The following is a 57,500-nucleotide window of genomic DNA, read 5'->3' on the forward strand; positions in this document are numbered from 1 at the left end:
GAGAGAGAGAGAGGAGAGAGAGAGAGAGGAGCGAGAGGAGAGAGAGAGAGAGGAGAGGAGAGAGGAGAGATGAGGGAGGAGAGAGAGAGAGAGAGAGAGGAGAGAGGAGAGAGAGAGAGAGAGAGGAGAGAGAGAGAGAGAGAGAGAGAGAGGAGAGAGAGAGGAGAGAGAGAAGAGAGAGAGAGAGAGGAGAGAGAGGAGGAGAGAGAGAGAGGAGAGAGAGAGGAGAGGAGAGAGAGAGAGAGGAGAGAGAGAGAGAGAGAGAGAATCAGAATCAGAATCATTATTTATTAGACGCTCTGGGACTACGTCCCCTAAAGCGTCAAAACTAAATTACAAAAAGAGTAACAAAATTAAATATAAGACATTCATGCATTCATACATAAGAACTACAAATGAAAATATAAGTATAGAAAGTACATAAAATATAAGTAAAGAAAGTACAGATATTATAAATGAGACGTGTTACCGAAGAACTTAGCGCATACAACTAAAAAGAAATAGCCATAACTGAAGGATGAATTACGAAAACTACAAGATAAAGGGTGGTTTACATAAGAATCTCAAGGAACGCTCAGATCTACCGACAGAAGTCTCAATCACCTAAAGATGAAAACAGGAATTCATATAGTTTGGTCTTGAATGAGCCGATACATGTCGCGTTGCGAATGTCAGACGGGAGAGAATTCCACAGCTCGGCAGCGGAGAAACTGAAAGATCGCTTATAGAATTCAGTACGGCAGAGCGGAAGGTTTAGGGCATCATTCGGAGCTCTAGTATTGCGCTGCATGCTTTCATGCCTAAAAGTGAAATTGCTGTAGATAACTTCCGGTTTTTTCTTCTTGAGTACCGAGAATGTCAAGTTGCCCACGAAATACGACCGCCTAAGATCGATCTTGAGCCAGCCCAATCTGACAAAGTACGGAGTGATGTGTTCATCACGCTTTAAGCTGAAGATGAAGCGGACACTTCTGTTCAGAGCTCTCTGCAGACGCAGGTTATGCTGCCCTGTGATGTTAGTGAGAACCGTACAGCAGTAGTCAAATTGAGGAAGCATTAAAGCAGAGACAAGCTTCACCCGAAGTGGGACTGGGAGGAGTTGCCTGCAAAGTTTAAGCTGATAGAGAGCCGAATTCACTTTGGAGATCGTTTTAGTCGCCTGTCTTTCCCATGAGAGAGCGCTGTTGATTGTGACACCCAAGTACTCCACCGAATCCGAGAAAGGGATCGCGGATTCTCCAACACGAACCTGAGGCACAGAGTCCAGATCGATGCTCCTTACAAAGCGCAGTGTTCCCAAGATCATCGCCTTTGTCTTCCCAGGGTTGATCGTAAGCTTGTTGACGACAGCCCACTGTACGATCCTCTCTATATCCTCATTAATCCTCCCAATAGCGTCAGAAAGAAGCCCCGGCTCCGCATGCAAATAGATCATAAGATCATCCGCATAAAAATTATACTTGCAGTGCCGCAGTATATCTCCGAAACCCACCAGGTAGAGGAGAAAAAGGATCGGTCCGAGAACAGAACCCTGAGGTACTCCCTTTCGAACAGTTCTCTCAGTCGACGGCATCCCAGTGGACGGATCGCGTACCGCCTGTCTTCTATTGGTTAAGTAGGAACAAAGCCAACGCAAGGTAGAACAAGCAAAGCCCAGATTCATGGCCTTGCCAATCAAGGTGTCATGACAGACATTGTCAAAGGCCTTAGAGAAGTCAAAAAATACGGCTATCGTGATCCTCCTCCTATCCGCAGCCAGCCTGACCTCGTCCAAGACCCTTATGAGCGCTGTCTGCGTGGAAAAATCTTTTCTGTAGGCAGACTGAAAAGGATCGAGAAGGTTGTGTTCCTCCAAGTATTCCATAATCTGATCCGCCGCAATGCGCTCGAGGAACTTTGAGGTGGCACACAAGATTGAGATCGGCCTGAAGTCATTTAACACGGCAGGACGTCTAACTTTAGGGACGGGACAGACGATGGCTGACTTCCAAATCTCAGGAAAAACCCCGTGGGTGAAGCAAAAGTTAAAAATGTGAGTCAAGGCTGGAAGGATGCTCGGGAGCGCCCCAACCACAAGTCTCCGAGAGAGTCCATCCACACCCGTGGCATCCGACTTACACCTGCAGATGGTCCGAACAATATCCAGGGGCTCAATGTTGCTCCAATAAAATTTAGAGTCGTCATACGCAGTTTCACCCAAGTAGATGACCGGGCTACAGTCCGTGTTCGACGTCACGTTGCACGTAAAGTGGTCAACAAGTTCCTCGCTAGTAAAAGCGAGATTCTCAGTCCTTGCTTTGGGTTTAAGAAGACCATATTTTCTTAGTTTTCTCCAGATCTCGTTAGGCTCATTTAAATCCTGGAACTCTTTAAGGAAGAACTCCGACTTAGCCCTCCGTACCTCGACCTGCACCGAGTTTCTCAGGCGTCTAAAGGTGAGGTAGTTAGCGTCCGTTCTGCTCCTCATCCAGACTCTTCTGGCTCTATCCCTCTCCCTCATCCGGGATTTAATATCCTCCGTGAGCCAGGGTGCAGGCAGGTTCCTGGGTTGCATGACTCGGAAGGGAGCGTGCTTGTCGTAGCAAGTCAAAAGAAGCCTGTTGAAGGTATCAACTTTTGCGTCAACACTTGCTGCAGAGTATAGCCCAGACCAGTCCAGAGACGCAAGTTCGTCAAGAAAGTCTTCTGGATTAAAAGCACGAAAATCTCGAACTCGGATGGTACGCTTAGGGATCCGCTCTATCCTGACGTCGTAAGTAATAGCGATGAGATCATGAGCGGACAGAAAGCAGGCCTCACGCTGTTCGTAATTAACAAGTTTATTAGCCTCGTCTATAAGGCACAGGTCAAGCAGGGTGGAGGCAGTACGGGTATGATGCGTAGTGGTGTAGGGCACAAGAAAAAAGTTAGATGCGCTTACAAACGATCGAATATGTTCCGAATCAAAGGTCGAGGAGCAAAGATCGGCATTAAAGTCCCCGAAAATAATGGAGTGTTTGTAATTAACCGATAAATCAGAGAAGACGTCAAAGAAGTCCGAAAAACCGCAGTGTGGGGGTCTGTAAACAACGGCTAATAGTATTTTGGAGCAGTTCTTGACGGAAATCTCAAGGATTAGATGTTCAGGACCGTCACAGTTGTCGTTCCCAGATTGGCGCAAGGTCGAGGCCTGAAAAGAGTTCGACACGTATACTGCCACCCCCCCACCGTTTCTACCGACACGGTCGCATCTCAAGAGATGATATCCATAAAGAGAGACCATATGGTCAGGTACCTGCGGCTTTAACCAGGATTCAGATATGCAGATAATATGATATCCCGAACCAACGAAAAAGGATCGAAATTCGTCCAAGTGAGCGAGTAGCGACTGGCAGTTCACATGACAGAGGCGTAAGCGATTTTCAGTGTTATTGTCCATAATTAATACTGCTCATTCTGTCCACAACTCTTCTGCGCAGTATCGGGCAATTCCTGTCGTCCAGAGCCGAATGCTCTCGTCCAGCTTGAGGCAGCCATCTCATGCAGTTTCCACACATGGGAGTAGCACTTCTATTTGAGAGAGAGAGAGAGAGAGAGAGAGAGAGAGAGAGAGAGAGAGAGAGAGAGAGACTATTTGCGTGTCTTATTACACATGTCCTCCGGGGCGAAGCCCGGGTAACCAGCTAGTAATAAATTAAAAATTAAATTAAATTAAATCAAGCTCGTATGTATCAACAATAATATAAAAGGTTAAGGGCCAATAACGAGCATGGAAGTTTAAAACAACCTTGCTTCGAAACGCGGATCTAGCTCGCGGCTGGGCTGGGTTCGAAGGAGGTGCGGAGGAACGGACGCGAGGCGAGGTTTGGCAAAATGAAGTGTATCGTGGTTAGTAATAACGTAACAGAGTTTATTCTATAATGAACGGTCGCGATATTTACAACGGGTTGAGAATACCGTTTAACAGTCGCGGTATGCACAACGGTGCGATGAGCGCAGGACACAGAGTCAGGGCGCACGCGGTGCACGCGAGGATGCACGTGTGTTGCGATCGTGACGGGCGATCGGCTTGTCGCGGGCGGCGCGGGGTAAAGCGCGGTGCGCACGGGCGCGGATACGGCGACGAGATCGCTGTAATTCGGCGCGTTAGGCGGCGGGATAATTCTGGCGCGAGTCCGGCCACCGAGAAGCACTCGGTGGAGGCAGAGTACGGGGCTCTACCCCCGAGACAGGCTACAAGCGTCTAGAGACGGGGCGGTATCCGGTGAGAAGCGCTCGGTGGAGGCAGAGAAGCGCTCTGCCCCCGTTCGGATAACTCCGTGTGCAAGGAAGCCGGTCGTGTATCGAGAAGCGCTCGGTGAAGATAGAGTATGCCAGAGGCTCTCTACCTTCGTTCTGACTAGCGGGTGCGTGGTGTAAGAAATCTAGTCGTCTATCGAGAATCGCTCGGCGAAGACAGAGAGTGCCGGAGGCGCTCTACCTTCATTTTGACTAGCGGGCGCGTTGTGGAAGAAAGCTGGTCGTCTATCGAGAATCACTCGGCGAAGACAGAAAATGCCAGAGGCGCTCTACCCTCGTTCTGACTTGCTAGAGAGATGCGGGAATTCAGGATCGGTGCGGTCGGTCGGAACGTTGATCAGGAAATCGCATTTAGCGTTAAAAACGCTCGTCTTTTATACCCGTCGCGGTGGTGTTACGCAGTGGCGGGGGTAGCGACGGCGATCGCGAGCGCCGAAATGGTGCGGCGGAACGGTCGGAAAATACGGCGTCCCGACGCCGCGATCGCGTTCGGCGGTCTTCAGTCGCGGTCGGCACCGCTCGGCGCGTCGAGGCGGTTGCCGCGGCAAGTCCGTTCGCGGACTTCCTAATATTACATGCTAAGCGTTTAAAATACGGTGGGCACACCGTGCCCGTTCCTCGCCCGGCGGATGGTCGGCCGTGCGGCATCGGCAAGGTGTTAGGCCGGAACGATGCAGATTTGGGGGTGCATCGTTACAAGTTGTTAGATTTAATAAAGATTTATTGTTACAAACAATTAATTAATTAGGAACGTTTCGACAACACAGTGCCTTCTTCAGCCAAAATTAATAAAAAAATATACAAATCGTCACAAGTTACAAGTTTTCACATCCAAGAAATAATAATAAGAACATCAAATAAATACTGAACAGAAAAAATCGAAATCGCTGTACATTTGTGAGGTCCTTAATTGGAAATTGTAGTCAAATGATAAAATCCATGATTGATTCTTCAGTCGTAACTCACCGATCAATAATCCAGATAGTAATGTCATAGAAACTCTTATTGAACCATCAGAATTCATGGACAACTTAATTGGTCCCTTGGAACAAACCAATGATAAATGGTTTGTCAACCTTTCTAATAATGATATTCCTCAGGAGGTTACCAAACTGTTACAATTTGGGAACAATTTCTGCCTCCCAAATAGTTTGAACAGAAAGAAAACCATACACGAATTCATAAAAGATATAGAAGGCAATACGAAACGTTACAATATTAAAAATCTCCCAAAAATTTGAAACGTTGTCATCCCATAACTACGTAACTATTTATATTCTAAACCTACCACAAACAACATTAATACAAAACTTTTAACTATGTACAAAATAACTCAAAGATTTTGTAAAAACAATCCTAACATTATTTTTACACGTGCGGATAAAGGTAATATCACGGTTGCCATGAATAAAGAATTCTATATTCAAAAAACAGAAAACATGTTACAAGATACAAATACATACACTATTGTTAAACTAGACACATAGTGGGCCTTTAAAGTACATGCGTGGGCTTTCCACGCGTGGAAAGTTAAAACCTGTGTAGCACCTCGTTTCGCGTGGAAAGTGTATGCGTGGAGGCAGTAGGTTCCGCCCCCTGCGGGGGGTTCCATTATTGTTAAACTAAACACATAGTGTGCCTTCAAAGTACATGCGTGGGCTTTCCACGCGTGAAAGGTTGTAAACCTATGTAACACCTCGTTTCATATCGACAACATATATCAAGGTTATTGAAATCGGTGAGGTCGGCCTTAATCTAAAGTTTTACCAACTTTAACACTGTATATCTCGAAAATCAGAGCGGTTAGCCCTATAAGACCTATATAATTTTTTGTTCAGCGTTAAAAGTACTACCAGAAATTATCGTCAAATTAAGGCGCCAAAGGAATCTAACCTTTAATGTTATTGAAAAAGACATCATAAAAAAGTTGGCGAAGATATCTTTTTTGTGATGTCTTTTTCAATAATATCAAAAGATATGTTATAAGACATCTTTTGATCTTATCGAAAAAGATGACATAAAAAGAAGATATCTTTTTATTATTTTTTAAATAATATTTTTCGGTAAAGACAAAAAACCTTGTTAAATATAAACTCAATATATTGATTGAAAAAGTGAAAACTGTTTTATTCAGCTGTATTGTATTTGCAAAGATAATTCCGTTCGTGTGTATTCCGTTAATATTATTTATAGCCATTGGCAGCGTTCAGAAAAGCTGACCGTTGAACGCAGCCATTTTCAATTCGTTTCAAGCTGCGATCGGCGATCGGTGTGCCCGGCGATCTCAAGAAAGCGTAATTAAGAAGTAATCGGCAATTCAAATTAACCCTCTTTCTTTAAATATTAATTATACAAAATGTTAAATATAAAATTAGAAAAAATTATTTTAGATATATATTTTTTGCTTACATTACTTCATTTGTCTTAAAATTAATATATAATTCTTGAGGTTATGTTCGAATTACAGCTCAGAGAAAGAACCGGATACCCGGGGGATCTCCACGGAGTAAGTAAGCGAAAGCACGTCTGTCAAGCGCGTCGGCTTATTTCCGAGTTTATCTGCCGTCCCATCGCCCTAGGGCGATTTTGTTCCAGGTATTTTGCAGGCGCAGAATTGCAAGCTCAATCGCAAATATAAGGAAGCAACGCGGGAGCCGCAAGGGAGACGATTTTTGAGGATTTGTGACTCTGTTTTGCTGCGAGGAAGTGAGGTTAGAGAAATGTCATGAGAGAAAGGGAACTAGAAACGAAAATAGAGGGAAAGCTAAAGAATTTTGAGAACAAAATATTGGGAAGCGAGCAAGCAAATAAAATTAAGACAATAGAAGCAAGACTTAGTAGGATCGAGGAAGGCAATCAGAAGAATATACCGGGAACAAGCGAAAATACAGACGAATTGAGGAAACAAGTAAAAGAAATGGAAATCATGATGGAGAAAAAGGATAGAGAAGAAAGAAAGAATAATATTATTATAAAAGGCTTGAATGTAGGAAGGGAAAGAAAAGGCCTGGAAAAGAAAGTAGAAGAACTTGTGAAAGAACGGCTGGGAGTAGAGGCGAAGGTGGAAAGAGCAAGATTAGTAGGAGGAGGAAAAATAATACAGGCAAAAATAAAGGATCAAGAAAATAAAAGAAAAATAATGGAAAATAAAAGCCGACTGGGAAGAGAAAAAGTCTACATTGAAAATGATAGAACGGTAAAGGAAAAGGAAATACAAAGGAAGATTGTGAAGATGGCAAAAGAACAGAGAGCGCAAGAAAAGGAAGTGGTAATTAGATATTGGAAGTTAAAAATAGAAAATAAATGGTACAGATGGAATGAGGCCAAAGCAGAGTTGGAATTGCAGACGTTTTTCCAATCGGAGGCCGGCGGAAAAGGCGAAGAGGATGGCATGGGAACGGAGTAGAGAAGGTCAAGAGGACACAGAATAAAAACAATGAATACAAGGAAGGTAAGAGGAAAATAAGTATAATGTTTTGGAATGTGGCTGGACTATCAAGGAAAGATAGAGATTTCTGGGACTACTTAAAAAAGTTTGACATAGTCAACCTCACAGAAACCTGGATAGAAGAGAAAGGGTGGAAGAAGATAGAGTATCTGTTGCCAACGGACTTTAACTGGGAAATACAATATGCAAAGAGAGATAAAAAGAAAGGCAGAGGATCTGGAGGCATAATAACCGGAATAAGGAAAGCAATCGAGAAAGAAAGCGTACAAAAGGACAGCCAAGGGATAATCAGCTGTGATGCGCAAATCGGGAAGGAAAAATGGAGGATTATATCAATATACAACAGAGAGGGAAAGAAAGCTCTCTTGGAAGAGATGGAGGAATTAATAGAAAAGGAAGGTCACAAGAAAACAATAATAGGAGGTGATTTCAACGCCCGAACAGCCGAAAAAGGCGGGATTTTGTGGAATGGAGAAGAAGAGGATAGAATAAGGAAGTCGAAGGATAAAACTGAAAACAGACAGGGAGTTGAACTTATAGAGACAGTAGAGAAAATGGGACTTGGATTACTGAATGGAAATATAGAAGGTGACGAGCAAGGAGAATGGACGTTTGTAGGAACACTAGGAAGCTCGGTAATAGATTATGCAATTTGCAACGCAGAAGCTTGGGACGTAATAGATGAATTCAAAGTAGGAGAAAGGACCGAATCAGACCATATGCCGTTGGAATTAATACTACAGACAACCGCAGAAGCGGAAATAGAACAAGAAACAGAGAAAGAGAAAGAGAAAGAGAAAGAGGAAGAGAAAGAGGTAGTAGACTGGTCAGAAGAGGGAGCAACTTCTTACAAAGAAGAAAGAAAAGCAGAAAAGGAAGGTATTCAAGAGGAATGGGATGAGTTGGTCGAGGAAGTTAGAAAAGCAGTGTGTAAAAGAGTCATCCGGGTTAAAAAGACCAAGATAGGAGAGAAGAAGTGGTGGGACAAAGAATGCAGAGCAAGCAGAAAAAGATTGAACCGAGTGTTAAGGCAAATGAAGAGAGGAGGAATTGAAAGAAGGAGCTATACAGAAGAGAGACAAAAACACAACAAGTTGTGCGGAAAGAAACAGAGAGAAGAGAGGGAAAGGGAGCAGAAAAAGATAATGGAAATAACCAATGAAACGGAAATTTGGAAGTACATAAAGAAGGAGAGAGGAGGAAGAGAGAAGCCGGATAATAGCATCGGAGAAGAACAATGGAAAAGACACTTTATGGAATTACTAGAGGGAAGAGATACAAGAGAGAAAAACAAAGAACCAAAAGAGCAGCAAGAGGAAGTATTAAAAGGAAGTATAGAGGAAAGTACCGATGATATAACAGAGGAGGAAGTAGGCAGAGCAATAGCGAGATTAAAGAAGAAGAAAGCAGCGGGAGAAGACGGTATAAAAAATGAAGCTTGGCTATAATGCGAACAAGGAAACAAAGGGAAAATTAAGAGAAATTTTACAAAAAATATGGCAAGGAGGAGAGATTTCAAGTGGATGGAAAGAGGGAAGAATATACCCAATACATAAAAAGGGTAGCAAAAAGGAAACAGGAAACTATCGAGGGATCTCACTTCTGGACACAGCATACAAAATATACGCGATAATTCTGGAAGGAAGGTTAAGAGAGAAAGCAAGACGGCTTAAAATATTACCGGAAACATAAGCAGGTTTTAGAAAAGGAAGAAGCTGCATAGATAATATATATGCATTGAAAACAGCAGCGGAGAAGGTGCTAGCAAGAAAGAAGGGAAAGCTATATGTATTTTTTGCAGATGTAAAGGCGGCTTTCGACAAGGTAGATCGGGAGTTGCTTTGGAAGAACATGAAAGAACAAGGAATTAGTGAAAGACTAATAAAAAGGCTAAAAGATATATATAAGGAGACTACGACTAGAGTGATAGCAGGAAACAAGGTAACGGAAAGATTCTGGACAGAGAGGGGACTAAGACAAGGCTGCCCCCTAAGCCCACTACTCTTTATATTATATTTGGCAGATGTGGAGGAATTTTTGAAGAAGAGACAAGTCGGAGGAGTTGTAATCGGCAGAATGAAAATATTTACACTCGCATATCCAGACGACCTGGCAATGATGGCGGAGTCTGAGAAGGACATGAAGAGAATGTTGAAAACTCTGGAAAAATACCTCGAAGGAAAGAGATTAACCCTAAATGCGGGTAAGTCTAAGATACTAGTTTTCTGCAAAAAGGAAAGAAGTCAAGAAAGAAAGTGGAAATGGAAGAATGAAGAACTAGAAGAAGTAAGAGAATTTAAGTACTTGGGTTTCACGTTTAAGAAGAATAACAAGGACGATGCACATATAAAGGACGTAGTTAAAAGAGCAGCAGCAGCAGCCATAACACAGATATGGGGAATAGGAGAGAGGAAATTTGGAGGAGACTTTGACAGAAGAATTATGATGTTCAATGTTATGGTGAAAAGCATCATGTTGTATGGAGTAGAAGTATGGGGATGGAGAGAATGGAAAGAAGTCGAGGCACTACAAGAAAGGTACGTAAGATGGATTCTTGGATTGGACAGGTGTACTCCAGGATACATAGTTAGAGAGGAGACAGCCATAGAGAAGATAAGCCTAGAAGCGGGAGGGAGAGCGATAAGGTACCAAGACAGAATAAAGAACGAGTCAGAAAGCGTGATACTAAAAGAGTGCAGAAGAGAAATGGATAAGATAGAGTGGAAAAGTACAAACTGGGGCAAAAGAATGAAAGAACTATATGAAGCAGGAGGAACGAGCCGGTGGGAAAGAGAAGCTAAGGAAGACAAAGGAATGAATACAGTGGAAGAATGGATGGAAAAGTATAAAGGAAAGCAGCTGGAGGAAAGGGAAAATAAAATAGAAGAGTCAGTCTCAGCGAAAGAATACAAAAAGTGGAGGGGAGCAGGAAGAGCGAAATACTTGGGCCAAAAAGGAAAAGGAAAAAGACTGAAGACCCTAGCCAGATTCAGATGCTGCAACGAATGGAGAGGAGATAAATATTGGGAGGAGGACAGTAAAAGAGAATGCAGATTATGTGGAGAGAAAGAGGAAACCTGGAAACATATTCTGACGGAATGTACAGAAACCAAGGAAATGGGTATATCGGAATTAACAATAATGTCGGAAGGAGGAGAAAGAGTGGAATGGATGCTAAAAATCATCGGAATGAGGAGGGAGAGAGAACTGCAGTATTGTAAGGCCGTACAAAGGCCAGGTTTTGATTAAAATTTTACGGGTATATGTAAAGGGTTGGGTACGTCCCTGTAAAACGCCATGTATCCCGAGAAGGGAATCATTATCTTAAATAAAAAAAAAAAGAACCGGATACCCAAGTATCTTGGTACCCAGGTATCCGGGTACCCGCCCGCTTGCCCGTTATCCGTTGTATACAGATATGAATCGGTTCCGCGGTACCCAGAGATAATTCTAGTACCCGCATTGTACGAGTACCCGCATTGTATGAGTACCTGCATCGTACAGATATCCGAATTATCCGGGTAGCCGCGGAACGGATTTATATCTGTATGCAACAGGTAACGGACGAGCGGGCGGGTACCTGGATGCCCAGGTATTCCAAGCTCTAAAATGTACACGCGTACTCTTGCCTTTCACAATGCTTTATGTATAATTTCCTATAATTTTGATTTTTATTTTTACATTTTTCTCATCAAATTAGCTAAATAAAATGCTTTTGTTAGAGTAATATTTGTCAAATATTTTAACTTGTAAATTAGCAACATTTTATCAATAATTACATTATTAGTAATACATATATGCTGCCATTTCTACTTCGCTCTGAACTTATATTATCTTTCTGTTACAGGAAACTGTGTGCATCATCTATAAATATATTGTTACGCCCGTGCTGTGCGCTCGCTGTGCGCTCGTGCCGTATCGCCTGTTATACGCCTGGGCGGCAGAAGAATAGTCGTAGCAGAAGAGTGGGTCGCACTCGAGGGGATCGCAGCCCTGAGCAGCGCGGGCTGAAAGTGTCGTGCACGCGAGTGAAAGTGCCGCGGACGCGAGTGACAGGCTTGGTTACAAGCTTAAGCCTGATACGTACGATGGGACGACTCCGTTACAGAAATATTTTTCTCAACTTAGTTTGATCGCGCGGGCGAATCGCTGGGACGACGCGACGAAAATTGTCACGTTAGCCTCAAGTTTGAGGGGAAGGGCGCACTCGATTCTCGAAACAGTGCAGGATGCGTCGAGCGGTTGAGCTTTGCGGAGCTTAGGACGAAGCTCGAGTTGCGATTCGGGGAAGGGTACTCTTCTCAAAACTGTTATTCCGCGCTGACGAATCGTAAACAGAAATTTGGGGAGGATCTAGCCGCTCTTGGCTCCGATATCGAGCGTTTATCTCGCCTTGCATACCCCGAGTGCCCTTATGAGATACGAGATAAAGTCGCTTGTTCGCAATTTGTGACGGCCGTCTCGGATTATTTTATCCGACGAACATTACAGATGGAGGGGATAACCTCCTTGTATCAGGCCGTAGAGAGGGCCAAAGCGTTAAAAATAATTCAGGGGGAGCAAAAGGATCTTTCAAATAATGAAAAAAAGGAGGCGGGAGAGATTAAGGGACAAAAGGGAAAGGGGAAATTTAGCGCTGGCCGCGGAGAATGTTGGACATGCGGAAAGACCGGGCATTTCCGTTCCGAATGTCCCGAGGAAAAGGGAAACTCGGCTTAGTCGAACTCAGCAGAAATGTTAATAAAAATGTATTTGTAATAAAGAATTTTAATGCAACGTGTTATAATTTCGTTTTAAATTTTCAAACGTTTAGTTCCTTGTTTGCTGCGCATAATATTTGTTTTCCTACGAGGAGTCGGCGGTATGCGGATTGATGTGGTTACCGCGGCGGAACATCGGCCGAAGACTTCTCGAAGAAGTTTTTTTTTTAAGAAGACCGCTTGCCCACGGTTTTTTTGATCTATGGTTTTCCCGTAGGCCGTAGGGCAAATGCCGGGCGGGGACTTGGGGAGCCCTGCGGGGCGTTGGGTCCACAGAAAGTAGATTTCCCCCCCCCTTGTCCGAAGATTTAGAGGAACGGCAGCGGAGGAGGACGGCAGCGAGAGAGACCACACCGGGAGAAGAGTGGAGCTCCTGCGGGGTCGTCCTGGGACCGTCAGAGGGGGGAGCCTGACCAGCTCTCTCCAGAAGAGGGGCGGTTGGAGACCTGGAGTGCGGCTACCAGGGACCAAGAAGGAATAGGGTCCGTTGACTCGGAGCAGCAGCTCGAGGAGGGCAAGTTAACTATTCGGTGCCGCTCGCTGTGCGCTCGTGCCGTATCGCCCGTTAGACGCCTGGGCGGCAGAAGAATATCGCAACCGGACAACGGGTTGCTTGACGACGCTGTTTACTAACAGCCGGTCGTCAGATTTACGCTCTGGATCTCGAACTGGACAGACGTGTCCTGTTGTATTAGAGCAATAAATCCGTTCTTTTATATAACAGAGAGTATCTTTATTCCCGGTGACGGGGAAGCGCGGCGCGTTTGCGAGTGCGGTGACTGAGCGAGTGCGGCAAACGCGTGTCGAGCGTAACAATATATATGTGCTGTTACTTTGCCAAAAATTTATATGCTTCTTTCCCATCTATGCTCTTTTGTGCACAGCTCTTCATAGTACGAGAAGAACGACTCAATTCTTAAAAGGCAATTAAATTTTTATATATTATATAAAATAATACAATATTTTAAATTTGCAAAAATATATATACATAGACACTCCAAGCAAAATTAAAATTAAAAGACAACATGTTGATTATAAGTTTAGTGTAATAACACAAAGATATTGTTGACACAATGCACGTATATATATTTCCAAGGTCTAATGTAAAGGATAAACAAAGACATATATATGATTTAACTATTAGTTAGTTTACCAAAAGGTTGGAACAACCGGCCTTTAAAGCAGTAAATTGTTGATAAATTGTATATTGAATATATGTGAGTATTGGAAGGCATAAATGACTAATATATATGTCGAAATAGTTCACGCATATACTTTCCACGCGAGACGAGTTGTCACATGGGTTCGTGGCGCGCTTTACAAGCTCGTTTATTGTATATCGCCATAAATATTCACACAGATGATCGACTAACTTTAACTTCTTTAATACCACCTCTACTTAAACGAGCTTGTAAAGCGCGCCACGAACCCATGTGGCACCTCGTTTCGCGTGGAAAGTATATGCGTGAACTATTTCGACATATATATTAGTCATTTATGCCTTCCAATACTCAAAATAGCTGCTATATTTTTCAAACTTTTTTTGTTTATAACTTTTTAATAAACAATGACCGCCGGCTAAAACCTTCTGAAGGTCACTCAGGAGGGTGACCTTGACAACATATGTCAAGGTCAAGGTCATCGGAGAGGATGTCCCTTTTATGCATAATTACCGAATCTCTTGTTATGTAAGTATAGGGTTTGTTTTTTATTGCTGAACTGACTGCACCAGTTCAGAGTTCATTTTTTTTCTTCCAATGTGGAGTAAAGAAGATCAACTCTGAACTAATGCAGCCAGTATACTAGCAATAGAAAACAGATCCATAATTCGGATAAGATTTTATGGTCAGTCTTTTTTCAACTGATATATTCACGCCTGAGATTGTCCGAGATGAGTCGAATAGTACGTGATACTTCAGTAACGGAAAACCTTTCGGCAGCAAACTTTCAAATTGTGATCCGGCAGTACATTAATCTTTGAACATTTAACCCTTCGTTAGTGACAATATTTTTCATCCATAAAATGATGTTCGCAATGAGTCTGTCTTATCTTGCTGAACTAACTGCACTAGTTCAGATGAGTTTATATTTTTCCTTCCAATATGAAATGAAAAAGATAAACTAGTGCAGCCAGTTTTACAGCAATAGAAAACAGACCCAATATATCTTACAGGTTCACTAATGTTTTTATTTTTCTGAGTTTTTTAAAACAATTTTTCTTTTATTAGCACTTGCAAGTTCTGGTCAAGCCATGGCTAATAGACCAGGCAATAAAGTATATAGAAAGCAGTGTAGCTTATACGTGTATCTATTGGATGTTGCATCTAACGGAGGGTTAACATCTGTAAAATATGTGATTGATTTACCATTTAAATTTTATATTATTTTATAGGCAATTGCACCCATATAAGATATGTGATTGATTTATCATTTAAATTTTATATTATTTTATGGGCAATTACAGTATTTATTTCTATTCTTAAGTTGAATCTGTTGCGAAATTATAAATTTACTCGTAACCATATCTATTATTATAAGTACCTGACGTCTGTCTGTCTGTCTGACAGCGAACTACTCATTCGTTAATGGACCGAATCTTAAAGAATTATACATGAAATAAGGGTACAATTTTCCGGGGATGGCGGTGATGTGTATTATTTTTTGTTACCGATCTTTTTGGAAACCGGTTCTGAAATTTTTCCAATTTTTCGAGAATTAATTGACCAAATCTTCTTAAAGAATTATATATGAAATAGGGGTAGAAAGAACTAAAGAATGTAATAGAATTAGAAAAATTGCTAATAATAAAGGAGTTTCCAATTTCTGTTTAAAAAAATGTACGTGATTGTTCTAATTTCCGCAAATTTTGAGATATTAAGCTGAATTTTTCTTTTATGGATAATTTTTATGGACAATTTTTTGTTACCGATTTTTTGGAAACCGGCTTTGAAAAAATTTTTCTAATTTTTCGAGAAATAATAAGTATAAATGACCGATTTTCTTGAAACCAGTATCAATTTTTTTTTTATTTTTTAAAAATAAGTTTAAATTTTCATTAATGTATAACGACCTGCTGTTTTTATAAATCAAACGCGGACTAGCTCGCCGGACCAGGGGTTCGATAGGTAGGTCCAGAGGCAGTAATCAGGATTTGATTCACACACACGGTTTACTAAATACTTGAAATAATATTTAATACTTGCAATGATACAACAAATGATACGCAGGTTTAATCCAGCGGTTTATACGGACGCACACGTATAAACGGAACGCGATATTTACAACGGCTTATGCGGACGCATACGGAGCGCGGTATTACAGCGATCTATACGGGAAACGGAACGCGATATTTACAACGGTTTATGCGGACGCATACGGAGCGCGATATTACAGCGAGCTGTACGTAGAAACGGAACGCGATATTTACAACGGTTTATGCGGGCGCATACGGAGCACGATATTACAATGATCTATTCGGGAAACGGAACGCGATATTCGCAACGGTTTACGCGGGCGCATACGGAGCGCGATATTAAGCGATCTATACGGGAAACGGAACGCGATATTTACAACGGGTTATGCGGACGCATACGGTGCGGTATTACAGCGATCTATAAACGGAACGCGAGTCGCTGTCGGGAAGACCGGAAGGAAGGAACGGTCGGTCAGGATGAGGCTGGCCGGCCGGTCGGTTCGAGGAATTCCGGAGCTTATAGGCGACAAGACTACTTGTCACGAGACCAAGTTTCCTTGACTCCGCTTGGCCGTCGCAACCAAGAATTAAAGATTAAAGAGAGTGATGGAGTTCGAGCAGCGCTCAAGACCTCTTGGAACGAGGCCCATATCACTGGACCCCGCTGTCGTGCCGCTCTAGGAGTCGGGAAAGGTAGCTTCTCTCATCGGGATTAGCGGAGCTGATGCTGGTTTCGAAAAGAAGTGAAGTCTCTTGCCGCGACACCGATGTTTTATACCTCCCCGGAGCGATAGATTCGGTGGGAGTAGCCGATCTTCGTGCGAGCCGCGCGTCGGTCGCAGCGGTGCGGAATTACCGCGCTCTCGCACTCAGCGAAGATCGGCTCCCGTCGGCGCTTGTCGGAGCTCCGAGGGGACATCGGTGCCGTAAGCCGCTAATGCTCCCGCCTACGATAATTCGGTCGAGCGATTAAAAATGTGGGCGCACCGCGCCCTGTCATCGCCCGACGGATGGTCGGTCGGGCGGCATCCGGCTGGTGGCTGCCGGGAGACAACGCATTTAAGGGGTGCATCATTATAAATGGATAATTTTTCATTAATGGATCGGTTTTTCTTAAAACCGGTGCCAACATTTTTATAATTTGTTGGGGATGGCGATGATGTGTAGAATTTTTTATATGGGTTTAATTTTTCATTAAATGTATCGATTTTTTGGAAACTGCAGGTGCTAAAATTTTTCTGACTGCGAACTATTCATCCAATTTTTCTAATTTTTCGGGGATGGCGACAATGAGTTTAATTTTTTAGTAATAAACGTATTTTCTTAAAACTGGAGGTTTTTAGCCGGTGCAAGCCTGGCATAAGCCTAGGGACCGGCCCTACGGTATGCATTAGGCATTTTCCTCCTCCAATTACAAACAAAAAAAATATCTCAAAATTTGCGAAAATTAAAAAACATACAGGCATTTATGATGTGGAAAAATTAAAACTTTTTAAAAATAAAAAACAATGTATAAATTTTTATCAAAATAAGAGTAAATAAAAGGGTTGTACTACCTGAATTGAGTGCCAAAATGCAACGCGATACAGAATTAGAAAAAATAATTTAAAAAATGAAAGTAAGCCAAAAATAGCGGGTCAGCAGAGAGTACATCCGCGCAATGCGCGGGAAAAATAAATATATATCTCTATATATACATAAATTTAAGAGAGGAAAATATAACTTAAAGTGGAAAAAAATTGTCTGCGAAGAAAAAAGTAAGAACAAAGAAGGTTTAGAGAAGGGATCTAGACTAAAAAAAAGGAAAAGGTTTTAAGCCTGCGCGAAACGCGGGTGAAAAATCTAGTAATTTATATACACTATATTTAATCTACTATGTACACCACTCGTATGATTTTAATCCTGTATAGATTGAACATAGATATCCTGGTGATATTAGCCCACACAGCAAACTATATCTGAGATATAGCCAGATATCTTTATGTCTACAATTTTAAGTCAAATCTGAGATCTGAGATATCTTATTTTCACATATTCACAGAATATCTGCAAGACATCATTACTCAATATCACATTATATCTTTGAAAAAGATATCTCTGCAACATTTGCATTCGAATATATGGCCGATTCACAGTTCCCGCACAGCATTTTATATTTCAGATAGATAGCAGATACATAAAATTTGAAATGTTGCTGTATAACAGATACGTAGCAATACGAATAAATCATGTACTAGATACATGTTTAATACCGATAAATGTCCTAGTCTAGATACGTAAAATAACGTTACGTATCAGATACGTATATGACAATATATGACAATATACGTGTTAAACACGTAAATTATGTATTTGATACGTATCTGTAATATTGCAAATACGCATTTAAAATATACTGTGTAGATCATATACATTGGAGGGATAAAAAGCCTTAGTGGTGTAAGTCAAAATTTTTAAAATATTAACTTGTGTGCATAGATGCAATTTATATATTGTATAGATTGCATCTCTATGCACACGAGTCAACATTTTAAATCAAATTTGACTTACACCACTAAGGCTTTTGATGATTCTATAGAATTAAGGCCTTTTCTGAATTTTGATATTTTCTTGTGGTTTTCTTGGTAAAAACCTTTGTTGTGACTCCGACAGTGATAATCAATCGGGGGAGCCCGAAAAATATGCACCCTACCTATTTTTTAACCTATTTTTACTTTATTTTTTTCCTATTTTGGTAATTTTGTATAGATGGGGGGGGACCACCTTGGATGACCTTGATATTTTAGTATGTTGTCAAGGTCACCCTCCTGAGTGACCTTCAGAAGGTTTCAGCCCGCGCTCGTTATTCGTTAAAAAGTTATTAACAAAAAAAGTTTGGAAAATATAGCAGCTATTTTGAGTATTGAAAGGTATAAATGACTAATAAATATAATGAAATGTATTTGAGCGACCCAACTGGCCAAAATTTTCTCCTTTATAATATCTCACAACGTTTCGGCCACCATCTGGCCCTTTTCAAGTGAGGAATATAACAGTAACTATTGCCGGCACTCCACGCATATACATCCTATGTCGCCTAATATAATTCCCAAAATACATCATGCTTCATAAAGCTGAAAAGGTAAATTACAGAGATGTATATAGATATGAAACATAGCGAAGAGGATGCCAGAAATGACTTACAAGTTTTATGCGTCGACAAAAGCAGAAGTAAAAGATACAGTCAGTCCATAGATAGATGAAACCGAGCATCTTGTCAAATGCGTCCGAACGTTACAACAGTCAAAGTCACAATAATAAAACTCAGAAAACACACCGACAAAGCAAAATAGCGGGTTCTTAAAATAACCAAACCGCGGTCAAAAAGCATAGATTAGACAGCATTAATGACACGATCGTAAACAGCCGGTAAATTTTCGGTGTCCTTTTGAAGATTGACTGTGTGTCTGCACTTCTTAATGAAGAACATCTCCGAGATCTCTCTTTTTTTATAATGGCTTTCTTTATATAAAATCCTCGGATTATGCCACGTGAAATCGTGATTATATGTGAGGCGATGTTTGGAGACCACCGAGTGATCATATACTGATATATATGAATGCGTAATTAAATACTCCAAAAAAGATTTCGAGCGATAGAGTTGTCTTTCTCTATCGCACGGAGAAAAGAGCATGCGCACTCTCTTTCACTCGGCAACTGCTTCACGCACAACTGCTATGCTGCGTCCTCCTCTATTGCATAGAATAGTACGTTCAGCGCTTCTCTGTCGCACCCCGCTCGCTTACTCAAATATTCGGATTTTAAAGCGCGGCAACCGCAAGTCTTGATCGATTTTGCTTAGGCAACCTAATACCACTGTGTTCGTAATAAAATTATCTTTATTTTTTGTATAGTTTAATTTAAGAATACAGATGAGTGTAAATTAGTAATACCAACTCACCTGTTTATACCTGGCAACCCGGTAATAGGGAGCAGTAAAAGATAGGCAACCTAACTTTTCCTTTCTACTTATGCTTTGTACTTTCGATTGATACTGAATGTTTTGAGAATACAAATGAGTGTAGAAATAAAAAAAATTAATTAAATTATTTTTAATTAAGGGTAGCCTTGAGCTGATTTAATTAGGCAACCCACCCGCGATTTGTTTGTTTATTCATTATGTTTGATAAAAAATACCTTTTATTAGGAAAACAGATGGGTGAAGGTCGATGTAGGTCGGGATCTTAGACTAATAGGAAGAAGGAACCGAAATGAGGGTGGGGAAAGTTGGCCACCTAGGTCACCATATCTAACTCCTCTTGATTATTACTTTTGGGGCTATCTGAAGAGTAAGGTTTACGAAACAAAACCTCAAAATATCCAAGAATTGAGGCAGCGAATAAGGGATGAAGCAGCCTTGATACCTGCTGAATCAAATCGTAGAGCTATTTCTGCGTTCTATCAAAGATTGGCATACTGTCAAGAAGTCAATGGAAACCACTTTCAGAATTTACTCTAAAACACTCAAACACACAAATAAATGTAAATCAAGGTTGTAAAATTTGTAATTTAGGAAAATGTAAATAATAATTACTTTTTTTACTTTTTTAATTGTAATAAAATTCGAGTTTAATTACAATTTCAAAATGTATTTGTAATTGAACGACTTTAATTACAATTCCGAAAAACATTTGTACTTGAACTCAATTTAAATTAAAATTATGTAAAATAATTAGTAATTAAGAACTTTAATCACAAAAGTATTGTTATTTACAACTCTGCTAGTGTAAATCCGACCGTGCAACCTCCACGCGGTATATCTTGCGTAACGCTGATGCCGGCGGTATCGTAGCTTTCAAGCTCCATAACTTGAAAAATACTTAATAAAAATATACTTTATTATAGTGTTTTGAAAAACTCTCGAGGCAAGCTATAAGAATATGCAATCAAAAATATGGGTTTTTGTTTAAAAATTTTAAAGTTATTTTTACTTGGCATTAACAAAGTTATTTGTAGTCACACTAATATTACTATTTAATGCGTTACTTGAAACCCTACAACTTTTGTCTGAAACATTTTTTTCTAAAATGCGTAGTTTTCAAAATATTTAGGGGTTGCCATACTTTTGATAAACCCTGTATGTGTATATATGCTGTATATATGTATATACACATGCATGTATACATATTTTCTTCACATAAATACATATTTTTGTATTAACAAACAGAATAAGTTGTATGATTCTGTAGAATAATACATTGCAGTCCACTGTCTCACAATAGTACGCTGACATAACGCCTTATCTTTATTTTTGACCACTGATAGTGCTTAAACAATCGATTATTGTGAATCTTGCCTATTATAATTTTCGATCAGCATCACATAAACTATATATTTCCAAAGTTTCAGCCAATTTCACCAAAATTCACTGTCCCACAATAGTATACTAAAATAACACCTTTTTTGACTTCTGAACGCTGATAGCATCTATAAACGGTTGATTATTGTGAATTTTGCCCATTGTGACTTTTGATCAGCATCACATCAACTATTTATTTCCGAAGTTTCAGCTAATTTCACCGAAACCGAATTTCCATAAGGATATGGCGAAGTCCTTTGGTATGCATACATGTGGTATTAAGAACCATTTTTCTAGTACCGATAAAACATTTTTAGATTCACCAGGAGCGTGCATCTTTGACACCTTGTATTTTGAAAACGAAGCAGTTTAGGACACATATGTTCTCTCTCATAGAACCTTTTTTTCTTAAAATAATAGCCAAGGAATATCCCCTTCAAGTTTGTCTACTTATTTAGGAAACACCCTGTATAATTATAAAAAACTGATTGATGTAAGTCTGATCATTACTGAGAGAAGGTGATGTTGAAATTAATGATTGATGATCATTTTCATTTTCAATTCGGCATTCTTTTATACGTTCAGCCGATGCGATGGTTCAAATCAGTCACATCACTGCTTGATAATTCTAGCAACAAATAATCTTTTTCCGTTTTTTCTTGTGCTAATCGTCTCTTATTCCTCGAAGAAATATCACGAATACTTCCTTTTTCCATGATACTGCAAAAATTATTTATTATTATTATGTGTTAAGTTATAATTATTTTTGTAGTTTATGTAAGCTGCCTACTTACCGACCTCTAATTTACCCCAACTGTAATTTTATTTTGTAAGTTATAACTCTTAGTTCAATTAATTCTATGCCAAAAAGATTAGATTGGTATTATTGGTAAGATGGCGATATAACGAGCCGTTATGCTCGTGCAATACTTATGTGATTGTTTGAAAGAAGTCATTAGCGTATTATGAAAGAAGTCATTAGCGTATTATAAAAGAAGTCATTAGCGCATTATATTGCTGAGTCTGTTTTTCTTTTGATTGAAAGGTACTGTATTGATTATGATTACTGTTTTAATATATTTAGCTGGTATTATCCCGAGAGGGATGCGGAATGCAAGGATCGGACGTGAATAATATAGGCACAGGTATTGCCGTCACAACTGTTTTGTCTTTATTTGTACACTCGATTACAAATAAGAACAACGCGTCGTTCGTCCACGTGATGACCGCGTGGATGGGCCGTCCCGGCAATTGCTCCGGTGTGGAAACGCACGAGCGCGATTAACTTGACTGTCGGCTCACGGTCTTATGCTAATGCTCAAGCTAAGGCTTTATCGTTCCGGTTTGGCAACGCGGAGAACAAAATATCGATCGGCTCGAGTCACTGTTATATTCGTTCTGTCGCCGAATTCCGCGATTGGTGATTGGCAGATGTTGGCGGAGTCACCTGTTCGATGCGTGATCGGCTCCGCTCTGACTCGTAAGTACGCGGCGCGGTGCGGATTAGGAACGGTTCGAGGGGTAGCATTTGGCGCCATCGATCTTTTTCGTGGATCCTCGGGACACGCAAAATATTGGAACATACCGCCCGCCTCGGATAGACTATCCGATAATAAACCCATGCCTGTCGCCCGCCATGAGGGGCACGTTTTTTACCAAACAATAATGCGGTATGCCGCGATTTCACTTAAATTCTAACGCAACTTATAATCTAACGTAATTTATAATTTAACGCAATTTATAATTTAACGCAATTTATAATTTAACGCAATTTATACAGTATATACAAGGTTGAGATGGGGGACTGGCAAATGTCATCCAGCTGATGTAGGGTTGTTGTCAGTAGTCAGATCCACAGGCAAAAAACATATCTTGACAAGTGCACGTTTGTATGTAGAGCGTGCGGTTTCAACTCTGACCACTCGTGTTAAGGGGACTAGGGAGGGTTGAAAATGCAGAAATTGGCTCGTGTTTAATTGTTTATAACAAGGCTGCGAATGAAGGGTATTAATTATAACATTATAAAATGAGAAAATTCATTAAAAGTCATTCCCAGATCAATAATATCGGCGTCCCAATATAATAAAAAAACTGTCGAATCCACGGTTTTACCACGATTCCAGTCGAACGGATAAAGGTTTTGGCAAATTTCAGGAATATTTCTTCTCTTTAGGCTTTCCTCTATTGATTATACCTAAAAAATTAAAAATAAAAATAAAATTAACAAAATGGCGTCCAGAAAACAAAAAATTTGGGAAAATTCGAGTTATTTGTTATTATAAAATTGTAGCAATATTTTTTTACAATCTGATTTTAGGTATAATTCATGTGTCATAGTGTTTTACAACTCCTGTATAAATTTTAAGTTGATATCTCTCGCGGTTCTCGAGATATCGTGGTAAAATCATCAAAAAATGTAGTCGAGAAAATCGCATTCACACAAAGTTTCGGTACAATATTTATGTTAGAAAAGTCGTACTTACGCGGTTCAAAAATTTCCTGCACTGTAGAATGCAGTCTTCAAAGTACGTTTGGTTTCAGCAGCAGCCGCAGAACTTCTTTTTTTCTCTCGTCGAGCCTGCTTTGTACTGCTAAGCTCCTTTTTATCCGCGCCTGCCAAGCGAATACTGGGACCGACCGCGCGAATATCTGCGTTCGGCCGGCCGCGCGCCACACTACGTTTTACACTCTCCTGACCTCAATTTTGCGAATTTTTTAAAAAGACAAACGGGAAGATATTCTTAAAGGATCACAGTATCGGAATATGCAAAAAACCGAAGATCGATTTTTTCAAAATTTCAACCCTTCCTAGTCCCCTTAACCCATCGTCACCGGGATGACATTCAATTATGCGTCCTAACTCCCAATTGCATGGAAATGCTAAGGGATTTCGCATAAGTACTAGGCGTCCTACCCGAGTTAAATCATGAATGTCGCGCCATTTTGGACGTTGTTGCAAAGTATGCACATAATCGTGTGACCACGTTTTCCAAAAGCTATCACGCATTTGACTAAGGACTTTCCATCGGGTGAGACGCGTTTTCTTTTCGTTAAGCAATAAAGGCTCGGGAAAGCTAGTAATCGCGGGCCCGATCAGAAAGTGCCCGGGAGTCAATGCGGAATAATCGTCGTAGTTATCGGATATCGGCGCTATTGGGCGAGAATTTAGACAGGCTTTGACTCTACACAAGAATGTACTCATCTCTTCAAACGTCAGAGTATGAGCATCAATCACTCGTTTCAGGTGGTATTTGACGCTTCGCATGCTAGCCTCCCATAGCCCTCCAAAATGTGGGGCGGACGGAAGAATAAAATTCCATTTGACTTCTTGGGCGGTTAATTTGTTGAGTACGTTGGGATCGCACGTAGCAGCACGCCACGCGATAGCTAATTCGCGTTGTGCGCCCTGAAAATTCATCGCGTTGTCTGAATACATGTTGCTGGGGATTCCGCGGCGAGCACAAAAACGATCAAATGCGGAGACAAAGGCGGGAGTCGAACAATCGCTCACCAATTCGATATGTATCGCTTTGACCGTCATGCATACGAAGACCGCTATATACGCCTTCCGAGACTTGTGTCCCCGACCAGGGGTAGCCCGAATCTGAATCGGTCCCGCGTAATCTACGCCGCAATGTAAGAACGCTCGAGTGGCCGGACGCACTCGATAATCGGGAAGCTCTCCCATTAATTCGTTGGAGATCGCGGCCTTTTCGCGAGCACATTTTACGCATCAATATAGCGTTGCGCGTATCGTTTGGCGTGCGCGCAATATCCAAAAGTCCTCGCGGAGGAGATACAACGTTAATTGCGGCCCGGCGTGTAACGCACGTACGTGCCCCAGTCAGAAACGTTTGGTTGATACGACGTCGAATCAACGTCGAAAACCAAATGTCGAAATTCTGGTCGATTCGACGTCGAAAGCGTATAAAATATCAACGACTATTCAACTATCATTTCGACGTCAAAGTAAGGTCGAAATTTGATTGAAATAATATACTTTATTTTATACTTTTTTAAGATGAAAAATACTAAAAAATGAGGAATTGTTGCAAATTACATATTTTTTCTTAAAGGAACTATGTTTTTTTTTCATACCAATTGCCGTAAGATTGGCTTGCGTGTCGCGTAACGCAATATTCTCACGTAAGGCGTAAGATGCTACGGCAATGTTCATGCGCTGGCCCTAAAGGTAGAATAAGAAAGAAGGAAGGCGTCGAACACGAGGAGGGAGAGAACCGGAGAGAGAAGGGAAGAGCAGCGATGGAAAGGAGGGAGTCAAACAAAACGCCATTCGAAACGGAACGATGGAGATCGAGTAGATTGGATTGGAGTAGATGAAGATGGTTAGAAAATAATGAACGGACATTGAATGTGTTTGTAAAGAGTTGGGTACGTCCCTGCAAAACGCCATGTGTGTTGGATATAGCAGAATATCATATAAGTTTGCTTGTAAAGGTTTTTGGGAACGTTTTTACTGAAAAAACGCCTTTCCAACCCCGGAACGGGAAATAAATAAAGATGATTGATTGATTGATATATTCGCAGAAATAATAATAATCCCGAATCAGTATAGTCTTCTTATTTTTTTGTTCTTTTTCCCATACTGCCGTCATCTTGGCGACGCCAAGGCGCTTGCTTTAACCATAATGAAGTTGCTGCATCAATCTCTGGGATTTCAGTTTCTGGCCTTTTATCCAGAATGGCACCTAAAAATGCAATAGTTTTTATATTTTATAAGATTTCTTTTAAAAAAACTTGTATAAAAATATATAGACGCCAAGTCAATAGAAACAAAAAGTACAAGAAAGAGACTAAAAAAAGATACTAAATCAGTGGAAAATTTGGTCAAAATGCTGAAAGACGAATATTAATAAAGACAATGATCTGCATAACTCTCCTTGTATTGAAATAGCATTGGAAAAGTAATTTATAGCCGCTCGAGAACAAGATAATCTTTTATCATTATTAACTTGAATAGTTTAGTATATTTATATTTATTGTATATATTATTTATATAAGACCAATATCTCCAAATTTGCGGAAGTTAGAACCAAACCATTTACAAGGTGTACACACACACACACACACACACACACACACACACACAAACACACATACACACACACACACACACGCACGCACACATGCATAAAAAGCAACGTATATATTGATATATATTCATGTTGCCAGAATGAAGGACAGAAGAATCTATTGCATATACAGGCTGTATATTAATATTACCTGCCAGCACTGCAAATCTATGCATGTTACTATGCATGTGAACTATATAGATTTTCAGTATTGGCAGTGAATATTGAAATGCAGTTACAGGCTCTTGCACACAGGATGCGGTAACACTTGACCTGTGTACAGGAGTCATAAAAGCTGCCATAATTTTTGAACAATATATGAATCATACATAAGATATCAATAAGATATCGCATTATAGGCTTACTGCCTATAATGATTTAGTACATATATTTTTACATATGTAATAGATATAGAAGAACAGGCCAATAGATAATAAGCACAAAGTAAAATCTTAACGGAAAATTTGTTTACCTGATAAATATGTGGAAAACAATAAAATTAAACAGCAAAAATATGAAAAAAGACTCGACTTGTAACGAAAAAAGTTCGTTAGGTTATGTAGTCACAAACACTTAACTTATAAGAAAAATATAGTACTTACCCGCTTAGTATTGTTCATTATTATGGGTAATAACTTTGTCTTGCAACCAAAAACACCATTTGATTAGAGAATTTGCAGTAATCGCAGTATCCGCACCGTGTGAGTCGCGCGTTAATACGTGTTCAACCGGGTTCTGCTGATCCCATGACCCTTCCACTTCACACTTGTTATCGTAGCAACGCCGCTTATGGCGCGCTGTTTAACCGCGGGTCCGTGAGAATTTTTTACAAGCGCGGTTATTAAATGCGGCCACCGACGAGCTTGTCAGTGATGCTGTCAATCGAATCATTTTAATGTTGGATTATTGTTGCATTTGTGTGTTTTGCTAGGCTCGTCTACAATTCGCAAGTCGTAATTTTCGCGGATCTTGCAGGATTGGGCGCTTAACTGATCTATTGCGATTAATCAATTACGCGATTTCTTAATAAATGTCTATAAATTGTTTCGTACAATATTTATACGAACAATGTAGTAATATTTTTTAAGATTAAAATCTAAAGCCAAATTGATCGAATTTTGTACGTGCACACATCAAAACAGTGATATTAATCTTTTCGACGTTGAATCAACCTTGAATCGACACTACACTTCTTGACATGGAGTGATCGATATTGTAGGAATATCGACTTTCTTATTGACTCAACCAGCTGTCAACCCCCTAATCCCAGCTCACGTTCCCTGTTGGCGGGTGAACAATCCGACGCTTGGCGAATTCTGCTTCGCAATGATAGGAAGAGCCGACATCGAAGGATCAAAAAGCGACGTCGCTATGAACGCTTGGCAGCCACAAGCCAGTTATCCCTGTGGTAACTTTTCTGACACCTCCTGCTGAAAACTCTTCAAGCCAAAAGGATCGATAGGCCGTGCTTTCGCAGTCTCTATGCGTACTGAACATCGAGATCAAGCCAGCTTTTGCCCTTTTGCTCTACGCGAGGTTTCTGTCCTCGCTGAGCTGGCCTTAGGACACCTGCGTTATTCTTTGACAGATGTACCGCCCCAGTCAAACTCCCCGCCTGGCAGTGTCCTCGAATCGGATCACGCGGGAGTATTAACGGCGATCGGCCGCGAGGCCTCACGCCACTCTGACACGCTTGGCTCTAGAACACCGTGACCGCCGGGGCAAGAAGCCCTCGGGGCACGCGCTCCGCCTAACCGAGTAAGTAAGGAAACAATGAAAGTAGTGGTATTTCACCGGCGATGTTGCCATCTCCCACTTATGCTACACCTCTCATGTCTCCTTACAGTGCCAGACTAGGGTCAAGCTCAACAGGGTCTTCTTTCCCCGCTAATTTTTCCAAGCCCGTTCCCTTGGCAGTGGTTTCGCTAGATAGTAGATAGTAGATGTCAACCATATCGACGTTGAATCAACCTTGATTCAAGGTTATATTTCTGACTGGAGCGTGTATTGTATGATAACTAACGGGTGTGCAGCAAGCACTATTGGATGCTTTGTTTTTTCTGCGAGTGTCGAGTGACGGAGACGTCCTCCGACTCGAATTAGTCCCTTTTCGTCGATAAAGGGATTTAGCGAAGACAATTTGCTACTCCCCCTTAATCGAAGAGCGTTTTGTAGTTGATAATACTCCTTAAGGAAGAGCCGTTGTTGAATGAATTTTAACCAAAACTCGCGCGCGGCATTTATTTCTTCCGGAAGGAGAATAAAAGAGCTTGTTTTCGAACTGTGCGTTGCTTGGCCATTCGCGGACTTTGTGGTTCCGCGCTTTCTCATTTGTTGCACGAATCTGAGGACGTAAGCGATCACTCTGAGCAACTTCGTCCACGAAGAGAAACGACTGCTCAGCTCCCATTTGTTTAGAGACTGAATGAGGTGACTCACAACACTGGTTCGTTCTTCCGGTGGTGGTGCGGAAGAATTGAGGAATGTTGGCTGTGGCCATTGATCTTGAGACAGTTTGAGCCAGGCCGGACCGTTCCACCACAGAGGCAATTCCAACATTTTGGAGAGAGTAATGCCTCTTGACGCGAAATCCGCGGGATTTTTTTCCGAGAGAACATGACGCCATACGGCGTCCGGGACTTGAAGTTGAACTTCGTGCACCCGATTGGCCACAAAGGCCTTTCATCAAGATGGAGGTTGCGTTACCCAGGCTAACGCGACTTTAGAGTTTATCCAACAGTGCAAGCGATCTTTGATAATTCGAGAGTTGATCGCACAAATGGGATCGTTCGCGCCAGCAACAAGGCAGCACAAAGTTCGAGCCGCGGAACGCTCATAGGCTTGAGCGGCGCCACTTTTGATTTGGCAGTTAGTAGCGTTATGTTAACGAATCCATCAATTTTTGTAACTCTCAAATAAACGACCGCTCCATAGGCAGAGGTGGACGCATCCGCAAATCCATGAATCTCCGCGGTAAGCGTGTCAGAACCATACTCGGTCCATCTAGGAATTGAAATCTCCCGCATTAAGACAATATGCGAGTAATACATCCGCCATTTGATCAGAAAGTTGTCGGGAACGACATCATCCCAACTGCATTTTATTAACCACAGTTGTTGCATAAGGATTTTCGGAGTGAGCCATCCAAAGGGGTCAAAAATTTTAGCAATGGTTGAGAGGATTGTGCGTTTTGTCTCGGGAACGGAATTAGAAATTGTGATTTCAAATTGAAACGCATCCGCGATGGGATTCCAATTGATCCCCAGCACCTTGACATGATCGTCCGCGCGAAGGGGTTTTGAATGCGCGAGCCCGTGATCCGTCGGATCTATTCCGATCAGTAGTGACGCGCGATTGCTCGCCCATTTACGAAGTTTGAATCCCGCGTTACCCAGCAAGCCAATGAGTTGATCTCTTGTCTGTAGCGCGAGAGGTTCATCATCGGCACCAAAGACGCAATCGTCCACGTAGGTGCGTCGACGAATAACCGAGACGGCCAATGGAAACTTTGCGCCTTCGTCCTTCGCGGCTTGTTGCACGGAGCGAAGGGCCAAGAATGGAGCCCTGGCCGTCCCATACGTCACGGTGAGCATTATATATTCCTCAATAGGAGAGTTAGCATTAGGACGCCACAAAATCCTTTGGTAATCGACGTCGCGTAAATCGATTAGAATTTGTCTATACATTTTGGCGATATCGGCCGTAAACACGTACCGAAATTGGCGCCATTGTAATATAACTGCGGACAAGTCGGTCTGCAATTTAGGGCCGACCATGAGATGGTCATTCAAGGATAAATCGTTTAAGGTTGGTTGAGAAGCGTTAAAGGCAACTCGAAGGTGCGTTGTAGCACTATGTTCGCGTGTAACCGCATGATGCGGTATATAGACTATCTACTTGTTGGGACTTTCGGAAGGGTGAGCTTTGACCATATGGCCTAAGCGTTCATATTTTTGCAGGAAATCGTTGTACTCGTTCGCTTTTTCCGGCTGTGAGTTTAATCGAGATTCGAGACGCGAATACAGGGCATGAGCGGTCAATTTTGAGTCGCCTGTACTAATTGGTGGATCTGTTTTAAATGGAAGTCGTACTATGTACTGCCCATTTGGGGCTCAAGAGTGAGTGGACATGAAATGCTCTTCACATCGGCTCTCTTCCGGGGAGAGAAAGGTTTTTCGAGGAAGCTCCTCGATTTCTCAGAAACCTTTTAATTGATTGTTGAGTTCCGTGAGCATTGTACAGTGGTGAATTTGTATTGACGTGTTCCCGGACCGCGATCGCGATGGCATGGGACCTGAGAGAATCTACCCAAAGACTGATTTCTGAGCGACGGGCTCATTAGAAGCGCGAGCGTACACGCCCGGTAACAAAATAGCACCGTATAAATCAGCTCCAATAATGACATCGATTTGATCCGAGCTGATCGGGTCTCCATCCGCTAGATCGAGCTGACGAATGTATGACAAATTAGTCACGTTTTCAACTCGTTGAGGTACATAATTGGTGAGCGATTTTAGGACCAGCGCTGTTACAGACAATGACGGTTCCGCACCGTCGCGCGGGGATACTTGAATTTGAGCCGCATATTTCGCTATGGCGGCGGTGTTCCCTATTCCCGTGATAGAGACGGATACGCGCTCTCGCAACAATCGCAACCGCTGTGCTAATCTCTCTGTAATGAGAGTTGTTACAGATCCTTGGTCCAACAATGCGCGAACGATATCGGTTCGACCGTTTGAGCCATTCACCCTGATCCAAGCAGTAGCTAGTAAGATGCTCGTTTTCAAAAAACTTGTTTTGGAAAGCAAGTATGAATTTATTGTTGTGGATTTGTCAACCTTCGAATCGTTAGACGAAGGTGAATTCTGGGCGGTCGAGTCCTTATTTGAAACATCATGAAGCAACGTATGATGTTTTTGTTGACATTGTCGACACGTATGCTTACTTTGGTAGACATTTCGCGCATGCTTTGTACTGAGACAGTTGAAGCAACAGTTAAATTTCTTCACTAACTCTCGCCTTTAAACGCACGCCTTTTCACGAAAATCCGGGCACACGGACAAAAAGTGCGTCTTTTGACACAGGGGACACTTGGCTGAACTCGCGTTAGTCGTATGACTTTGAACGGACGCTGAGTTATATTTACTGCCCTTCAACGAAGGCAATGCTGGCAGAATATTCTTGAACGCACATATTCGCGAAGCGAGGAATTGTTCGAGTTGTTCATACGAGGGATATTCCAATGTGTCTCTCAGTTGTAATTCCCAGGCCTTTCGAGTGCCTTCGTCAAATTTCTGAACAATTAAATATACTAATATAACATCCCATATATCAACAGCACGCCCGAGATTTCGTAACGCTTGAACCGCGACGTTCGCTTTATCACGCAACGCGGTGAGGGCTGCCGCGGAGTCTGTATTAGCTTGGGGAAGCTTATGGAGAGCATAAATGTGCTCGTGCACTAACCGTCATTGATTTATTTATTATTGAAAAAATTAGTAATTATTTTTCACTAATTCTTAATTTTCAAATAAGTAGTAATTTATCTTTGACAAACTATTAATTACTTTAATAAAGAATTTATTTTTACTAATTATCAATTTGCAAAAAGAAATTAATTAATTTTCGTCTAAATACTAATTTTCACGTAACTAGAAATTTTTCTCTGACGAATTACCAATTTTTTGAGTAATGCGTAATTTACTTTAACCTAAATATGATTAATTTTTATGTAATTAGTAATTTTTTGTAACTAATTACTTATTTGCTAATTCAATAAAACTTTAGGTAAATATGTAGAATAACGGCACCCTCTCTGATTCCTTTAAAATTTTCAAATTTTGTGTATTTTGGGTAATAAAAAGATTCACAGAAGGAAAATTGTCGCTCATGTTCCGTTTATTTATAATTAATACTTAAAATATCACGATGTCGGTAAGTAAAGAAATAATAATTTATGAATATATATTTTGCTTTTTACTATTAGATCGTATGTTATTTACAACTTCATTCAATTATATATTTTAAAATTATAATTTTTGTTAAAGCAGGGAATAGATAGAAAGCGTAAAAATACAGAATATTCTCTGCTTTAACCAAAAGCACAAACTATTGTCTGCTTTAATTGTGATCCTTTAAATTTTCGTCCCCAAACATTTTTCGAATAAATTTGAGCCATGTATTTGCATTACCAATTACATCTTGAACTGCAAGCAAGGACTGTTATTAATTTGTTCTACTGAATATAATAAATCAATCAAAGGCTGTTCTTCCGAAAACGTCCATGCTCCGATTTAGGTGAAACTTTGTGAATAGGTTCCTTTTAGATAAAAAAGACATATACCAAAAGGATTTTTTGCGACTCCAAAGTTTAGCAACTTTTTTAACATTTTTAACTTGCTGCCTCCGCGCATAAACTTTCTACGCGAAACGAGGTGCCACATGGGTTTACAATTTTCCACGCGTGGAAAGCCCACGCATGTACTTTGAAGGCATACTATGTGTCTAGTTTAACAATAGTGGAGCCTCCCGCAGGGGGGCGGAACCTACTTTCCTCCCTAGGGAGGAAAATTGGTACTTTCTGCCCCGTATAGCGGGCAGAAAGTAAGGTAACGGGCAATACAAAATCGAGGAAATAATCCGATTTTCCAATTTGAAAATTGTAGTGTAAATATTAAGTTCACTAACTAATAAAATAAGGCTTTTTCTTTGTAAAAATTATATTAATTTTAATAAATAAAAAAATAATTACTATTTCAAAAATTACTTGTATTAAAACTACTGATTTGGAATTGTTTTTTCTTAATAATATCACTAAATAATAAGATAACTAATTATACCTATTTACATAATATCCCTAAATAAAATCCCAAATCAATCATATTTAGTGCAATAATTAAAATTATTTATATCCGACTGTAATCGGCGCGCAGTAATAAGTTGGAATATATATGTATGTGTATTATAATAATACATATACACGGAAATTAATATTGAGCTGCCTAAGATATAAGCTTAGACCGAAAATGGCTTGTATCTTATTCGAAAATTATTTATATTTCTTTTTGAAATTCTATTATCATTTTAATTTTGTGTTATGTGAGGGGCTTCGCCCCCCACACCCCCCACCAGGGGCTTCGCCCCTGGACCCCACATCACTTTGTTTTTCTCTTTCTATTTAACGATACGCGCGTATAAACTGTACGAATGGAACACCAAACGCACTCACTCTACAGACATTCAAAAGTTGAACATTTCCGTAAAGGTGTTGTGAAAAATATCGTATGCACCTCGGGTCAAAAGCTTTTTCAGACTCGTGTGATTTGCCGATTTGCCGCCCTCGCCTTCACACTCGTCTGAAAAACGCTGCTTTTTCCCCTTGGTGCACAATATACTATTAAAAAGTTGCTCAACTTTGGAGTCCCAAAAAATCCTTTTGGTATAGAGGAAAGTCCCCTATTATGAGATAGGTTTCTAATATGAGATAACAGGGTTTTTTTTTAACTATTAGGTCCTATCTGGGCCTATTAGTTTAAAAGAAACCCTATTATCTCATATTATAGGAACCTATCTCATAATAGGGGACTTTCCTCTATGTCTTTTTTATCTAAAAGGAACTTATTTACAAAGTTTGACTTAAATCTGAGCATGGACGTTTTCGGAAGTTTCGCCGAAATTTCAGCCTATTTTCAGCAACAAAGTTTCAGAAAAATTTTCAGACAAATTTGCGAAGAAATTTTAGTTTAATTTCAGCGACTTTTTAGTGCTTTTGCTGAAAAAATTACTTTCAGAGAACAATTCAATGCCCGGGAAAAAAAAATTAGATCTGCCGAGATATGACCAGATCTGATGAACCACATCTGGTCAGATCTGCAAATTGTCTCTATCTGGCCAGATCTGAACAGATATAACCAGATCTGATCAGATATAATTTGATCTGCCAAGATATAATTATTTACCAAATGTATCCAAATCAAGCTTAGATATAATTAAAAATCATGAAGGGATATAAAACGCTATAAAATCATAAATATATCGATTCAATTCAAAAGTGTGCCACTTTATTATAAACTCCCGGGAAAAAATGTTTATATACAATTTTATCTTATCTAATTATATATAACTTTGTAGATATAATTATACATGGATTTTGACCTGATCTAATTATATATAAATAGATAAAATTGTATATGATTATATGTAATTAGATCAAACTATGCATACTTCATATATATATATATATGTGTGTTTATTTCAGCTATACGCCAAGAAAGGACTTGGTTTACAATTCCACTTAACTCACATCCATCCACACACCAAACAACATTCTTCTTTACAAACAAGCCGCAATACATTATTTACATTATTATTATTTACAACCGTTATCTTTTTTGTAGTATTCCTCTCTCCTTTTCCATAATCTATTTAGCACCTTTCCTTTTTCCATTCTAAATTTGTCATCGCATATATTCTCTAATCGTTCTTCGTTATTCCTACCTAAATTCTCAAACCATATACTTGTGATGTTGCACTCGCTTATATAATGCTCTAAATTGTCCCTACCTGACTTGCAGAATCTACACTTCGTATCTTCTTCGTCAAGCCAGTATTTATTTGCGTCCTCGAAATTGCCGCACCTTAATTTTACCATCGCTCTAATCTCGTCTCCTGTTTTTACTTTATCCAAGTTCGCTTTTAATAAATAACTCGGTGTTTTGTTGCTCGCCTCTATCACTTTGTACCTTGTATTATACCTTGCCTCTACTATTTTACTGTTTATTATTTGCCCTTGAATATCCTGTTCCCTTATTCTTACTAAGCCTTCAGTATTTTTACCTTCATAATTTAATTCTTTTATTACTTCAGAGCTCCAACCATTGTTATTATAAAACCTTTCTCGTTCCAAATTATATAAATCCTTTTTCTTTTTATCCCTTGTGTCCTTTTCATCCCAACATGCCTTTACTAAACTTCCATCTTTTTTCCCTCTGCTTCTTTTCTCGAACCTCATGGCTCTTATACCCCAACAGATTTTAAGTTTCTCTAATCCTAGTTCCCTTAGTATTACATACCTCGGTGTGCAAAAGTCTAGTCTAAATATCCATCTTACATAATACAACATGACTTTCTCCAACTCCTTTTTTTCACTCCACCCCCATATCTCTGCTCCGTATTCCATCACACTTTTCACTAGGTACTTAAAAAGCGTCCATCTCCTACTAAAATCATCTTTACATAATCTTTCTCCTAAACCCCAGACCCTATTTGCAGCGATCCTTCCTTTTCTTTTCAGCTCTTTTATATGATCGATATAATTACCTTTCCTATTAAACGTGAAACCCAGATATTTAAACATTTCTACTTCCTCTATTATTTTTTCGCCCCATTTCCATGTCATTCTGCCTCTTTTACCTTTACTATTAAATACCAACACTTTAGTTTTTTCTGTATTTAATTCTAGTTTCCTTTCTTTTAAAAATCTTTTTAACATGCTCATCATATCTAATAAAGCCTCTCTATTTTTCGCTACCAAAACCATATCATCCGCGTATGCTAATGACCACACTCTCACTCCTCCAAGCTCCACTCCTCCTATACCACGCTTTTCTAAAACTTTATCAATGTCCGCATTGTATAAATTGAACAGGGCGGGACTCATCACACAGCCCTGCCTTACACCTTTCTTCGTCTTGAAGCACCTTGTGAACCCATCCCTCGTTCGTATTGTCACCTCCGTCTCTTTGTAAATTTCTTTTATCCTGTTTATTAAACTGCGATCTACTCCTTTCTCTTCCATTATCTTCCATAAAATTCCTCTGTCAACGTTGTCGAACGCTGCCCTTAGATCCACAAATATTGCGAAAATCTTGTCTTTCCCAATTGCCATACCTTTCTCCTTTTCCCTTTGCACTATATGGTTCAAGATAAATATGTTATCCATCGTAGACCTCCCTTTCCTAAAGCCGGCTTGGCTGTCAGGTATCATCCCTTTCATCTCCATTATTTCCTCCAATCTGTTCCTTAGAATTTCCGCATATACCTTGTATGCAGTGCACAGCAGAGAGATCCCCCTATAGTTGTCTGTTCTCTCCTTATCCCCCCTTTTATATAGGGGGACAACTATACTTGTTCGCCATTCGGTCGGAATTTTACCTTCCTTCCAAATGAGCTTCAACAGATCAGTTAGAGCCCTTCTCACCGCTGCGCCACCATACAGCCATGCTTCCATTGGGATTCCATCGACACCTGCAGCTTTGCCTAACTTCATGTTCCTGACTGCCCTCACTATCTCCTCTTCTTGCAACTCCATTTCTATATCTTGAACCTGTTCCTCATTTCTTTCTTTTGTTCCCATGTCACGCACCTCCAACGCCTCATCCCTTCCCTCCATCTCGGACCCACCTAACAACTCCATGAAGTAACTTCTCCAGTTCTCTTTCGGAATATTATTCTCTTTCCATTCTTTCTTCTTTCTTCGACTGTTTATGTAATTCCAAATTTTCTTTTCATCCTTCAGTTTTCTTAATTCCTCTTCTTCCCTCTCTCTCTTCTCCATCCTTTTCTTCTCTAACGACCCCTTCAGGCCTTTCTTACCTTCCAGATAGTCTTCCTTACTTCCCTTTCCACTTCTCCATCTTCTGTACTGTCTTTTCACCTCCCTCTTCTTTCTGGTACAACTCCTATCCCACCAATCTTTGTGCCCTATTTTCCTTCTCTTCTTTATCTTGATTTCCTTATAAACTAAGGCTCCAAGGATCCAGTTTTTGATTTTCTCCCATTTCCTATCCACCGACTCTATTTCCTGGTCCTCGTTTACATTCCATGCCTCCGTCCTCTCCCTGTATAATTTCCTTGCCTCTTCGTTCCAACATATGATCTTCTTTGACATATTCTGTTCCTCTTCTACCTCTTCTGTCCACCCCTCCATTTGTCTCGTATTCTCCTCTTCCTCCAGTAACAAGGTCAGAGGCAAATGATCCGAGTCCACCCTGTCCCCTATTCTAAATTCCAACACTCGCTCTTGCGCACTATCGTTTACAATTGCATAATCAATTACCGAGCACTTTCTCGCACCCACATACGTATATTCCCCATCCCAATCCCCCTCTGTACATCCATTCAAAAAATACCATCCTTTTTCGTTTATCATGTCCACAAAACTTCTACCCCCATCTCCTATGACTTTATCTTTACTCTCCTTTTCAAAGTCACCCTCCTCGTCCCTACAACCTCCTAAGTTTCCTATTCTAATATTAAAATCGCCTCCTATAATAATATCCTCTCCTTCGCATCCTTCGCATTGCTCTGTTATTTTCGCCATTATCTCTTCAACATCTTTCTTTGCTCCTACATTATATACTGTAAAAATATTTAGACCTTTATCCTCTTTTACTATTCTCGTTCGCGCAATTCTTTCTGTAATCAATACACTTTCATAATTCTCCACTTCCACCACCCAGTCTTTTCTAATACCTATTAGTAAACCTCCCTTCGCCCTACCCTTCTTCCTTTCCCTTACCGCGTTAATATTTTTCCAGTTGTGCGTTTCCGGCAGTCTACCCTTAATTCTATCCCATCCCTTTTCCTCTAACCATGTTTCACATAGCCCTATAAAATCGAAACCTACTATGTAATTCCAGAAATCTTTGTCCTGCCTCTCAATACCCGCAACATTCCCAAAAATTATCTTTCGCCTATTTTCATTCTTCTGTTGCTTCGCTTTTCCGACCTCCTTTCGTGTTGTTCGCCTGTTGTCCTCTTGAATGCCACTTGCTGGTACTCTTCTCCTAACTTGGCAGCCATCTAAAAATTTTCCTTTTTTATTAGCTTATTTTCTACCTCGCTCCATACGTACTTCCTACCTTGCACCTCTAGCTTCCTATAACCTATTTTCACCAATTTTCCTTCTGTTTTCTCTTTCCATGCCTTTTCTTTTATCCGTCTTTGCACTTCTCTGTCCTCAAAGGTCAGGTCGTGATCAATGAAAATTTTCTTACTTCCCAGCTTCTTCTTCTCCTTCATGATGTTGTCCTTCGATTCCCAGCAGTCCATTTCAACTATTACTATCTCTCTTCCTACCCTGCCTGTTGACCGCATCTTCTTTACTCCCGCTTTTGCACCGAACTCCCTCTCCAGAAACGTCTCCGCTGTGTCCATTAAGCTCTTGTTTTCCTTTTTATGTAATCCTCTGATCACTAGATTATTTTTCTTTTCCTTCCTTTCCTTCATATTTCTTTCTCTCTTCCTAACCATCTCCGCCACCTTTTCCACAATCGCCTCCATTTTGCCGCCGGTCGCCTCATCCGTTGTGTTTTCACTCCTTCGTTCGATCATCGATAGTCTCTCTTCTATCTTATCCATCCTTTCCGCTACCTTTTCTTCTTTTTTCCTCCAACCCTCTTCTAAGACGTTCATCCTCTCTCTCATCTCTCTCATCTCGTCCCTCATGTCCCTCATCTCGTCTCTAATCTCTCTCAAGATTGCTATTAACGTACCGTCCTCTTCATCCTTCTTTGTTGCTGACGGAACTACCTCTTCTCTCTTCTCACCTACAACGCCGACTCCTTCCTTCGATTTGACCATTCCTGGTGGCGTTCTCACAGTCTTGTTATCTCTCTTGAAAATTTCCTTCGCACGTTGTTCGTTTTCCTCTCTTTTCCTCTTAGCTTTCGCTAACTCGCATGCCGTGCTGTTATCACTCGTCATAAACTCCAGTATGCTGACCGAGCTCGATCTTTCTCTCATTCTTAACTCATCCTTTGTAAGTCTTCCTTTTCCTCTTTTTTCTTCTTTTGGTGTGGCAAAAATTTCTTTACTCGTTGCTGCTTTCTCGCTCTCGTCTGCTTCTCCCTCCATCCTGTATGTACGTCCCACGTTCACGCTCACCTTCTAGTCGATCTCCTTAACCGCTGCCTCTATGCCTAGACTGTTCCGTCTACTGACGCTACCTACTCTATGCGTGACGCAAATCTCGCTCCCTTTTGGAACGCACCGCGTTATTTTCCCGCCTTCTCTCACCTAACCTCTCCCTCTCTCTACAACATTTAGCGCTCTTTTCCTTCACTAATTAATATTTCCCTGCTACTTCTATTATCCTATCCTAAATTTAAGATCTTCTTCCTACCTTTCTACCGGTTCGACGCCCACCTCGACTCCTGTTTCCCTCTAAACTTTCGCCTAATTTATCCGCAACTCTCACACGCATGCACAACACACTCGCTCCACTAACCAAGTCCATATATATATATATATATATATATATATATATATATAAATGATTAGATATAATTATATATATTTTTGGATACAATTAGATCAAATCTTTAATGGGTCCATTTTTGTGGTAAATATGTAGAATCAAAAGTGAAATGATTTATTCCATATATTATAACTTGGCACTGCTTGAGACAGTGCCGTGTCTCTTGATACCGTTTTTATACTACTGTTCGTCAAATTTTAAATACGAGAAACGAATCCTATCGAATGCCATCTATTAGATAATCCAAATTTAAAGTTTATATATGATTATATATAATTATATATAATTATATATAATCTTTTTTTATATTTGTAACACACCAAATTTAATAAATTCTATTATGTGAACAATAAAATATATATGTACGCATACATATAAAAATAAAATTACATTATTCTATACTAGAAAAATGGTATTTTTACGCGAATTTATTATTTATTATTTCAATCAAACATTAAAAAATATATATATTGTATAATTATATCTAATTTGGCGTAATTATATATAAGTTTGTATATAATTTGATGTATCTCAACTCGAAAAAAAATTCTAATATAACTTTGCATAATTTGATATAGAGTTATAAATATTTTGATATAATTACATATAATTATTTACTCGAAAAAGACTTTTAATATAATTTTACATAATTTGATATAAAGTTATAAATATTTTGATCTAATTACATATAATGATTTACTCAAAAAAGAGTTTTAATATAATATTGTATAATTCGATGTGGAGTTATACATATCTTGATATAATTACATGTAATTATTTACTCAGAAAAGAATTGTAATATAATGTTGCATAATTTGATATGGAGTTATAAATATTTTGATAAAATTGCATATAAATGAATACATAAATAGATCTTATTATATATGATTATATATAATATGATATAATTAGATAAAATTGTATATAAACATTTTTTCCCGGGACACCATATTTAATAAATTGTATTATGTAAACAATAAAATATATGTGTACGCATACATATAAAAATAAAATTAAATTATTCTATACTAGAAAAATGGTATTTTTACGCGAATTTATTATTCATTATTTCAATCAAACATTAAAAAATATATATATAATTATATCTAATTTGGCGCAATTATATATAAGTTTGTATATAATTTGATGTATCTCAACTCGAAAAAAAATTCTAATATAACTTTGCATAATTTGATATGGAGTTATAAATATTTTGATACAATTACATATAATTATTTACTCGAAAAAGACTTTTAATATAACTTTACATAATTTGATATGGAGTTATAAATATTTTGATATAATTACATATAATTATTTACTCAAAAAAGAGTTTTAATATAATATTGTATAATTCGATGTGGAGTTATACATATCTTGATATAATTACATGTAATTATTTACTCAGAAAAGAATTGTAATATAATGTTGCATAATTTTTGATATGGAGTTATAAATATTTTGATATAATTGCATATAAATGAATACATAAATAGATCTTATTATATATGATTATATATAATATGATATAATTAGATAAAATTGTATATAAACATTTTTTCCCGGGCTTGGACTCCGATATAGACGGAGAGCTGGCTACAGAGATGGCAACATGCCTCGGTCCACGAAATATCTTACCTGGAAAAGGTTCGATTGCTGCCGGCAAAGCGAAAGCCCGACCGTGGCTGAAGGCGCGCTGGAAGCTAAGTGCGTGGGCGGGCGATCAAACGTGTAAATTTTCCGACAAAAAAAACTGTCGATCGGCACGGCTGAAAATTTGCATAGGCATCGAGGAGTATGAGAAAAAGCAGGGAAAAAATTGTCAGAAGAGTAAGTAGAAGCTAAAGGGTTGTCAGAAGCTGCCAAAGTTGCGAAAATCTCGGAAAATTTACATATTAAGAAGAACTTCTGACAATTTGCATTTGTATTGTTTACGTATAGAATAAACTAAGTGCAAAGTGTCAGAAGGCAAAGTGGAAGCGATCATGAGAAAATCGGGTGCAAAGTGCGAGAGCGTCTTTCGGCGCGCGGCGCAGCGCCCAGTGGACCGATCGCTTTTCTCTTGATTTTCACACCGAACATATTACATAGCACTTCTGACAATTTATCTGAATATTCATAAACGACTACAGGAACTATTATTAAAATGTCAGAAGTCAATTGAGAAGAATTAATAAATTTAATTAATTTTTTATCGTAACCTTAGCAACATTTTGCGTGATTTTTATTATCTTTAATAAAAGCATATTGATGTTTTTTTTTTAATCGATAGAGTATCATGTATGGAAGGTTGGTATTGAATTTGGCGATAATCAGTAAAAGCATTCTTTTTTAAAAAAATTTTGAATTTTTTTAGAAATGTCCGTGGTTGCTTTAACTTCCGCAAATTTGGAGATATCGATCTAATTTTATTATATTTTTCAGTCTTTTCTACCCCTATTTCATATATAATTTTTTAAGATTTGGTTGATTAGACCCAGCTTTATACGCGATCAAAGGTCCATAATTTTGATCGCATATAAAGCTAAGTCTAATCAACCGAATTTAAAAGAATTATATATAGTCCAGTCAAAATACGGAAAAAAGAGGGGGTACCTAGAAAAAATTGCAACACAAGGTTTTATTACGTCATTGTGTTCAGAAAAATATACTGAACAACATATCCAAATTTCGCCATTTTCCTCTATCCCTAAGTATGTTTTTTATGAACAATTTATAAACAAATTTGTTTTTCTCCACAAATACGATGAATTTCGAAATTTTTGTAGAGATCAAAGTTGTAGAGCAGACAAATATCTACAAAAAATGTTCTTATGAATTTTTTGAAATATCTCATATTATTTGAGATATTTGCAACAAGAGCTACTAGGCTACGCGCGGAGCGGAGCGGAGAGTTCTAACAAGCACACGGCAGTCTCTACTGGTCGCTGCTAGTTCTCTAGGTTCTACAAGGAACTTGAGTTGGTTCTCGATACTAGTATATGTGTCTATGTATACACACACAAAATTATTAATTATTTAACAAAAAACCAAAAACGAAAAAATTAAAAAAAAATTAAAAATTAAAAACAAAAATTTAAAAATATTAAAAACAAAAACAATAAAAAAACAAAAAATGGGGTGACAATCGAGCCAACAGCCTCCTTGTGGCCACCCTGGAAACAGATGCTAATTTATCTGGCTAATGTTGGCCGTAAGCGCGCAGCGCTATAATGTTTTGAGCTTCCGTTGCAAATATCTCAAATAATATGAGATATTTCGAAAAACTCATAAGAACATTTTTTGTAGATATTTGTCTGTTCTACAACTTTGATCTCTACAAAAATTTCAAAATTCATCGTATTTGTGGAGAAAAACGAATTTGTTTATAAATTGTTAATAAAAAACATACTTAGGGATAGCGGAAAATGGCGGAATTTGAATATGTTGTTCAGTATATTTTTCTGAACACAATGACGTAATAAAACCTTGTGTTGCAATTTTTTCTAGGTCTAATCGTATTTTGACTGGACTAATATGAAATAGGGGTAGAAAAGACCGAAGTAAAAATTGTTTTTTGAGTTTTCGATGCCAATGTGTTGCTTATGTTCGAAAACGTCGAAAAATCGTAGAGTATCATTAAAGGTAGGTTGGTGTTGAATTATCTTTTTTTTTGTTTATGGTATAACTTCTATAATTTTTTAGATATTGGTATGTTTTTTTTTTTTTAAATTATGGACCTTTGATCGCGTATAAAGCTGGGTCTAATCAACCAAATCTTAAAAAATTATATATGAAATAGGGGTAGAAAAGACTGAAAAATATAATAAAATTAGATCGATATCTCCAAATTTGCGGAAGTTAAAGCAACCACGGACATTTCTAAAAAAATTCAAAATTTTTTTAAAAAAGAATGCTTTTACTGATTATCGCCAAATTCAATACCAACCTTCCATACATGATACTCTATCGATTAAAAAAAAAAAACATCAATATGCTTTTATTAAAGATAATAAAAATCACGCAAAATGTTGCTAAGGTTACGATAAAAAATTAATTAAATTTATTAATTCTTCTCAATTGACTTCTGACATTTTAATAATAGTTCCTGTAGTCGTTTATGAATATTCAGATAAATTGTCAGAAGTGCTATGTAATATGTTCGGTGTGAAAATCAAGAGAAAAGCGATCGGTCCACTGGGCGCTGCGCCGCGCGCCGAAAGACGCTCTCGCACTTTGCACCCGATTTTCTCATGATCGCTTCCACTTTGCCTTCTGACACTTTGCACTTAGTTTATTCTATACGTAAACAATACAAATGCAAATTGTCAGAAGTTCTTCTTAATATGTAAATTTTCCGAGATTTTTCGCAACTTTGGCAGCTTCTGACAACCCTTTAGCTTCTACTTACTCTTCTGACAATTTTTTCCCTGCTTTTTCTCATACTCCTCGATGCCTATGCAAATTTTCAGCCGTGCCGATCGACAGTTTTTTTTGTCGGAAAATTTACACGTTTGATCGCCCGCCCACGCACTTAGCTTCCAGCGCGCCTTCAGCCACGGTCGGGCTTTCGCTTTGCCGGCAGCAATCGAACCTTTTCCAGGTAAGATATTTCGTGGACCGAGGCATGTTGCCATCTCTGTAGCCAGCTCTTAGACTAATACAACTGATATAAATTGTACCGTACACGTGATTTATATATTTATATACCGTTCTTACACCGTTCTTACAAAAAAATACTTATTGTCTTCTGCAAATTATATCTTTATCATAATTTATTTTGATATAATTATATCAAAAGATATTTAATTGAATATCTTTAATTTGCTATGTATAAATAAAATCATATTTATATATTCATATATTCAATTTATATATTCATATATTCGTATATTCAAATATCACATTAGACGAATATCGATCATCGAACATTTAGTTTATTATAGTTAAACATAGCCAGATATCGTCAGATCTGAACAGTTTTTGATCAAATAAAACCTCAGTTCGACTTATATCTGCACAGATATGGTCAGATGTAATGTATTTTGGATCGCATTCGAGTATAGATATGGTTATATCTAAACAGATACAGTCAAATCTAGATTGTTTCGATGAAATTCAATCACAGATATGGCTTGATCTGAGCAGATATGGTCCAATTTGAGCAGATATGGTCCGATCTGAGCCGTCAAAAATCAGATTACACGCCATATATAGTTATATATAGTTATATATTGTTATATATGAACATATATAACCAGATCTGCGGAGACATGAGAAGTCTATATGAGCATATCTGACCAGATAAAATTTGATCTGCTGAGATATAATTTGATCTGGTCAGATCTAATTCTTTTTTCCCGGGTGAGTACGCAATATTGCATAAAGTATATTAATGTTTTTATCTTTCTTGTGACACTTCTTGGATTCATATTACAATTTTTAAATTTCAATGTTACGCAACTCTGTAATCATTTAAATATTTAATCAAAGTCTTCTTATTGTGGAATTTTTGTTAAAGATAAGTAGATTTTGGCAGAGAATTTATGACTCTACAAAGAATACGCGATTTTGAAAGTTGCACGGGATGATTTAGCGGTAAAGCTTTTTTAAGAAGAATTAAAAATGGTTCCGTCGCGCTCTCGGCATATCCAGTGGCAATTATTCATGGAGACAGGAAGGCCATTTAGCAAATAACCTTGCTAAACTAAAACCGGTGTGTGTACGCGGCTCGTTAAGGCCGCCTGCAACGCGTCGCCTTTTCTCGCTCCTGCGCGATGAATGTGTGCGTGCACACGACTGACACGACATACCTTCTCTCGTTTACACGCGTAATCTCGGATGCACCTGCCAGTAGCTACGGGGCCGGTAGCGATATGTGCGTGAACACGTGTGCGTGAATTCCCGCTTTTGCGAGGCTTGGTCAGCATTTGTAGCTACCATATATAAAAGAAGCGAATTGCAAACAATAGAATAATTACGTGAATATGTAAAAGAAACTAGCTGTCAATTTTAGTCATTTTAAATTGAAGGTAATTTGAAGCATTTTTCGAAAAATATTTTTTCTAAACTAAACTCTATATTTCTTAATAATTAAATAATTAAGTAATTATTAAAAATTTAATTTTTGTGTATTATTAATCAAAAAAGGTAAAAAAAGACGCCAAGTACACGCAATGTATTTTGTAAATCCAAAAATCCAACCTAAGTGGTGTGTAGTAGCTTTAATTTCTCCTTAACAAAATTATTATATCACAAAATTGTTACCTAACTCAACTCAAGTAACATGTATTTCAAAAAAAGATGTGAAATCTTTAAATTGCGCCAATTGCAAAGGAAATATATATATTGCTTTGAAAAATATTTGTTGTGCAACTACTTTTAAAAAATAAAACCCAAGTTGTACATATCTTTGTGTTCCCATTCAAGGGTCTTCCAACCCAAGTGGTAATAGCTTCTTAATTCTTTTTAAAATTATAATATTACAAAGAATCATTTTAATCACAAAGAATTAAAGAGGTAACAGTACAAAATAAAAATATTTAATTAAAATAAAATAAATAAATTTTTCTTGTAAAGAAACTTGGCGCTGCTAGACTTCGAAATTTAAACATTAAAATTTAAACATTAGTACTAAAATTTTTGATTAAATAAAAAAACAATAAACATAATTTAAAGAAGAATGTGACGGGAGTAAAAAAGCAGCGCCAAGTTTTTTTACAAGAAAAATTTATTTATTTAATTTTACGTAATTTATGTATTTTATTTTAAACGTAGTATGCGACAGTTACTACGTTTACGCGAGCGTTACTTTTGTAGTAACTTACGATAATTCATTCGTTTACGCAAAGTAAATTATCGTAAGTTACTACAAAATCCCGTTTACGGGAAGGAAAGTCCCGTTTACGCGAAGGAATTATCGTAAGTTACTACAGAAGTAACGCTCGCGTAAACGTAGTAAGTGCACTGCGTGGCACTGCACGCAGTGCACAGTCTGCACGAGTATCACTGCCCTCTCGTGTCAAAAAAAGGAAAGGTACAGACGCTATTTTTGTCCGACGACGACGACGTTTTTTAAAATACGAAACTAGCGATACTAGCACCACTAGCGTCGAAAAAGTGAAAAAGACGCGCAACTAGCGCTGTTGTGCAAAAGTGAAAGTGACGTTCTGACGACGATGACGTACCTTAATAAAAATTTACACACTTCGGACTTTGCATCACAAATCTCCGCTCGTAGGGTACGTAGAGGAAAAATAAAATTATATTTGTCATATAATTCGACCCCAAGCTATCGATTGAGATTAGTCTGAACTCGATCCGTTCAGTCATTTATTGAGACTCAAAATCTCGGGTCCTCGCAACTCGTCGCGTCGCGTAAAGAGTCACGGTCGGTCTCGCTCCGCGCGTACTTGGCGCGAGACACTACCGTGTCTCTTGATTATAAGAATAGAAAAACGTGTGTCGTAATAAGAATAAGGATTAAACATTTATTATAAATATAAAGATATTATTGAAATGTCTATTTAATCGCCGATTAAACATCAACCTTGTTTAATAAATCCGATAGAAAATCACATAGACGACAAATATAACCAAATTTCATAATATCAGATTTTTTATTTAACATATTTGACAAGTTATTGATCAATAAAAACTAATTAATTTTTAAATAAAAATTTTGGATTTCATTTTTAAAATGGTATTTTAAATGAATACATAAATTGAATCTAGCTCGTATGCTTAAAATAATAATACCTAAATACTACATGGCCAAAAACGGGCAAACAAAGATACACATGGATAACGCTTTACAGATTGATTGGTCCCACAAAGAAACGTTTTCTGATCGTTATTTATCTTATTTTTCTAACCATACTACTTGCCACATAAAATAGGTACTATTTACAGTCTAGTAGACAGGGCTGTGTTACTTTCCCATCCTATGTTTCACAAAAAAAAATCTTGAGTTAATTATTAAAATTTTATTAGACAACGGTTATCCTCTTAAATTAATTTTTAAGGAAATAAATTTTAGACTGGACAAACTGTTCAATAGCAAACTTAAATATACACACTTTGAAACACTTGATAGGGACAGCGATGAATCTGTGAACTCCATGAATAAGAATTTCATTGTTATTCATATATTAATAATATTTCGAATAAGACAATAAGGCATCATCTTTGTTTAATAAAAATGAACATACAGTTGGTTATAGATGTTTAAATAAACTCAACAAGATAAAGCACAAAAAGACAAAAATGCGATTTCTACTAACAATAACGCTATTTATAAGATCTGTTGTAAAGATTGCGATGCCTCTTACGTGGGACAGACTAAGAGAAAAATAAAAACGAGTCTTCAAAAGCATAAAAATAACATAAAATTATATCCATCTAAACACTCTGTCATCACCGAACACATAAAAGAGCTAAACCATTCGTTCGATTGGGAGAATGTAAAAATTTTAGATACAGAACCTAATTTCCACAAAAGGCTTATCTCAGAAATGATACATATTAAAGAACAAAAGAACGGTATTAATGCAAACAATAATACAGAGTTATTAGACGACGGATCGTATACTTTAGTATCTTTAACGAACTATCGAACTTCTAGACTATTATTGTTTATTGTTTATTTGACCGACACGTATAATTTCTTAGTGTTTTACCTTAACGATCTCGTCTTATTGTTAGTTACCTGATTTCGCAACAATCGTAAAAATAATTTGTAAAATAGTCAAACCTACCCCCAAAATCGATAAGGGTGATTTCTACCCTTCAAACGGCTTTTGGGCCGATATACAACAATAAACAATATTCGTGTCCAATAGTTTTCCATGTACTACTTGTATGCCAAGTTTCAGGAAAATCGCCGTATGGCACTTCCCTAGTGTTACTTGTTAGTCGCTCTCGCGCACTCGATATGTACGGGAGTTTGCATCGGCACTTGAAAGTATTTAATATGAAGAGTTTGTCTACATACGTAAGATGTTTGTCAAGAGTTTGTCTATATACGTAAGTGTTAACGAAATATGAAACATTTTAAAAGACGATTACACAGTTTATCTTTGTACTTCAGGACGGTTTTATAATTTTAGAAATATTGCTTGACCGTGCCTTTAAATTTGACAGACAACCTGATGTCTTCTTCTTTTTTTTTTACACATACTGACTTGGTTCATTCCAACCATCAAACGGGGAATCAATCATGGATTTCACACAAGATAACCACGATAGGTATTGTTTTATGCTTTACGTACGATGTGACTCTTTTTGACTTTTGTTTGACTCGCCACCGACGTTAGGATAGACGTATAGTCCGCGTCGTTAACTAAATCTTAATTTTTAAATGCTTTTTTTTATATTTGTTTATTGAGGAAGACTCTGTGGAGCTCGAAATGTCTCTTTTATACACTTATGTATTGAGATATTAAACTAATATTTTAATTTATAATATCTTTGTTTGCTCGTTTTTTTGGCCTTGTAGTATTTATTAGTATTTTAAACGGTTTCTTTTTTTATATACACACGTTAAAGATATTTGTTCTTGTAACAAATTGAAGTGGATTTTTATTAGCATCGAATTATAATCTGTTAATCAAATTGGATAAATTATAATTATATAGAAAAACATACACATTTAAACCATTATATTTAATTATTTAAATAAAATATGATTGAAGGTATAAAAATAGACATCTTTCTCGCAGCAAAAATTTCAAGTTTGTTTTTATCGTTTTCTAACGTTTAAACAAGAAAGTAAAACAAAAAATAAAAACACGAAAATTAATTAATTAATTAGGGTAACTGGGAGAATATGCCACGCACTTAACAAAAATTTGATATTTTTTCTAGTTTTCTCTCTCTTTAAAATATCTTTGCATTCTGGTCTCCTTTTTCCTCCTTTTATCTGTTATTTGTATATGATTTTAATAAAATATTTTGATTGTTTACTATGTTGATTGTTTACTATTAAAAAGAAAGAAATATAAAAGTGTTACAAAGTGGCATATTACTCAACCATATGGGCCACATAGTATAAGGTAATATACACCACATACAAACATATAGTAATTTAACTTCAAAATTTACTTTATTCATAAAAACAGTACAAATAATCTTTAAAATAAGTTAGTACAAATAGTTTTACATAAAACTTTTAGTTTAACATAAAAAAATGAAATTTTAAAATTAAATTGTAATATTAAAATTATTGTAATATTGGATTGTAACATTTAGAATTAAAATAAAAAATAAATCTTAAAAACTTTAAAACCTTAAATTTTACAAACTTTAAAATCTTATAAACCTTAAAATTTTAAAACTTTGTAAATTTTATAACTTTGTGTCAGCTGCATTTTTTCAGCTACATTTTTTTTTCTTTTTAGTCTTCTTTGTATACATTTGAGGCATTCTTGTTTAAAACATATAAAAAAATGTTTTTATTACTTTCTTTGTATTTCAATAGTGTTGTGTACTACAAGCAGTCTAAATTATCCGGAAAGCAATTTTGCAAAATATTAAAATATACGTAGTTTATTCGTAGCTCATGAAATAAATATTTAGGTTTATTTATTTTCAACATTTATACGGGTAAATATTTGTTTATACTGTTTACAACCTCCTAATCTACTGGCATTACGTTATAGGAAACTGTAAACAGTATTGGTATTTTACCCCTACCTATGTAGTTGCATATTCTTCCAAGACGCAATTTTATATTTTAATGAGCCTATACAATACGGCTGTCAGTAAAATAAACCAGCGACGTACTGAATACTTTTATCCTAACCACTACTAATAGAACGACAAGCTAATCGAGTTAAAAATAGTGTAACGCTTGAAGAACAACTTACATAAAGCATTAAGAAAGTTCTAAAAAGCACGTTGTTAAAAGTATTTATCCTCTTTACCTTATAAAAATTATAATACTGGAAGTGAACGAAACTTATACAAAACGTTAGCTATAGAACTATGAACAATTTCATGGTATTTACAAGAATGCTTTTAGCCGTGGCGTATTCGCTACACTGACATATTCCCTCTAGTAATGCTAGGTCTACAATGCGAGTCGCAAAGTCGTGAGTCGCAAGAATTGACCAATCACAATCGAATTTGAGGAGAATAATCGACTGTGATTGGTCAATTCTTGCGACTCACAACTTTGCGACTCCCATTGTAGACCCAGCATTACCCTATATTACAATAATAATGTAGGATATGAAAAACAACACAATAATAAACATCAACGTCTGCAGTCTACTCAAAGAAAACGACAATAGCTTGTTAGAGCGACGAAGTATCGGACGTATTCATTGCAAATAAGTATGTCCAATTTTTATTAAAGTATTTGCAGCACCGCGAATTTCGTGAGACAGATAAAAAGGTGAAATTCGGAAGAATTTCTGAGCAAGAATAAGAGTGAGATGAAAAGAGGCAAAGACGGCGAGGCGGAAAGGGAAAATTAGAGTAAAACGAATCGCGCGGAAGAAGCAGCGGGATGACGGGAGAACGTGTGCAAGAGAGCGGCAGGGGTGAAGGGAACCAGGAGGGTGAGTAACGTGGTGAGGAGCCTCCGGCTCCGTACGTTCTCTGTCTCTCTAATTGGATCGCATTCCATGCGGTAGCAAGTAATGGGCCAATTACAGTAGCTGATGGCACAGACCAACCTATATGGCTACCGAGATATCATTACTTCGGGTGGGATTAGAGAAACTCATACAGTTTCCGCTGTGATAAATAAAAACTTTGCATCCTTGGCTCTCCTCGCCACATACACTCTTCCTTCAATCGTCTTCCACGATCGTCGCTCGGCCTATTTTCATTAGATACTCCAATTCTACCAGGCTTACGCGAAAGGCAAAGAGGTTGAGAACACGCAATGGTACGAGCACGCAAGAAGATTGCGAACGTTCGCAATTAATAACATTTCTATTAATTTGAGATTGATGTTTATAGCGACTTGAACGTCGAGCAGCTATTATTAAAAAGATTTTTATCTAAGAAGTTGTTAGTGTAAAAAATGTATAAATATTTAAAAATTTTTTAAATAATTTTAATTATATATTTTTAATTACATTTTTATTACATATAATTTCACCGATTAATAAGATAATTTAATATTTGTAATTATCAAAAAATAATATATTAAAATAATTGTCGCTTTATGTAAACGTTTTGATTTAAAGAAACGTGAAATTTCTAATGACGTAGCTACTCGTAAAAGATTTGATTCAGATTCGAATCCGCTTGAAAGTAATACTTTTATTTTTCGAAGTATTCATAAAAAGTTTGAACTCGTTTCGTCCAGGGGCTCGATTTTTGAATTCATTCGCAAGAGAAACGTATGCAAAAATTTTGTTCTTACAGAAACCTTGTCAGTTGATTGGTTAAAAGCTGTGCGATAGCTAATCGACTTGCAAATTTTCTGTAGGAACAACATTTGCGCATACGTTTCTCTTGCGAATGAATTCAAGATTCAAGAATCGAGCCCCAGGTTCGAAGTTATTTGAAAGTACTGTTTTTATTTTTCAAAATGATCACATAGAGCTCGAAACTATACCAATGGATTTGAAACTATACTCATAAGATATTTATCCCGTTGCTTGAATTAAATATCTTCTTGCATAACGCTATCAAAAGTATAAGCAAAATACATTCGCTAAACACGTATGAGTTTATAATATGTTGTATTCAGCTTTCTTATATTTTTTATTTTATTAGATTATTAATAATTTATTTGTCTGTTTTTTCTGTAATAATTAAATTTTTTTAATTATACAGGCATACAAAAAAATTGTTATGTTTGAACCGGAGATTAGACCATAGTATTCTTATGTATTTTGACGTTCTGAAACCGAATCTGATGTCCAAATTGTTCCATCACGTCACAATTTTTTTTTCGACGGAAAATAGATCGATATAGCAGCTGTATTTTTAAAGCCGCATTTATGGCCTTGTTTTTAATATGCAAACTGGTAGTTAAAAACTGGTAGTTTAAAAATGACTGTATCACATACTTCAATTCATAGGATGGTATAAAAGATGTCAGGATTCATATTAACATGTACAACTACCTGTTGGCATGTAAATATACAGGGTGACCCATTTTAAATGCCCATTTCAAATATCTCTTGAACAATACATTTTAAAGAAAAATGTTTCGGGCAAAAGTTAGAAGGTTCAAAGAGGGCAACATGATAAAAATATGGACTTAACCCTAAGTGACTTTTTTAAGGCCAAGTCAATAAGATCGATGTTTTCTTAAATGGAACCTCCATATTGTAGTATATGATTTGAAAGGGCATAAAATAAGACAAATTTTGGCGCAAACTACAGGTCGATACGTTGACCCGTTTGGGAGTTTAGGGTCAAAAATTAGTTTTTTCGAACTTTGGCCCTAAAGAACTTCCGAACGGACCTACTTATAGATCTCTGGTTTGCGCCAAAAATTTTCTTTTTATATGCCCTTTTAAACGATATACTACAATATAGGGGGTTTTACTTAAAATTTTTTAGTTGAAGTACTCTGGGGCACTAAAAAATTTTAAACTGTGATGTAATGGAGCTATTTGGATATCAGATTCGGTTTCAGAGCATCAAATTACATAAGAATACTACTATAGTCTAATCTTCGATTCAAATATAACAATTTTTTTGTGTGCCTGTGTTATCAACCATCTCACCTGTCCAATGTTTTACTTTCTTTTATTTTAATAATTATTAAACTTTGCATATTTTTTGAAAGTTTTTATTTTTATTTTTATTTTACATATTTTCCAACCTTGACTGCGCGCCGACTAAATTTGTCAGACTTGAAACACAGCTCCGGTTGGAGTAGTAAAATCCCCCCCTCTTTCCCCTAATTAAATCAATTCGATTTAATTTTTGATGCTATATATATATGCATTTAAATAACTGTAAAGAAATCATTGCGAAAAATATTACCTCACCCAGGGTTCGAACCTGGAACCTCCTTCATTCCGTGAAGGTGTCGTACCAATTCGACCACTGAGGCATGTGGTATAATATTTATCGCAATAACCTATTATTAGTTGTAATATTACGCGTACTTTCAGCCAGCGTGATTTAAAATTCGAAGTATAAGCTCCAATGGAAATCCACGAATATAGAAAACGGGCTAACTAAGAACCAAGCGCGGTAAATGATGCGCGAAAGTTTTTACTTTTAGTTTTTATTTTTATTTGACATATTTTATACCATAGATGTATATAGCATCAAAAATTAAATCGAATCGATTTAATTAGGGTTAAGGGGGGGATTTTACTACTCCAACCGGAGTTGTGTTTTAAGTCTGACAAATTTAATCGGCGCGCAGTCAAGGTTGGAAAATATATAAAATAAAAATAAAAACAAATATGTAATTAGACTCGTAAAAGTGTCAATAAATAATCAACGGCAAATGCGAGTCAGGCGCGGTACTTGGTGCGCAAATGTAGAAATTAATAAGTAACAATTTACCGTGTATATATGATACACAATATATATATATATATTCCAACTTAATAAACTGCGCGCCAATTTTTTACCAGACTTGAAACACAGCTATTATTGGAACATTGAAAACCCTTTTTTCCGCGGAATTAAATCGACGTGATTTGATTATCTAAAAACTGTAAAGAAATTATTGCGAAAAATATTACCTCAGCCAGGATTCGAACCTGGAACTTCCCTCATTCCGTGAAGGGTGTCGTACCAATTCGACCACTGAGGCATGTGGTAATATTTATCGCAATAACCGGTAAATAATAGTTACAAACGCTTTTGTTTCAGCCTGCGTAAATTCAAATATGTAATTAGACTCGTAAAAGTATTAGGCTGAAACAAAAGCGTTTGTAACTATTATTTACCGGTTATTGCGATAAATATTACCACATGCCTCAGTGGTCGAATTGGTACAACACTCTTCACGGAATGAGGGAAGTTCCAGGTTCGAATCCTGGCTGAGGTAATATTTTTCGCAATAATTTCTTTACAGTTGTTAGATAATTAAATCGCGTCGATTTAATTCCGGGGAGGGAAGGGTTTTTAATGTTCCAATGATAGCTGTGTTTCTCAAATCCGATAAAAAATCGGCGCGCAGTTTATTAAGTTTGAATATATATGTGTATTATATATACACGGTAAATTGTTACTTATTAATTTCTATATTTGCGCACCAAGTACCGCGCCTGACTCGCATTTGCCGTGATTATTATTGAAAAAATAAAAACTTTCGCGCATCATTTACCGCGCTTGGTTCTTAAGCCCGTTTTCTATATTCGTGGATTTCCATTGGAGCCTATACTTCGAATTTTGCTATTGTTATTTTATCGTGGATTTCTGTTTTATTTTTTCTTAAACTCTGGACAATCTTCATCGACAACACTTTCCTCATGGATTTAGGAGTTTTTCGAACCGAAAAAGACAACTATTGATCACTCCATTATTTTTACTTCTATTTAGTATTAATATAAAAAATATTTAAACTAGACGATCCTAAATTTTATATTTAACCGTTTAAACTTAGAACTAAATTTGCTTCGTCTTCATCTCTTTTTTTAATAAATTTTTGTCGCTGCAGATTATTTATAAGTTATTATTATTATCTAACTTTTGAATAATATTGATTAGCAATAAGGTGGTTTATTATTGTTACTATCCACCAGAATTATTAACTTATATATTGACTCGTAATAACGAAATAATTAAAATAGTAATCATAACGTACATTATATACAGAGCATAATTATCGCGCAATAACGTGTAATAAATTTTTATTTACACATATATATTTTATTGAAAAAGATATATTCATTGCTTCAAATAATATAATATTCATGTAATGTAATATAGATTATTTTGATTCATAAGGGAATATCCGTTATTCAGACAGAAATTGAAATAAGAAAAAGTAAAAAGTAAATATTGTAATTTGTATGTATCGTATACTCTATAATATATAGAGGAAGGTGCTGACCTCTTGGGTACAGCTGTACGTTGGAACACGCCGTCATAATCGAATAGTGTTGGCATCTGGCGGAATAATTTATGGTACTAATTGTTGAGTTATTTGATAATCTCTTTAAATCTGTAGTTTTGTGTCGTTGCGATTATTTACACATAAGTTATATCGACTTTCGTATTTTATGACTCGTAAAGTAAATTTATTGAGATTTGTTCTGTGATTTTTGTAATTTTTTATAATAAAGATATAGATATCAGCCAAGGCTAGTAAAGCCCCTTGCACCATGCCAGGCAACAGGCAATAGGAACAGGAAATAACCAAAAAATCGTTAATTACAACCTAAAAAATTCGAATGCTATGATTGATTGGCAACAGGCAATAGGCACAGAATTTCCAACGTGACGGAAACTCTGTGCCTATTGCCTGTGTCACTGTTTATTCTGCATTATATACATGATTTCTGATTTCTATTCCCTGTTCCTATTGCCTGTTGCCTGGTATTGTGCAAGGGGCTTAAGAATGTTGTCAAATATGTAGAATAATGTAGTAAATTATTTATAACCTCATTTATAACCTATATAAGCTGTTAACTAATTTTTATTAGAAATTGATTTCTATGTACTTTGGAACATGACGGGTGATGTAGCTTGGAACGCTATTTCAAAAGTATATTAGCTGATTGTTATCTTTATATAACTTTCAGTTATTTGTTTAACTAAAATTTTTTCCATTTTTACTGACAGCTAGAGTAATTGGAAGCTATTTGTTTGTATTATAGCTACCATGCCACGTAGTAACGTGGAATAAAAAGACCAAGGCGGATGCTGAAGCTCTGATATCTGCTGTAAATGCAGTTTTAGAAAATTGAAACGACGAAAGTATCTTACTGAGATAAGCAACAAAAAATATATAATGTAAAATTTTTTGTTTGTTAAAATGCTTAAATAATTTATTAGAATTAAGCGTTGATATTATTTTATTATTTTATTTTTAGTTTATTTCTATTTTTGCCTTTTGTTTTATTTTATTAGGTAATAATATTTTATTAATAAGAATATTTTATTAGAGAGAAAATAAAAGCAGTTAAAAAAAAACGCAAGATTACTTAAAAATTTATGAACGGTTGTTTTTATTTATGACGATAATGATTTATCTCGTTAGATTTGATTGTCATTTTAGTTTAATAATTGACTTAAATGTAACTAAATTTAATAAAATATTAATTTCTTTGAAAAGATTTACTTTTTTTTAATTAAAATTTTTCATACGTGTTTCAAGGTACAAAAGGAAGTGTTGTCCAAAGTACATCAAAGCTGGTGTACCTTAAAACAAAATTTTCAATTATAAAACATTGCTTGTATTCTCTTACCATATGGTAATAAAATTTGGGTTTTTTAATATGTAGAGGAGACCGGGGCGAAGTCGTCACCGGGGCGGAGTCGTCATTGCAATTATCTCGAAATCTGTATGTTGTTGTGAAATTCGCTATTAATACTGTAAACGCGGCTTATGGTGCCCACGTGACCAACGGAGTTTAGTGAGGTTAGGTGCCATGTTGTAATTCTTAAGGACCATCTACAATAGCCGTAAGAGTATGCAGTAAGACGTAAGCAGTAAGCTACTGACTAATGGATTTTTACAATTCAAGAATAATAATCGACTGTGGTTGGTCAATAGCTTATTGCTACGTCTTACTGCATTCTCTTACGGCTATTGTAGACGGTCCTTATCGAGGCAAGCGTGTTTCGGAGGTCAAAAGTAAAATTTCTTGCGCGTCGAAAATTTTGTAATATCTTGAATATTATTGTGTCTCCGAATTTCAAAGTAAGTGATTGCTAAAGAGTAATGCATGCTGAACACGAATCCAGTGAAGTTTTGTTTATTTTCATTGATTTCTAAAATTTTATGAGCGACCAAACTTGAAAATTGTGTACCGGGGCGAAGTCGTTACCAAGCCATATTATGAAGACTTCCGGCCAAATCAAAGTCAAAGAAGCAGCAGTGGTCGGATTCCGGCGGGGACTTGGATAATATGTGCTGCGTGTGCTCAGAGATGACAGAATAGAGCTGACAAGAAATAGTGCATTTCGTGCGAGCGTAGGGCAAATAAGTGTGTGCGCTTTTCTTGTAATTATTTTCCGCCATCGTGTTTTTTAATTAATGTTTCCATTTTTCTA

The 57,500-nt window shown here is 37.6% G+C and overlaps 3 protein-coding genes across 3 annotated transcripts; 1 reads left to right on the forward strand and 2 right to left on the reverse strand.

The window, feature by feature from the left end:
- Window positions 1-7,749: 7,749 nt before the first annotated feature.
- Window positions 7,750-12,512, forward strand: LOC139782262 (uncharacterized). The gene is made up of 2 exons (XM_071721232.1): window positions 7,750-10,371; window positions 10,494-12,512. The coding sequence occupies exon 1, from the start codon at window positions 7,750-7,752 to the stop codon at window positions 9,172-9,174; it is 1,425 nt and encodes a 474-aa protein (XP_071577333.1). The 3' UTR covers window positions 9,175-10,371; window positions 10,494-12,512.
- Window positions 12,513-23,766: 11,254 nt separating this feature from the next.
- On the reverse strand, window positions 23,767-24,705 carry LOC139782257 (uncharacterized). The gene has a single exon (XM_071721230.1). It carries the CDS (start codon window positions 24,703-24,705, stop codon window positions 23,767-23,769), a length of 939 nt encoding a protein of 312 aa, XP_071577331.1.
- Window positions 24,706-28,839: 4,134 nt separating this feature from the next.
- On the reverse strand, window positions 28,840-29,796 carry LOC139782258 (uncharacterized). Its single transcript, XM_071721231.1, has one exon. It carries the CDS (start codon window positions 29,794-29,796, stop codon window positions 28,840-28,842), a length of 957 nt encoding a protein of 318 aa, XP_071577332.1.
- Between the last annotated feature and the right edge of the window lie 27,704 nt (window positions 29,797-57,500).

This window comes from Temnothorax nylanderi, unplaced genomic scaffold (genome assembly GCF_030848795.1).
Source record: "Temnothorax nylanderi isolate EJ_2023f unplaced genomic scaffold, tnyl_v1.0 TNYL_tig0399_pilon, whole genome shotgun sequence".
NCBI lineage: Eukaryota > Metazoa > Arthropoda > Insecta > Hymenoptera > Formicidae > Temnothorax > Temnothorax nylanderi.

Coding starts and splice junctions, on each gene's coding strand:
- LOC139782262 (XM_071721232.1), top strand. CDS start 7,750: ATGTTTTGGAATGTGGCTGGACTATCAAGGAAAGATAGAGATTTCTGG.
- LOC139782257 (XM_071721230.1), bottom strand. CDS start 24,705: ATGGGAGAGCTTCCCGATTATCGAGTGCGTCCGGCCACTCGAGCGTTC.
- LOC139782258 (XM_071721231.1), bottom strand. CDS start 29,796: ATGTATAGACAAATTCTAATCGATTTACGCGACGTCGATTACCAAAGG.